Source organism: Amphiprion ocellaris, chromosome 5 (assembly GCF_022539595.1).
Source record: "Amphiprion ocellaris isolate individual 3 ecotype Okinawa chromosome 5, ASM2253959v1, whole genome shotgun sequence".
NCBI lineage: Eukaryota > Metazoa > Chordata > Actinopteri > Pomacentridae > Amphiprion > Amphiprion ocellaris.
Genome location: NC_072770.1, coordinates 38,643,605 through 38,706,104, shown reverse-complemented (window position 1 = coordinate 38,706,104; position 62,500 = coordinate 38,643,605). Strand labels below are relative to the sequence as shown.

The following is a 62,500-nucleotide window of genomic DNA, read 5'->3' as shown; positions in this document are numbered from 1 at the left end:
CCTTTCTAAAGTTTTTCTTTGCAGTGAGAGTTGCGTTTTAAACTTCAGAGTGGCAGCGTTTGTGTTTCCTGATCCGGATCCGCTAAAAGCTTCAGGTTTAAGGAGCTACAAGGTGCATTATGGGAACTGTAGCAGCACCAGTGTGTGTGTGTGTGTGTGTGTGTGTGTGTGTGTGTGTGTGTGTGTGTGTGTGTGTGTGTGTGTGTGTGTGTGTGTGTGTGTGTGTGTGTGTGTGTGAGGGCGGGCTGCTGTTGCCGTGGTAACGCGCCGAGTCTCCCGGTTTACCTCCTTGGTCATGGTGGAAAGAGTGACGAGGAGTCTGCAGCAGCTCAGCTCCATTAGCTCCTGTTAGCTGATTGAGTCACCACCTGCTCTGCTTTCCACAGTTAATGTGTGACACACTATGAAAACACACTTTCAGAACTTCCACTGTCCGACAAACATTCCTGAACCCGTCTCATAAAGACTCCTGGTCCATGATAAACCCGACGGTTCTGGGTGTTGCTCTGCTCCGTGTCCTCGTTTGTTTTGTTTTAATTCAGTTCCATCAGTCTGTTCAGCTGTTTCCTGTTTCCATCTTCCGACTCAGTTTAATCCACTGTGAGCTTGTTTTTTTACCACAATAAAAACTCTAAAATATAATAACGAAGAATAAATATCTGCATGGCACAAATAAGAAGCTGAAACCCACTGGATGAATAAAATAAATGCAGCACGGCTCAGAAACAGTTGGAGATCCATCCAGCATGGTGAAACATCTTTCTACTGATGATGAGCAGAGTAGAGAGGAAACGTCTGGAAACATGGAGATAGATAAATATCTGTAGTATGAGGAGACAAAATGACCACAAACGGACAACACTGTTACAAAAAGACACAGAATCATCAAAATGAGACACAAAACCACAAAAACGAGACACAAAATCATCAGAGCAAAACACAAAACAGATGACTAGAGAGACTGAGAGTAAAACCAAAGCTACTGGATGAATAAAATAAAGTCAGCATGGCTCAGAAACAGTGAACAGAGGAGCAGGTTGTTGGAGATACATTCAGCATGGAGAAACATCTTTCTACTGATGATGAGCAGAGACTCTAAAATGGACTAAATACTGTCCAAACTGTTCAGAATTGTCGTTTTGAAACAATTTCTGAGTCATTTTGAACAAATTTTCAGTAATTTTGGACAGTTTTCAAGTTAATTTGGACATTTTTGTGTACTTTGGACAAGTTTCAAGTTATTTTAGACAAATTTTGACTCATTTTGGACCATATTTGGTCTTTTATGATAATTTAATATTACGTTGGTATTGGAGAAAATTTAGGAAACGTCTGGAAACATGGAGATAGTTCTATTTAAAGTGATTCAAACTTTCTCTAAAACGAGTTCAACTTGTCCTCGGTCATTTAAGGAATCGTCCAAAATGATTAATTCCTACTAAAGTCCAAACAGTTGCTGAATCAGTGAACTGAAAACCAGAGAAGAGAGAATTTTAATCTGAGTAATGTTTGTTTTGACATTTAATGATACATTTATTTTATTCAGATACAGAAACTATCAGGGACCTACTACAAGAACTTAAAAGCAGTTGTTTTAAACCAAAGTCGACGTTTGACCTCGTTTTTAAAGAAAAACAGAACAAATCTTTCTTTCTTTGATTCCTTTCTGTCTTCACCTCTTTTCCAATCCATCATCTCTTTGTTTCCTCTGGAGCTGCACCTCTTTCTTCTTTTCTCTCTGTTGTTTCTGAAGTGACTCTCTGACTAATGGAGGAGGAGTTTAGCATCACTCCACCTGAACTCTGCACTGACTCACCCCAAAGTCTGGAAAACAGCGCTCTGCTGCTGCTGCTGGTCAGACGGAGAATGACCAGGAGTTTAACACAAAATCATCAGAACTAGACACAAAATCATCAAAACTAGACACAAAATCATCAAAACTAGACACAAAATCACCAAAACTACACACAAAATCACCAAAACTAGACACAAAATCACCAGAACTAGACACAAAATCATCAAAACTAGACACAAAATCATCAAAACTAGACACAAAATCATCAGAACTAGACACAAAATCATCAGAACTAGACACAAAATCATCAAAACTAGACACAAAATCATCAAAACTAGACACAAAATCATCAAAACTAGACACAAGATCAAAAAAGTGAAAATGTCCAACCTGGGTCCAGGGTGTCAATACTTTTGTATTATTTTCCAGCACTGCCTTAAAGCTACAGATATAATGATTTGCAGAAATGTGAGGATGTACTCACTTTTGTGAGATACTATGTATGTTTATTTTTCATCTGTCATTCACAGATTAATGAAGTGCAAATACAGCAATTATATTCAACATTTTAAGACTTCTGTAAACTCAAGCACTTTCAGTGTCTTCTAAAGTGGTCTATTATGGGATGGCTACACAGTTAGCCGTTAGCCGGTAGCAGGACTGCCATAGCTAATATATGGTGCATTGCCCTGGAGCTCATTTGCATAAAGTCTTTTCATTCATGCAAATGAGGCGCAGGGAACAGATGTCCGATGCATCGTGAAACGTTCGTTAAACGTCTAAACCGGCCGTTGTTGAACTAAAACCAGGACAGAGTCAGCAGCTTGTTTCTCATCTCAAATGTTTTCAGAAACAGTTTCGCTCAACTGTTTTTGTAAAAAAAGAGAAAGTTTGAGCCGCCATGTTGGTCTGATGTTTCTGCCGGACTGAAGGAATCCATCCATCCATCCATCCATCCATCCATCCATCTATCCTCCATCCATCCATCCATCCATCCATCCATCCATCAATCCATATACACTATATTGTCAAAAGTATTTGCTCGCCCATCCAAATAATCAGAATCAGGTGTTCCAATCACTTCCATGTCCACAGGTGTATAAAATCAAGCACCTAGGCTGCAGACTGCTTTTACAAACATTTGTGAATGAATGACTCGCTCTCAGGAGCTCAGTGAATTCCAGCGTGGAACTGTGATAGGATGCCACCTGTGCAACAAATCCAGTCGTGACATTTCCTGGCTCCTAAATATTCCACAGTCAACTGTCAGCTGTATTATAAGAAAGTGGAAGTGTGTAGGAACGACAGCAACTCTGCCACCAAGTGGTAGGACACGTAAACTGATGGATGCTGAGGAGCATAGTGCCAAGAGGTGGCCAACTTTCTGCAGAGTCAATCGCTACAGACCTTCAAACTTCATGTGGCCTTCAGATTAGCTCCAGAACAGTGCTTCAGCAGAGAGCTTCATGGAATGGGTTTCCATGGCCCAGCAGCTGCATCCAAGCCATACATCACCAAGTGCAATGCAAAGCGTGGGATGCAGTGGTGTAAAGCAGCCACCACTGGACTCTAGAGCAGTGGAGACACCTTCTCTGGAGTGACCAATCACGCTTCTCCATCTGGCAATCTGATGGACCAGTCTGGGTTTGGTGGTTGTCAGGAGAACCATACTTGTGGGACTGCATTGTGCCAAGTGTAAAGTTTGGTGGAGGGGGGATTATGGTGTGGGCTTGTTTTTCAGGAGCTGGGCTTGGACCCTTAGTTCCAGTGAAAGGAACTCTGAATGCTTCAGCATACCAAGACATTTTGGACAATTCCATGCTCCCAACTTTGTGGGAACAGTTTGGAGCTGGCCCCTTCCTCTTCCAACATGACTGTGCACCAGTGCACAAAGCAAGGTCCATAAAGACATGGATGACAGAGTCTGGTGTGGATGAACTTGACTGGCCTGCACAGAGTCCTGACCTCAACCCCATAGAACACCTTTGGGATGAATTAGAGCAGAGACTGAGAGCCAGACCTTCTGGTCCAACATCAGTGTGTGACCTCACAAATGTGCTTCTGGAAGAATGGTCAAAAATTCCCATAAACACACTCCTAAACCTTGTGGACAGCCTTCCCAGAAGAGTTGAAGCTGTTCTAGCTGCAAAGGGTGGACCCACGTCATATTGAACCCTATGGATTAGGAACGGGATGTCACTTATGTTCATATGCGAGTCAAGGGCAGGTGAGCAAATACTTTTGGCAATATAGTGTATCATCCATCCATCCATCCATCCATCTAAAAACCTGGCCAAAATTAGTTCAAATCATCCAAAAATGACTCAAAATTCATCCAAAATTACACAACTTAGCACACATTTTGTCCCAAAATGACTCCTACTTGTCTAAAACTATATCAGTTTTTTCCAAAATGACTCTAAATAGAAATTCTCCTCCTAGAAGAGACATTTAATTAATTAGTATTGGGAACACTGACTGCAACACTTGCAGCACTACTACTAATAAACTTTATTTTATTGCATAAAATTCTGCACAAATTGCTCAGCATGAAGGCACATTATCACTGCTTGTTTGATAAACCAAGAAAAATGTCACAAATATTTCCAAAATGGCTTAAAATGGATCCAAACTTGTGTAAAGAGGTTCAAAATTACTCAAAATATTTCAAAAATTGGCTATATATGGTCCTGAATGAGTTGAATATTGTCCAGAATTACTCAGCATTTGTCCAAAATAACAAAACACTGAGAAAACACAGAACAGAAGATAAAGCTGCCCTTTGCCACCCAACGAACGGTAATCTGCGTCAAGCCTCTTGTTGCCATGCTCCATGCTGCACCAAATATTGTACTTGATGGAGTGGTGGATGTCGTCCACGGAACAGCTCTTGATGATAAACACACTTTCCAGAGTGACAGAAACTCATCCAAAAATGACTCAAAATTGATCCAAAATGACACAAATTAGCGCAATCTTTACCTAAAAAGAACTCCTACTTGTCCAAACCGAGCTTAAAAAATTTCCAAAATGACTCTAAGTTTATTTTAGACATTTAATTAACTGTAGTTGTTGAAGTTGTCTATAAACTTCTCTGTTGATCAGCTGATCTGTTTCAAACTCGACACCAGACTTCCTCTGGTGTTGAGTGTGAAGCTGATAGGATGTTTGTGGAGATGCAAAGCGACTAAAATGACATAATTTATGTTTCTAAATGAGTGTTTTCTCTACTTTAAGTGACTGAATCAGAGAATAAATTCTGCTCTCTGAGGTTTAAATCTGAGCCTTTGGCAGCAGGATTGGATCACTTCCTGTGATTAAGTGTGTTGGGGGTCGGAGGTGAAGTGTGAGTGTTGACAGGCTGGAGGGGGAGGCGGCGATGGGAGGAATTACACCGGAATGACTGGAATTTCCTGAGTGGCAGTGATGGAGACTCACATCATATAGTCCAGACCTGATGGACAGCGTTCTCCCAGCTGGACGTTCCAAAGAGATTCTCCTGTCAGAGATGTTTGGTTTAATCAGCGAGAAACATGGAGAGACCTCTGAACCAATCACAGGAAGAAACAGGAGAGTCCAAAGAGGCACAAACCAGCAAGACAAATAAAATGATCACAAGGACAAAATGACAACAAAGACATAATACCCAAAATTACCCCCAAAAAAACAAACATGATGCAAAATGACCACAAAAAATTTGAAATGGACAAAATGTGACACGGAGCAACTATGAAAGGATGCAAAATGACTTAAATGTAATACAAAACCTCCACAGAACAATGCAAAGGATCAAAATGTGGTCAAATGTGACACAATATAACCACAAAAACAGATTAAATGACCAAAATGTGACACACGTGATGCAAAATATCCACACAAAGTTGCAAAACAACCACAAAAACCAACCAAAATGTGGTGCAAAAAAACACAAAATGGATCAAAGTGAAGACATACAGATGTAAAACAACCAGAATGTGATGGAAAACAACCCCAGACCACTGTAAACAACCAAAATATGGTCAAATGTGACACCAAATAACCACAAAAAGAGATTTAATGACCAAAATGTAACACGCGTGACACAAAATATCCACACAAAGTTGCAAAACAACCAAAATGTGAAGCAAACTAACCACAAAAACCATCCAAACCAATGAAAATGTCTTCAAATATGTGTACAATAACCAAAACACGCAAAGCCAACACAAGATGTAAAACAACCAGAATGTGACACAAAAAGTAGTAAAATGAACAAAATGTGTCACAAAATGACCACAAAAAGCTGTAAAACAACCAAAATGTGATGGAAAACAACCCCTAATAATGTAAATGACCAAAATGTGATCAAATATCACACCAAATAACCACAAAAAGAGATTTAAAGACCAAAATGTGACAGACGTGATGCAAAATATCAACAAAAAATTGCAAAACAACTACAACACCCATCCAAACCAATGAAAATGTGGTCAAATATAGTGCAAAATGATGTATGACAACCAAAATGTGGTGCAAAAGACCACAAAATGATGCAAAGCAAACACAAACAGATGTAAAACAATCAAAATGTGATTAAAAACCACAAAAAAATTACCAAAATGAGACAAAAAAGTCCATAAAAAGATGCATGTCTGATAATAGTTTCTATTGTACTGCAGTTGGCTTTAAATAAAGCTGGTGCTGAAGATAGATGAACCTGGACGACTGCTAGAAACGAGATTATCTTCAAGAAGGAAATGAATCTCAACTGTTTGTTTATTGAGGATCTGATTTAGTCGTCTAACCTTTGTATGAAGAGTAACTCGATCTCTAAACAGTTTGAGATATGAAGCAGAATCTGAGACATCTTTGTGTCAGAACAGTCCTTCTGATTAATTCCAGGTTTACAGTAAAACGTTTCTGAGCTCCTCCGATGCTGTCTGGAGGTTTTTCCCGGTAACGTTTCCTCGGAGGAACCGGATCGTGTTCTGAGGGACAATGTGGACGAGTTCCACCTCCTCATTGTTTTGCAGATCAGCCGGAGCTCTGGGAGGATCCGGTTACCGGCCGCTGTGACCCGCCAACAAAACACAATGAGCCACGCACACAGACACACAACTGCAGCTCGTTCTCATGGCAACACGTGGAACAGGAAGTTTGTCTTGTTGTGTCCTCAGTTACAGAAAAATACTGAGCAGGTGTGGAGGAGACGAGATCCTGAACATGTTTTTATTTCTTACAGATGATGCAATTTGGAGAAAACTTGGCAGCCATGTTCCAGTTACGGCTTTCTAGGTTTTATTCTGTTTAGAAATAAAGCAACTTACAAAATATGTGGCAAATGTGTTAAAAAATGACCAGAAACAGGACATAAAATGCCCACAAAGATGTGAAAAGTAACCATAATGAGACACAAAATGCCCCGATTGTAGCTTAAAAACAGCTGCCAAAAGATAAATGTGATAAAATTTATTACTAAATGACCACAAAAAGCAAAAAAAACAACCAAATGGGACAAAATGTCAACAAAATATTTCCAAAAAGTGATGTTAATGTGTGAAAACAACCTAAATGCAGTTAAATCTCTGTAAAACAAAATGTGACACAAAACACCACAAAATGTCAAAAGTGTGACGTTACAGTTAATACAAAACATGTAGAACACACTAAATGTGGCCGAACGTGAACCAAAAGAACCACAAACACATGCAGAATTACAAAAATGTGATGCAGAACGACTAAAAGCTGTAAAATTACCAAAATGTGGTCAAATATTATGCAAAATGACAACAAAAAGATATTTAATGACCAAAATGTGATGTTAACATGTCAAAACAACCAAAGTGTAGTAAAATCTGATGCAAAATGACAACAAAATTATGCAAAATGACCAAAATGTGACGCTAAGCAATTACAAAAACCTGTAAAATTATCAAAATGTGGTGCACAAAACACCTCAAAATGTCTGAAATGACAAACATGAAAAGATTCTGCTTCACTGAACCTGTGAGGAACAGTGTTAGTTAATGAAGTTTCTGCATTTTGATCCAACAATCTAAAACACTGAAGCTCGTCAGCAGATTATCAACACTCTAACTCTGAAACTGATCCTTGGCTGCTCTCTGATCATCTGAAGACGTTTGATTTTACAGAGTAAATCTGAGGAGAGGATGGGAGGCGTTTGACGGCTGCAGAGGAATCAGACGTTTGGGGGTTTTTGTTTCTAAATCAGCTCCATGTGTGTTTGGAGGTACAGTAAATCCAGGGAGGAGGGATGAATGCCGGGCCGACTGAAGGCCTCGGGGGACAGCAGCATACTTTACCTATGGAGTCAAAGTAACGTGACTCCACTTCTGTCGTTGTGGAAATGTGTGAACATGAATGGAGCCAACTGCAGAGACCTGACGGTGTTTCTGTGCAGCAGGACTTTACATTTAGAACACAGACGGGACAGAAACACGGACCACATGGCAGCTCCCCCCGAAGGAAACATGGAATATCTCAGATAAGGACGCCACTGTGTCACGCTACCAGAGTGATCGGACGGTGGAGGCGTGGCCTTACTGAGCTAACAGCTAGCAGCTAGCAGGTAGTTTTAGAACGTTATCAGTCTGAAGCTTTGTTTAGGTTCCAACCGCAAGAACCATCCCTGTAGGTCCTGTTTTAGTAGATAAAAACACCCTTTTAACAGGAAGAAACCTTGAGCAGAACCCGGCTCTTTATGTGGGGGGAGAGGGGGAGGGGTAGAAGGGTAGAGGTAGAGGGGTAGAGGTAGAGGTAGAGGGGTAGAGGTAGAGGGGTAGAGGTAGAGGGGTAGAGGTAGAGGAGTAGAGGTAGAGGTAGAGGTAGAGGAGTAGAGGTAGAGGTAGAGGAGTAGCGGTAGAGGTAGAGGTAGAGGTAGAGGTAGAGGGGTAGAGGTAGAGGTAGAGGTAGAGGGGTAGAGGTAGAGGTAGAGGGGTAGAGGTAGGGGTAGAGGTAGAGGGGTAGAGGTAGAGGGCTAGAGGTAGAGGTAGAGGGGTAGAGGGGTAGAGGTAGAGGGGTAGAGGTAGAAGGGTAGAGGGGTAGAGGGGTAGAAGGGTAGAGGTAGAGGGGTAGAGGGGTAAAGGGGTAGAGGGACAGAGGTAGAGGGGTAGAGGTAGAGGTAGAGGGGTAGAGGTAGGGGTAGAGGGGTAGAAGGGTAGAGGTAGAGGGGTAGAGGGGTAGAGGGACAGAGGTAGAGGGGTAGAGGTAGAGGTAGAGGGGTAGAGGGGTAGAGGGGTAGAAGAGTAGAGGTAGAGGGGTAGAGGGGTAGAGGTAGAGGTAGAGGGGTAGAGGGGTAGAGGTAGAGGGGTAGAGGGGTAGAGGGGTAGAAGGGTAGAGGTAGAGGTAGAGAGGTAGAGATAGAGGGGTAGAGGTAGAGGGGTAGAGGGGTAGAGGTAGAGCTAGAGGGGTAGAGGGGTAGAGGTAGAGAGGTAGAGGTAGAGGGGTAGAGGTAGAGGGGTAGAGGGGTAGAGGTAGAGCTAGAGGGGTAGAGGGGTAGAGGTAGAGAGGTAGAGGTAGAGGGGTAGAGGTAGAGGGGTAAAGGGGTAGAGGGGTAGTAGGTGGGTAGAGGGGTGGAGGTAGAGGGGTGGAGGTGGAGGTAGGTGGGGGTTTAGCTAGTAAATGGGCACCATGACAACGACTCGTGGCGATTAATGACCTCCAACTAGAGCTAATGTGTTTAAAATGAGCTGGGATTGACTAAAACAGTGTTTATATATCCAGTAAGGTCAGTATAGGTCAAATGTTCGACATATATTATCAATGAATCTATTATTGATTGATCACACTTCAGGTTATTTGAAATTTGTTGGTGTCCTGCCATAAATTGTGCTCTTAAAAGCATAATTGCACCTAAAGTAAGTCTAATTTACTGATTTAGTCGAGTTCAAACATTTTTTTGATGAGCTGTGTTGATATAATAATGTTGCCTCAAGTTAATATTTTTTGTGATTTCAGCTAAAATTTCAGACAGGTAAGACCAGTAATTAAAAATACCTTTGATTGTAGAGAAAAAGCTTAATTCCAATAACTTGGTGTAGTTTGTTGGTAGAATGTAACTCATATTTTAATTAGTTTACTGTAAATCAAACAACAAAAACATACAATTTATTGTTTCTGTTCTAGTTTTATGAAAGTGGCTGTATTGGTTTATTATTATTATTATCCCTTATTAATCCCATGAGGGGAAATTCTGATTTTCGCATCTCTCCCCAATTGGGGGAGTCAGAGCGACGGATCAGCCATAGTACAGCGCCCCCTGGAGCAGGAAGGGTTAAGGGCCTTGCCCAAGGGCCCAACAGTGGCTGCATCAGGGTTTGAACCTCTGATCTTCTGATTAGTAGTCCAAAGACTTAACCGTTGCACTACCACTGCCCTTATGTGTCGTCTTTAATTCAAGTCATTAACTGTGGTTTTAGAATGTTTATATTAGAGGTTATTAAGCACAAAGACGTTAATCCTCTCAGCTTTACTGGCATAGAAACTGCTACTTACATAAAAACACAATAAACAAAAAAATTAAAAAGCCCCTGCAAATCTGCGCGTATTTATTTGAGTTAAAGCTTCAGAGCAGCAGCGGCTGTTATATGGGGAGGATTAACCGGCGCTCCACATTCCCACAGCAAACGAATCTCATCAAAGAGGCCGTTGAAGCCTGAACAAATATCAACCAGTGCCAGGAGAAAATCTAGCCGCTCCGCCAGGATGTGGCTGCAGACTTCAGTGACGTGCTTCAGACCTTCCCCCATTTTTTCCCTTAATGCTGCAAATTCCTTCAGCTGGGTCAAGCTGCCAGGGTGCTCAGAGTGGAAGAAAACCTGATTTGATTTGATGCATTGATTGGTTTCTATAAGTGTGACACACAAATGCAGAGAGCTAACGCCGGTTTAAGGCAACAAATTATTGGACGGAGGACGGTGCTGTAGACCTCTTTCCATGTACTGATAGTTATTTCTACTATAATACCCAGAAGCAGAGAACTAATGCCATTTTATAGCATCTGAGGCAACAAATTACTGAAAGGAAATGTTGGGAAATATGCATGTTCGCTTTCTTAAGGGTTGAGTTAGCTACGTTAGCATATATGGTTTCTTTAACTCTTCTCTCAAACCGTGTTTTTTCTCTGTCCAGAATGTAGATGTTACTGTCCTTAAAATGTGTACTATCCATTTCTAAACAGGGTAGGGGTCTACGTTACCACTTATCAGGTACTTATAATGCAGGACTGAGTCCTTTTCCAGGTACTTAACACCTTGAGATGCTTGGGTCTTGAAATATCTTCATGAGTCCAGTTCACTTCAAGAACCAGCTGTAAGTGGGGTCATTGACACCACTATCAGTTAACTGAATCAATCCAGTCCAGTTTACTTCAAGAACTATCTTCAAGTACCAACCATAAGCGGGGTCAATGACACCACTTATCACGTGCTTATAATGCAGTACTAAGATCTCCGAGCAGGTACTTAACACTTTCAGACACATAAGTCTTGAAATGTCTTCATGAACCACAATGAAAAGTCCAGTTTACTTCAAGAACAATCTTCAAGTACCAACCATAGGCGGGGTCAGTGACACCACTTATCGGGTACTTATAATGCAGGTTATAAATTCCCGGCAGTCTTCATCATGATGTTTGCTTCTAATAAGGCCGAGGATTAAAGCGTTACTGTGCTCAGTTCCTCTATGAGCAGGAGAAACCCCAAACCCAGCTTATCTGGTGTACAGTAACGAGCGTTCAGCATGAAAATTAGCTCAGATGTAGCTCTGCTTAAAAAGGGAAAATGTTGTTTCAGGAAATACAGATCCAGTTTTAGACCTTTATAAAAAAAAAAACAAAAAACAGATCTACTAGATGCAATTCAGCACATGCCCTGTTGGGGCAGCAGCAGTTTTAGGTCACAACAACAACAGTGGAAATTTTGAAGTAAAATTCCTAAAACCTGTGTGGCTGAAATCTATCCTCAGACATTCACGGTGCATCTATAAATGTCACCTTTTGAACTCATGCAGCTCCATATCATCATACTTCCACCTCCGTGCTTCACTGTCAGGACTATGCATCCGCTGTGGTAGTCCTGGTCAGGGTCTCACCAAACATCTGGATCAATCCGAACCCAACTGATGTGAAAGAGCTGCCATCTGGTTTTCACAGAAAGTAGTTCACTGTCCATGGAGTCATTTTAGGAGCTCTGATTAGTGGTACTATGACTCCTTCTATGCCTGTATCCATGATTAGTGGTACTATGACTCATGATTAGTGGTACTATGACTCCTTCTATACCTGCAGCTCTGATTAGTGGTACTATGACTCCTGATTAGTGGTACTATGACTTCTTCTACACCTGTAGCCATGATTAGTGGTACTATGACTCCTGATTAGTGGTACTATGACTCCTTTTACATCTGTAGCCCCAATTAGTGGTGCTTGGATTCATTATTTTTTAAATATTTCTATTAAACATACTGCTGGCTGAATACTGATTTATGCATTGCTTCAGTGCTAATAAAAAGAGTTGTGTTGACCTGTGTAAGACGGGAGGGTTTCGAACATTATCCCACACTATGTGAACTGGGATGAACCAGAGGTGAATGGACCAGGTCAGCCTACACTCAAACACACCAACTCACTGCTGACACACATACATACATGCACATACACTGCATGTTCTCACACACTCACTCAGTACTGAAGGCCACTCCATGTCCTGAAGACGTCTTGTGAGAACAAAAGCTGCTGTGTTCAAGAACTGATTAAACACTGATGACTGGACTGGGTGCATCAACTAGAAGCTGTGATAATCTATGACTGAGGCAGAAGTCAGCAGTTAATGGAGAAGGGAACAGTACAGAAAGATATGAATCATAATGGGAGGGTTTCATTTACAGCATCTGGGATCTTCTGATTGGAGAGATCGTGTACCAAGAGGCTAAGGACATGCCTGTGCACCAACGAAGAGAGGGCTGACTTAAACACGACTTCTCTCCAACAGTTTTTGACCAATAAGTTTGTTGTACATTCCATAAATGTGCAACAATCTATGACTCTATGATTCCTTCTGTACCTCCTGATTAGTGATACTATGACTCTTGATTATTGGTACTATGACTCTTTCTGTTTCTGGATCCTTTTCATCAGATTTTTCTCTTCCTCTGTTCAGTTCTTTCCAACATGGAGCCATGATGAAGACATAGACAGTCTATAGGTCCAGAACTGAGAAAGTTCTGCTGCTCAGTTCATTTTAGAACCATGTTCATGCAGTTAGACTGATTGGAAACCACAGTTTAGTTTCACTGATCACAGCGGGATTCACTTTTGTTGCTATTTACGTCTGTTTTATACTGTAGTGAAGTGAAGTTTATACTGTTAAATTAATTGGTTTTAATTGGAAATTCTGCATTTTTAGACCTCGGAGGTGAATGCTAATCTATTTTTTTCTCTGTTAACTTTTAGAAAATGGTGCAATGTCAAGAGGTTTTATTATTATTATTATTATTATTATTATTATTATTATTATTATTATTATTATTATTATTATTAGGAAATAACAATAAATGTGTTCTTAACTGCCAGAATTTGTCATTATAATTTTATAATTTTGTTCATTGGTCATTTTTGGCCCATTTTGCTTCATTATAGATGTTTTCTTGAACTCTACAGTCTTGAATCGCTTTAATTATGATGAATTCTCAACCCTACAAACGTCATTTAGCAAAGGCCAGACTTCAGGTCGGTTTAATAAACAAACCTCGATGGCTCCATGGCACCAAACCCTTCAGGAGGGTCCAGTTTTAGAGGGAGTAGTTTCCCACAGATTTGGCTCTCACATGTAAAACCTACAGATAAACCAGCGGAAGCATGTGGAAGCGTTTAGACCCGGCAGCCCCAAATCACCTCCATCACCCTAACTCCACCCTCAGAGGCTGTGAACCGGCAGCTAGGTCAGAGGTCGGAGAGGAGGATGGAGTCCAGGCCTCCAGAAACCAACAGAACGAGATCAGGATCATTCAGATTTACATGTTGTGTGGTAAGGACATCGAAAAAGAAAGAAGAAAAGAAGAAGGAAGGAAACTGTGGTCGTTTTGAGTCTCTCTCGGTGGTCATTTTGTGTCTCTTTATGGTCATTTTGTGTCTCTTTGTGGTCGTTTTGTGTCTGTTGTTAGTTATTTTGCGTCTCTTTGTGGTTGTTGTTGTTTTATATCTTTTAGCTATTTTTTGTCTCTTTTTAGTTATATTAGAAACTTTATTTGTTTTGTCTGGAGTTATTTTCATTCTTTCGTGTCTCCTTTTTGTAATTTTAGTCACCTTTTGTGATTCTTTGTAGCAGTTTTGTGTCTCTTTGAGGTCATCTTGTGTCTCTTTTTGGTGATTTTACATTATTTTTGCAATTATGTTGGTTTAGGTTGAGTTATTTGCATCTTTTTTCAGGATTTTTTAGTCTCCTTGTCGCATTTCTGTCTCTTTACATCCCTTTCTGTGTTTGTTTTACGTCTCTTTGGAGATATTTGTCTTCATTTTCTGTCATTTTGTGTCATTTGTAGTCATTTTGTTTTTTCAAACATTGTCCCTCCGGGTTCCTGATCTTGTGTCTGGTTGTTCAGTAATTTCTCCATGTTGATGAAACATTTTGACGTCATTCAGCTTCTTAAATGTCTTCTTTGGTGTTTTTCCTCTAAAAGTTCCAGAAAGTCGTACCGGTTCTCATCTTGATTATTGTAATTTCTGGTTTCCAAAGAGCTTCAGAAATCTTTGGAAAGCACCAGAACCCAAACCAAGCTGTAGTTTTACTTGTAGTGAAGCATTTTTACTTCATCTGAAGGCTCGGAGTACTTCCCCTGTTCTCTTGATGGTAAATGAGTCCGAACACCAGCGGCAGGATGTTTCCTCAGAACTGCTGAACGTCTGACGCTCTTCTTCTTCTTCTTTGGTTTCATTTTGGTTTTCCTCCATCGGCGAGGAGTTTTATGAGCTGCAGAGACTTTAAAGAAACGCTTCAGGTTTGTTCTCTGCAGTGAGATGAGCTTCAGGCTGGATTTCCCCTCGTCGAGCTGCAGGAGAAAATCAGATGTTCAGGTTTTTACTGTCAGCAGATGCAGGAAAACACCCCGAAATGGAGGAAGAATTACTGATTCTAGTGAAATAAAATAGTTTTTAAAATAGAAATTAACAGAAATTAAAGCTCTTGTTCCAATTAGATCCATCAGATGTTTGTTGTTAGTACGCTAGTGTTAGCATTTCGCTCAAAACTGTAAAATAACAACGGAAATATTACAGATTAATCTTTTTGACTTGAGACAATTTCTACTGAAATTATGTTCAACCAACAAAATATATGAACTTTTCTTCTATATTCAAAGATATCTCTAATTACTTAGTTGTTAGTAGGATAAACACAACGATGAAGGTTAAGATAATTCATCAAAATTAAGTTGCTACAACTAGTTTTTTCAAGATTTTTTTTCAAGTTGTATGTATTTAATTAGCATAATTATAACTACAAGTTTTAAAGTTGGCAAATATTTAAAAATTAAGTATCTCCAATTAGATTTTCTTCAGTAGTTTTTGTGTTTTTGTTTATGTACACTCAAAACACAAACACCCCCCCCCCCCCCCCCCCAATCTTTGGAGTTAAAACAACCAAGACTTAGAGGAATTCTGTGTTTCTAATTAATTAAATGGTAGCAATAAGTTGATAATTTGTCAACATTAAGTTGTTCCAACTAATTTTTCTGAATTATATTGAAGATTTTTTTTCATGTTTTATGTATTTAACTACCATAGTTATAAATACAAATTATTGTTGGCAAACATTGAAAAAATAAGTAGTTTTTGTGTTTTTATTTATGTACACTCCTAAAAAATAATGGTTGACCTCCACTTTTAGTTAAAACAACCAACAAACTACACTAAGTTTAAGGAATTATGTGTTTTTAATTAATTAAATGGTAGCTTTAAGTTGATTATTTATAAAATTAAGTTCTTACAACTAATTTTTCCACACTAAATAAAATTATTTTTTCATTTCTTTCTTAACATGTTTATTTAATGACTATAATCATTAATACAAGTTTTAAAGTTGGCAAACATTTTAAAAAATTAAGCTTCTCCAACCAGATTTTCTTCAGTACTTTTTGTGTTTTTGTTCGTGTACATTCTAAAATATAATGTTTTAACTCAACAATAAATATATAATGAATCTTTTTGAGTTGAGACAACTTGTGCTGAAATTACGTTCAACCAACTAAATATATTGAGTTTAGAGGAATTAGCTTCTATAATCAAAGATATTTCTAATTCATGATTAGTAGCATAAACACAAAGTTTTAAGTTGATAATTCATCAAAATGAAGTTGTTCCAACTATTTTTTCTGCATTAAATTGATCATTTAAATTTTTGTGTGTGTATTTAGTTAGCATAATTATACATGCAAATTTTTAATTAGGCATATATTTTTTAAAAATGAAGTTTCTCCAATTACATTTTCTTCAGTGGTTTTTGTGTTTTTTTTATGTACACTCAAAACACACACAAAAAACTCTTTTTGAGTTAAAACAACCAACAAACTACATTGATATGAGGAATTATGTGTTTTTAATTAATTAAATGGTAGCATTAAGTCCATTGTTTATCAAAATTAAGTTGTTCCAACTAATTTTCACACATTAAATGAAATTATTTTTATTTATTTTTTAACATGTTGTCAAATTAATGACTATAATCATTAATACAAGGTTTTAAGTTGGCAAATTTAAAGAAATTAAGTGTGAAAGAAATTAAAATGTTTAGTAGATAGTTAAGGAATTCAAAAATGTGTCATTCAACCAGTTTTATTAACTTACCTGAACTTGAATTTAGTTTTAAATCAACTAACGCAGAAACATAAGTCTAGATGAATTTTAAGTTGATGTAGCACTAATATGTCAACAAAATGACCACAGAGACACAAAATCACTGCAGAGACACAAAATGACCACAGAGACACAAAATCACTGCAGAGACACAAAATGACCACAGAGACACAAAATCACTACAGAGACACAAAATTCCCACAAAGAGACACAAAACGACCACAAAGAGACACAAAACAACCACAAAGAGACGCAAAACAACCAACAGAGACACAAAACAACCACAAAGAGACGCAAAACGACCACAAAGAGACACAAAACGACCACAAAGAGACACAAAACGACCAACAGAGACATAAAACGACCAACAGAGACACAAAACGACCACAAAGAGACACAAAACGACCAACAGAGACACAAAACGATCACAAAGAGACACAAAACGACCAACAGAGACACAAAATGACTACAAAGAGACACAAAACAACCAACAGAGACACAAAACGACCAACAGAGACACAAAATGACCACAAAGAGACACAAAATGACGGCAAAAAGAAAACAAAGAGACACAAAATGACCTCAAAGTTTGTTCTCTACGTGCTGTTTTATCTTCATAGGCTGGTTTTTTCCATTTTTAGATATATTTTGTTTCTTCTTGTGTTGCTAAATCACCAAACATCCCTCAAAAATCAATAAATCTTTTTAATGTTCCACAACAAGAAGTGAGAGTTTCCTAAAAGACAAACCTGCCTGGAGGTGAAGTTAATCAGAGTTTCAGGAACAGAAAGCTGTTGAGGTTTTGGTCGGAACAATGAGAACAACCAGAAAACACCAACAACCACAGGAAGTAAACAGAAGCATCGACTGTTTACTTGTTCATCCTCAGATATCGACTGCAGATTAAACCCCACAGATCTATGGTTTCATGCATGTTTTCAGGACATAAAGAAAATAAATCCACATGTTTCTAATAAAGATAGTTTCTAAACAACAGAACGACTGCTTGGTTCACATCAGGACATGAAGGAAACACCAGAGTCTGGATACGGTCAGGAAAAAAACATGATGCTGGAAACAGGAATAAAAGGAACCGACCATGAAAAATAAAATATAACTCATTGATTTAGATAAAACTTCAATTTGTTGTCGTTTTTTGTCTATTTGTCGTCGTTTTTTTGTCTCTTTTAGGTTCTTTTGTGTCTCTTTGGGGTTGTTTTGTGTCTCTATCATCATTTTGTGTCTCTTTGTGGTCATTTTGTGTCTCTATACTTATTTTGTGTCTTTTTTGTCACTTTGTATGTGTTTGTAGTTATTTTGTGTCTCTTTGTGGTTGTCGTTTTATATCTTTCTAGTTTTTTTGTCTCTTTTTAGTTATTTTAGAAGCTCTATTTGTTTCGTCTGGAGTTATTTGCAACCTTTTTGTGCCTCCTTTTTGTAATTTTAGTCACCTTTTGTGAATCTTTGTAGCAGTTTTGTGTCTCTTTGTGGTCATTTTGTATTTCTTTATGGTCAGTTTGTGTCTTTTTGTGGTTATTTTGTGTTTCTTTGTGGTCATTTTGTGTCTGTAGTATTTTTTGTGTCTCTTTGTGATCATGTGTTTCTTTATGGTCAGTTTGTGTCTGATTGTAGTCTCTTTGTGTCTGATTGTCGTCAGTTTGTGTCTGATCGTGGTCAGAACATCTTTCTTTCCAAATCTCTCCATCTGACTCTGATTAACTTCACCTCCAGGCAGTTTTCATGACTTTTAGGAAACTTTCACTTCCTTTTCTGTAACTTCAGCATTAAAAAGATGAAACATTATTAATCTTTTTGGGGAAATTCATTGTTTTAGTTTCACAAGAAGACACAAAAAATACATAAAAATGCGGAAAACCAGCCTATGCAGATAAAAACTGAGTAGTAGAGAACAAACATGATATTCCACATGATAAAACCTCTCCAGCTGCGTTTGTTGGCTCAGTTTAACTGCAGACAGATTGAATCCACAGATTGAGGAATCCCAGTAAACCAACACTTCGTTTCCTTGTCTTTGTCTCCAGAACAGGTTTGATGACTTTGGTTCTTTCACTGTTTGTTGTTTGGATCTTTTTCATCCCTCTAGGAACACCGCCCAGTTCACCAGCAGCTCAGAGACAATCTGCAGAAACCAGGAGGTCCTGCTGCCCCCTGGTGGTCGATGGTCACTGCTGCAGACTGAGGAATGATTTTACTTTTTAAATCAAACTTTGGACATTAAAAACTATTTGTGACCATAGAGAGACACAAAATGACCACAAAGATATACAAAACAACCACAAAGAGACACAAAATGACAAGAAAAAGACACAAAATGACCACAAAATGTCCACAAAGCAACACAAACTGATAACAAAGAGACACAAAATGACCACAAAGAGACACGAAGTGACCACAAAGAGACACGAAATGACCACAAAGAGACAAGAAATGACCACAAACAGACACAAAATGACCACAAAGAGACACGAAATTACCACAGAGAGAAACGAAATTACCACAAAGAAACACAAAATGACCACAAAGAGACACCAGATGAAATCAATCATATTTATTTCCTGTTTCCTTGTGATTTCAGATTTATAAAGTAAATAATGTGTCTGACTAGTTTCTCCTGAATGTATCTATTTTTTTTTTTATTTTTTTTTTTTTAACATCTCTGTGTGTTTCTGTGGTGTGCGTTCTCATCTGGTTGTGATTTTCTGTGCTCGGCTTTGTTCCTCTGGACGCTGTTATGTAACACTGACGTCACTCTTTCTGCTCCGGGCCGCAGACCAGAACCGGAACCAGAATCCGGAGCTTACGTCCCGTTATTATCCCGAAGTCTGTCCGCCTTGACGGTTTTAAAAAACGTTTTTATTTCTGATCACGGGGGATAAAAACGCTTCTCGGTGACGTCAGCGGGGCTGTTTTTGGCTGCTGACGTCAGCGGGCTGCGCTATTGCAGAGTCACTGCGACGGTCGGACTGTAAACAAGCCGCGGCAGAAGCGTCCAGAACCGGGCCTTTACCGACGCCACCGCCGCTTCTGATATTCGTGAGTGATTTCGCTGAACCGAGCGTCCATGAGTAGGCTCTGTTACCGGGTGGCTCGGCTCTTGTTTTCCGCGAAGGCGGTCGCTCGGAGCTAGCCTCTCGAGCTAACCCACTAGCCTCTGGAGCTAACCCACTAGCCTGTGGAGCTAACCCGCTAACCTCCAGAGCTAGCCCACTAGCCTCTGGAGGTAACCCGCTATCATCCCGAGCTAACCCGCTGTCATCCGGAGCTACCCCACTAGCCTCTGGAGCTACCCCACTAGCCTCTGGAGCTACCCCACTAGCCTCTGGAGTTACCCCACTAGCCTCCGGAGCTAACCCCGCTAGCCTCCGGAGCTAACCCCGCTAGCCTCCGGAGCTAACCCCGCTAGCCTCCGGAGCTAACCCCGCTAGCCTCCGGAGCTAACCCCGCTAGCCTCCGGAGCTAACCCCGCTAGCCTCCGGAGCTAACCCCGCTAGCCTCCGGAGCTAACCCCGCTAGACTCCGGAGCGAACCCGCTATCATCCGGAGCTAACCCGCTATCATCCGGAGCTAACCCGCTCGCCTCTGGACCCAACCCACTAGCCTCCGGAGCGAACCCGCTAGCCTCGCTGGCTAGCCGACAGCCGAGGGCCTCGCAGCGGGGGAGCCACCCTGTCTGCCCCGGGGATCCACCTCTCTCCACAGCGGCCAGGTTCTCCTGAACCGTGAGTACGACGTTATTTAATTTTCTTCAGATTTACAATAAGTTCCAAGCCGTTCAAACTGCGCCCAGTTAGCCAGTTAGCATAGCGGCTAGTGCTAGCACCAGTTAACAGGGTGCGAGTTACGAAATCCTGTGTTTACAAGCTGAGCTGGTCTGTTTTGCTGGCGGATTAATCTGAATAAACATGAAGAGTTCATACACACTGGTACGGGCAGCTGTTTAGACGTTAAATAACTCGACTGGACGTGAAATCCAGATTTAAATCGGATCAAAACCATATTTCAGAGCCACATCTTCATTCTGCCATCTTATTTTTATTTACATTTCACGTGTTTGTCTTTTTAAATATCTACAATTCTGCTACTGTAAACATATACAGATGAAAACTATAAATACTAAACCTCATTCTGCCTCTTTGTTTGTTATTTTGTCATGAAACACTGGTTTACTGAAGAAATTGCTGCTTAATGTTGTTGCAACCTGCTAATAAACGTAAAAATGACAAAATATATGAATTAAAATAGATATTCTTTCAAACACATACTAAATATTATTATAAACCTCCTTTGTGGCGCAGCATTTAGAGGATTAACTGTGATTAAAGTATGTTTTCCGGATATAAACGTGGTGTTATTATTAGTTTATGGTCCTTGTCTTGTTTAAAATGGAAATAAATATAATTGCACTTGTGATGTTCACATTCAGGTGATCTCACACGAGATAACAAATTAAACCCAGCTAATTAACAGATAGTGGTTAATTATTACTGACATTTATGTTTTGTTGTTTATTTTTATTGTAATTAACCTTGAAACCGTCGTGTTTAAAGCAGGTTTTTAAGAAAGTAGAAGGTCTTTAAGCTCTGATTTGTCAGAATTTATTTCCTGAAATGTGAAGAAGGACTGAACTAATGATGCTAAATAAGTAAAGAAAGCGTTTCAGATTAATTTCCACACATTCAACGGCTGCATTTGTTCATTTTATGTTAATTAATTTGCGGTAGATTAATTATTTATCTATTAAATGACCTTAAATCTGTTTTTATTTCCTACACATTTCTGCACATCATGTTTTCAAATGTTCGTCTCTAAAAAACAATCTGTAAAACCCCAAAAACATTCAGTAAACAGTTGAAACCCGTCTTTAAATAACTGAATAATGTTCTGTTATTTGACTGATGGAGGTTTAATGGATCACGTGATCAGCAGATTAGCTCGTTTTAAATTAGCAGCGATGCTAATAATGATGATGACAGTTCCTGCTAATGGAAATGAGTGATCTGATGGCATTTTTAAGATCAAATAGATTTAGTTTTATTTATCCCACTGTGAGGAAATGTGCTGTGTTCCAGCAGTAATAGTCGGAAATGTAAATAGACAAGAAATACACAGAATTTCTGTTGATATTTGTATAGAAAACTGCAATATTGTATGTATTTATATGCCAAAAAACAATGATACGGGACACAGATATTCACCGACTTGGCTCATTTGCACGTGTGTATATTTAGTATGAATTCCTGTTTCCTGCGTTAGTTTTTTTATTATTCTTCTGTTAATATTTCAACTCTTTCTGCAGACCATTAAACTATTAAAAAAAAAAAAAAAGCAATCTTGACATACTGATTAATCTGCTTCACACATCCTAGGTTAATTATTAATCTACTAAATGACTGTAAATGGTGAAACATCTGTTTTTATTTCTTACAGATGTCTGCAGATTACGTTTTTAAATGTTTTGTCTCTCACAAACACTATAGAAAAACCAAAACATTCAGTTTATGGCATCATATCCTCACATCAGAGAAACTAGGACAGAAAATAGTTTAAGGCAGAGGAGTCAAACTCGTCTTAGTTCAGGTTCCACATCCAGTCCAGTTTGATCTCCAGTAAAACCACTAAAACCACAGCATAGTAACCTATAAATAACCACAACTCCTAATGGTTCCTTTGTTTTAGTGCAGAAATGTTCACATTTCAGGAATTATCTTTTTACTATGCATCATGAACAACCTGAAATTTCTGAAGAAAAATAGATAAAATTTCATCAACATTCAGCCTCAGTTTATCATTTCCACATTACAACTTCCAGATCACAGAGTGTCGACAAAGGAACACAACATTTAGTCATCTGGAACTGAACCAGAGAGGATTTACTGGAGGATCACAACCATAAAAGTCAGACAAAAACAAGACAAAATATTACAATAATGAGATACAAAACGACAAAAAATGAGACAAATGACACAAAACAAAACAAAAGAGAGACAAAAATTAGACAAAAAAAGTTACAAAAGAACCAAAAAAGTACACAAACGAGACAAAAAATGACAAAAAAGGAACAAAATGACAAGAAAATCGACAAAACACAAGGGAGACAAAAAAAATCACAAAACTATGAATAAAGCAAAACACAAAATGACAAAAATATGACAAAAAACACAAACGAGGCAAAATTTAGACACAAAAGGACAATTGAACAATCTAGTATTTTACTTTATGATCAAAACAACTTGTCATGGTCTAGAAATGATTTTAAATTTATAGTTTTACTAATTTACAATCTGCAGTTAATGTCTTCTCTGTAATTTTTACACTTTGAGGGCCGGATTGGACCCTCTGGAGGACACTTTTGGCCCACGGGCTGCATGTTGGACACCCCTGGTTTAAACTTCTTTAAATAACTGAATACAACGATAATAAAACATGTTTTGTGTTGTTTGACTGATGGAGGTTTAATAAATCAGCTGCTGTTATCATATGGCAGCTGTTTATATATAATCATTTAATTCTGAATGAATTTCTGCCTCTTTTATGTGAACATTTGTTGTTTTTTTTGCTCTCATGGGACTTTAAACTGATTAAAACTACCACTAATGATTATTTTTTTTAATATTAAATAGTCCAACCGGTATTTTCTGTTTTAGTTTTTTGCTTGTTTAGTCTAGAAGACAACAGAAACGACAGAATTTAACATTTCTTACGTTTTGTAGCTCTCTGGTTTTGCCTTGGTGTGGACGTTGTGTGAGAATCTGTTGTTTTTGATGTTTTTTCCTGCTTGTTTTGCAGCTGGGTGGCTGGTCAGAGCGTCCTCCTCCCACCATGGAGGCAGGAGGGAAGGACAGCGAGGAGGAGACGCTGCAGACGGCCTTCAAGAAGCTCAGGGTCGACGCTGAGAGGTCAGAAACACTCCACTTTCTGATGGAAAACACTAACAGGAACTAAAGAAACAGAAAAACTCAACACCAAACCATTTTATTTATTAAAACACATGAAAACCGATCTGTGTTTAGATTATTCTGAAGTGAAACAGTTAAAGAAAGATCGTTCCTGTTATAATTAAGCATCTATTTAGTGTTACTCGTGTGCATACTTGGTAGATTTTGTTGTTTACCGTCTCAAAAGATGGAGTCATTTTGGACAATTTTCAGTTCATTTTGGACACATTGAGTAATTTTGAACAATTTTTGGACAGTTTTCAAGTCATTTCAAAAAGGTTTCAAGGCATGTTGGATAGGTTTTTGACATTTTTGGTCAAATTTTCAGACATTTCAACATTTTGAAATATTTTGGAAAGGTTTTTTTGAAATTTTGAACAGATTTTGAGGAATTTTAGATTTTCAAGTAGTTTGGACTAGTTTTTTTGTCACGTTGCGAACATTTTGAGTCATTTTGGACAATCTTAATCAATCTGAACAGGTTTTGAGTTCAAAAAGTTTTCAAATCATTTTGGACAGGTTTTTGACATGTTTGGTCAAATTTTGAGACATTTTGAGTAATTTTGGACAATTTTGCTTTCATTCTTCTTCATTCCTGCTGCAGAATCTTTCATACACAAATAAGCATAAAATAAATGAATAGAACTTCTAAACAAAAACAAAAAATCACAGAAGAGACAAAATCTCAAAGAAATTTTATTGCCATTTCCACAGTTAAACTGGAAGCCTTTGTGTTGGTCTGAGAACAGAAGTTTAATGTTTTATTTTTCTGTCTTTAGTCTTCCAGGAGCAGTGAGTGGTTCAGAGGCTCCCAGAGCAGCGACACGAGTCGGACTGGAAACCAGCGGAGCGAAGCCCAAACTGGGATGTCCAAAAGACAGCTGGCACGGGTAGGTGGAGGGTTGGTTTGATGTTTTTCACACAACATCTGGATCATTCACTCTGCAGACAGTCATTTCTTTCTGCTCCATATTTCTGAATTGGGTAAAAAGGCTTTTATTTACATGAAATTTGTTGCAGAAAGACTGAAAACTAATTAATCTCAGACTGTGAATTGTTGAGGCCACAACATGCTTGTTTTTCATGATTTGCTTTTAAATTGAATCTTTTATATTAGTTCTCTTGCTGGTGCTTGCTCGGTTCTTAACCTTAGTGAGATTTCTCCTGGTTTAATAAAAGTTAACAAATAAATAATGATCATTTTACTGTTCACTCCTTAGTGAGTGAAACTTCTAAAGATTGACAAAACATTTCAAAGGCGACAACCTAAACAAGTTCTGTTCAAGGAAATATTCCTTTAATAGTATAATAACAAAATCACCAAAACGAGACAAAATCACAAAACGAGACAAAAAGTCGCAAAAAACGAGACATAATCACAATTATGAAACACAAAATCACAAAAAAGAGACAGAAAACTGCAAAAATGAGACACAGTGACGATGGATTCATTCAGCAGTGAAACATCTTCCTACTGATGGTGAACAGAGTTTGTAGAAGTTGTAAATATTTAAATATCTGTAGTCTGCAGAGCCTCATTTATTCAAGGGTTTGTTCTTCATGATGTTCTGGTTCCATAGAAGTTTAGATTAAAAATGATCCACGGTGAAGAAAAACAAACTGTTTTTCATTTAAATTAAAAATACATTTCAGTGATTTCTGTTTATTTCCTTCTGTCCACCTCCAGTTGTACGAGGAAATCCTCCAGAGGTTCGTCCAGATCTCAGCGCCGTCGGAGGTCCAAGTCTCCCATCCTCCACCCCCCAAAGTTCACCTACTGCAGCGCTGCCGCCCTGCCGCCCCCTGGTGGCTGCCTGAAGCAGCAGCGCCTGGCCGAGCCTCGTCCTGACGCCTCCGCGGCCTCCCCGGCCTCGTCTCAGGCCTCCTCAGCCCAGAAGGAGCTCCCCTCCTCGGGTTCTCCAGGCCACATCTCCCCTCTTGTTTTCGGGTCCCGCCCCACCGATGACACGCTCACCGGGGGCGTGTCCTCTGAGACCACGCCCCCCAGACAGGAAGCAGGAAGTTCGCCTGGTGAGGAGGAGAAAAGTTCCGAGTCCGGAGCGGCTCGTAGACCCGCCGAGGCCGCCGACTTCCGGGCTTTATCCGAGCTGCACGGCTGTTCCTGCTCCCCGGAGGAGGGGGCGGAGCCTCGCTGTCGCTGCCAAGCCAATCAGAGGAGCTGGAACGGTGTGGAGGTGTACTCCTTCACAGGGCTCCGAGATGTCATCTCCGAGTGCGAGAGGAGTCTGCCGAGCCACGAGGACAGAACTCTGAGCGGAAACGTTGCCTCGCCGTCCTCCGGTTCTCCTCGGTCATGCTCGGAGCAGGCCAGGGCGTACGTGGACGACATCACGATAGAAGACCTGTCCGGATATATGGAGTTCTACCTCTACATCCCCAAGAAGATGTCCCACATGGCAGAGATGATGTACACCTAGAGATGATTATTATTCTATCAGAGGGAGAAGAAAGAATTCCATATGAGCTGATTTAATCACCGTTAGTCGGACTACCACTCCTCCCCGTTTGTGCTCTGTGGGTCCGTTTGTTTGTTTTTCTTCATTTTCAGTTTACAAACGAAGTTGCCAAAGCTCTGGGTGCCGGAGGAGGAACTAGTGCTTCTGTTTGTGGCATCGTCACCGTCTGGAGTTCATTCAATAAAGAATAAAGAAGTTTCTGTTGGAAAAGTTTAACGTCTTCTGTTCTGTCAGCGAAGACACAAAATTACAAAAATGAGACACAAAATCAAAACGAGACACAAAATCACAAAAATGAGATGCGAAATCGCTAAAACAAGACACAAAATCGTCAAAACGAAACAAAATCATCAAAACGAAACACAAAAAATCACAAAAATTGAATAGTTTTAATATTTAGGTGAGAAAATGTCAATTTATCTGACTAATAACAGAACGTCAAGACCTATAATATTAATGATACAAATGTGCTCGGAATAATTAAAAATGTTAGGTTAAAACCCATTAGTACAACTGAAAATATTAAAATAGATAAAGTCAAGAATCTACACTATTAATTTTGCAAACATGTCTGACAAATATAAATATTTAGGTTGAAACCCATCAATACAACAAAAAATACTAAATTACCTGACTAAAATGCATCTACAAACCTTAAATATTACTGGTTATTCTAATTTACCTGAGTAGCTTTAATATATATATGAAAAAATGTCAATAATAAATATAATGTCAAGACCAAATAATATTATTAATTATACTAATCTACCAGAGTAATAAAAAATTTAGGTTAAAACCCATTAATACAACTGAAAATATAAAATATCTGACTAAAATAGATAAAGTCAAGACCCTATAATATTATTAATTATGCAAACGCACCTAAAATATAAAAAAATATAAATATTTAGGTTAAAACCCCAGAAAACGACAAAATGAAATAAATACAATTTAATTAAATAATGCTAAATACTTTAAACGTACCTGACAAATAGAAATATTTAGATTAAAACCCATTAATACTACAGAAAATTTTAAATTACTTGACTAAAATAGATAAAGTCAAAACCCTACAGTATTACTAATTATGCCAATCTATTTGAGTAATAAAAAAAAATAGGTTTAAACCCATTAATACAACTGAAAAAATAAAAGAATAAAAGTATTTTAAAAAATACATGTGGAAATTCATAAATAATTAAATTTAAAAAATCTTTAAAAATGGAATAAAAAAATCAATAAATACAGAAGTAACTAAAGAAACAAACATAAATTATAACTAATATATGTGGTTTAAAAAAAGGATGCAGAAATCAAGAAATGATGAAATGATTAATTAAAATAAATGTGCAATTAACTAAGTAAATAATAAATTATTTAATTAACAAAAGAATAAAGATGTTAAAAAAATACATGTAGAAATTCAGAAATCATTTTTCAAAAATATAAACAAATATTGAAATAAAAAAAGACAATAAATATTTAAAATAAACATGTAGAAATTTAGAGATAATTAAATTTTTTAAAAAATGTAAAGAAAATGTATTGGAATAAAAAAATAAATAGAGAAATAACTACAGAAACACAAAACTAAATTACGTGCACCCAGCTAAGTAAATAACAATAAATTAATGAATTAATAAAGGAATAAAAAATATTTAAAAAATATATGTAGAAATTCAGAAATAATTTAATAAAAAGCAATGAAAAAATATTGAAATGAAAAGGAATTTTATATCAATAAATTCAAGATGTTTATTAAATTTTGTTAAATTTAAGAAACATCTTGAATTTATTTATATAAACTATTATTTTATCCTTGTCTGTGTTTATTCATTTTTTATCTTTATTTTTATTTTTTCATCGTTTTTTTTAGTATTTCAGAATTTCTACATGTATTTATTTTTTTTGCTCCTTTCACACCGTGTATACTTTGCCTGCCACTAAAACACATAATTAGCCCACGGTGATGCTGTGGACCAATCAGACGGCGCCAACTGGACGTTGTCCCCGGAACGCTTCCTCTCCGTCCAATCAGAGGCCAATGCGTGGAGGGCTACGGAAGGAATGGGGCTCGTTGGCCAATCGGGCGGCGGCGCGGCGTGACGTGACACCGGGAAACCCGTACGCTCGCGCTCAGTTTACCGGCGTTTGACCCACGAGCGCTCCGAGTCCGGCGTTTTTTAACGGTTTAACGGACGGAACAGCGACTGTACCCCCAGCAGAGATGTGGTGTCTGAGCGGGCTGTCGGTGGCCCTCGCCCTCGCTCTCGCTCTGGTGCCCGGACCCGCCGGAGCCCTGAAGGGGGGAGAGTGTGAAGGTAGGTCCCGCTGCTAGCTCCGGTTAGCTCCGGCGGCTAGCTCCGGCAACTTTTAACGCCAGAAAGGGACCGAATTACCGGTTTAACGGGGAGCCTGGCCGGACGGTTCGTTACGGTAGTGTGGTGTTTGTGCCGTGTTTGTGGGTCGGACCGGTGGAGCTACGGTACCGGGGTTCGGTTGTAACGACCGGCAGCTGCGAGTCGGAGCCGTTAAACAAACCAGCAGACAGCAGGTTTACCGTAGAAACACACCTGGAGAGGCTCCGGACAGGTAAAATAACGGAATAAAAGTTTATAAATCCACCTGGAAAGAGCCCAGCAATCAGGTTTAACCAATGAATACAAACCGGCAGCAGTTTATCGGTTATTTATAAAATAAAACTTATTAATTTACAATAAAATCATCAGTGTTATCCTGAAGTCAACTTAAAATAAATTTATTTAAAATGCAGTGAGATAAATTAACCTTTAGTTGGACATAGTAGGTGTTTTATGTATTTAATTTGTATTTTCCTTAGTTTTGTAGGATTTTAACCTAAATATTTAAATTTTTCAGGTACGTTTGCATAGCTAAAAATATTATAGGGACTTGACTTTATCTATTTTAGTCACATAATGTAGTATTTTTTGTTGTATTTATTGGTTTTAACCTAAATTTTTTTTATTACTCTGATTGATTAGTATCCTTAATTATATTATAGGTCTTGACGTTATTTGTTAGTCTGATAAATTGACATTTTCTCATATAAATATTAAAACTACGCAGGTAAATTAGAATAATCAGTAATATTTAAGGTTGTTAGATGCATATTCATCAGGTAATTTAGTATTTTTATTGTATTAATGAGTTTTAACTTAAATATATTTTTCAGCTACTTTTGCATAATTAATAATATTGTAGGGTCTTGACTTTATCTAGTTTAGTCACATAATTTAGTATTTTTTGTTGTAATAATGGGGTTTAATGTAAAATTTTAAAATTATTTGGGTAGATTGGCATAAATAATAATATTATAGGGTCTTGACTTTATTTTAGTCAGGTGCTTTTGTATTTTCGGTTCTAATAAACAGAGTTTTTATTGGACAAACTTATCATTTTAATACACATTCAGGGTTTTTCTGGGTTCAAAATTGACCCTTAGTAAACATTAATGAGTCTGAGCTGTTTTATTACACAGAAATCTCTACATTTTCCTCATTTTCTGACCATTTCATTAACAACAATACTTATTATGCCCAATTAGATTAAACCCCAGTCCAGAAATTTCTCTGAAGAATTGATTTTTGCTGTTTAAATTCTCAATTTTTAACGTTTCACCTTGAAAACTCCCCATCATTCTGTCTGTTTTTATTATTTGCTGACATTTTGCAGCCAGAACAACTGAGTTAATCAAGAAAATAATCATTATTATTTGCATCACAGGTGTCCAGTTAAACTTTGCAGTAAGCTAAAATTAGCACGCAACTCATCAGAATCCAGAATTTCACATCTGCTGCAGTTAATATATAATATTTTTTGATTCCAGCTTCACCATATAATTATTATAAACCAGGAAACAACACATTCTGCGTAAAACGACAATATTTTAGCCTCATTATTTAGTGTCACCCATAAATACAGTAAATATGTCCGTAGTGCTGTTCAGATTTGGGACACGGTTTGGTTAAAATCTTCTTTATTGTGCAGAAGAGAGATATTTCTGCTTCCAGATGTTTAGAAGAGTCTTTGTGGGTTCGTTCACACTCATTAGACACACAAAAGGACGACAAGACACGCAAATACAAGAAAAACAGAGACCAAGTGACCACAAACGCATGCAAAATAGCAACAGATGCACAACAAGTTGACATTTTGATGCAAATAGATGCAAAATAATGACAAAGATGCACAAAACACTAAAAACAGGTGCAAAATGACCACAAAGAGATGCAAAAGGAAACAAAATGATCAAAAATATTTATAAAATGACTGCAAAGAAACTCAAAATGACTGTAAAGAAACATAAAACCACTGAAAACAGGCACAAAATGACCATAACAATTAAATAAAAAACACTCACAGCTGCTCGGTGTCGTTATATGAAATAAAACATCTCAGGGTGTTAATTTACACAGAAACGTGAAATATTAAACACCTGGACAGTGACAACAACAACATGTTGCTGTGTTTGTTGCTTTTCAGAGTTTAGTGCTCCAACGTATTTAAAGATAATTTCAAGTTATCTAGAAAAAGTAAGACTCACTTCTGGAAACAACCAAATGATTTCAAATGTTCATGATCAGGTCAGACAGCGAGAATCTCTAATAAAGTTTGTTAAATATCAGTTCCTGGTGGCTGATTTCTGCAAAAACAACAAATTAATTTATGTTAAAAAACAAGATTTTATTGTGAAAAGCTGCACTTTTTGTGCCGACATTCATCATTTTGTCCTCCTTTCCCAGAATCTCTGCAAAGAATGTTAGCAGAGTGAAAAATCGATCAAAAATACACAATAATTCTCCTTAAAGTACAAATATTAGAGTTGGATAAGTTCAGAGTGGAGAGAAAAGTTTGTTCATTCGTAAATGCTTTTAAAATATAAGAAAAATCAAAAACACAAGGGAAAACAACTTCAACTTGTAAAAATTTCGAACAAAACGTGAATTTTCAGTCTGACAGGGCATCATTATTGTGAAATTTTGGGATTTACTGATATTTTCGAGCCTTTATTGGCCAATATAATGATAATGATGCTGATTTTGTTGCTAATTTTCTTTAAGTAGATCTATAAATTCATATATAACCTAAAATATCAGCTGTAGAAAGCAGTCAAACCACCAAAGAAGCATTTCTGTTGCTTTCTGGCCTCGTTAAGCTGCTTTTAAAGGTCGTTTGATAAATGTTTTTGTGTTTTTGTGTGTTTTTTCTTCCAGTTTGCGTGACCTTCCTGGGGAAGTTCTATCAGCAGCTGCAGGACGACAATGTGAAGTTCACCAGCGGCGACATTGAGAAGGCCATCATCAGGAGCTGCAGAGACGCCAAAGGCAAAGAAAACCGCTTTGTGAGTGAAACCGTGGAGGAGGAGGAGGATTTCTGAGTTCTGATTTAATGACAATGAGCCAAACTCAGTTCTAACTGAGAGATTACTCAGGGGAAGGAAAATGTTTAAAAACAGCACATTTTCTTCATTTAAATCTCATTTTTAAGCGTTTTTGTGTTTATTAGATGGAACAAAAGGGGAATAATTCTGTAGTTGAGTGAATAAAAGAGCCTGAAGTCCCTCCACACATCTGGACAAACAGTCTGAACGTCGGTTTCTAGATGATTAACGACACAAACCGTCGCTTCCTGACTATTTAACCCTCGTGTCGTCCTGTGAGTCAAACTGACCCCTTTTAAAGTTTGAAAATGTGTAGGAAAAAATATATTTTCACAGTGAAACTTCTGATGTCCACATTTTCAACATTTTTGGAAAATTTTTCAACATTTTTTGGTGGAAAAAAAATGTTTAAAAATGTTTCTTTATGACCATAGATATTTTTAGGATTTTTTTGGAAGATTTTTACTTTTTTAAAAAAATGATATTTACAAGAATTTTCTTGCCAAATTTGGGGGATTTTTAAAAAATAAAACTATTAAGGAATTATTGGAATTTCGTTCCTGAAGGTTTTGCAAATTTTCAGAAATGTGGGGAATTTTTTGCAGAATTTTTGGATTTTTTTTAAACAAGGAAACAATATTTTTTGGTGCCTGTAAATGAAGACAACAGGAGGGTTAAAGGTGTTTAGATGTTTGTAATGTGTTGTTTTTCTTCCAGTGCTACTACATCGGAGCAACCAGCGACGCTGCCACCAAGATCATCAACGAGGTCTCCAAGCCACTCAGCTTTCATGTCCCTGTGGAGAAGATCTGTGAGAAGCTGAAAAAGAAGGACAGTCAGATCTGTGAGCTCAAATACGGTGAGAAGGAGAATTATTATTATTATTATTATTATTGTGAACTACGGAGAGATTAACGAGTTAAAGTGGTAAAGAAGTCAGGGTCACCAAAGTGGTTCTCTGTTAGCCTGCTAGATCTCCACGGTAACTGATGTTTTAGGAGTTAGATCTCCATGGTAACTGATGCTTTAGAAGGTAGCTCTCCATGGTAACTGATGTTTTGGAGCTAGATCTCCATGGTAACTGATGCTGAGGAGCTAGATCTCCATGGTAACTGATGCTGAGGAGCTAGATCTCCATGGTAACTGATGCTGAGGAGCTAGATCTCCATGGTAACTGATGCTGAGGAGCTAGATCTCCATGGTAACTGACGCTGAAGAGCATTTGGTTTGACTTCAGTGTTACTTTTGAACACCTAAACTCTCATTTCAAATTTTTTTTGCTTCATTTTCTGATCCATCATGACACATTTTAATTTTCTTCGTTTTTTTTTATTTTTACAGCTTCATTTGGTTTGTACAAAGTTAAACAAGTTCATTAAGAATACGGTTTATTAAGTGTTGACAACATTTACATGAATTTATTTAATCAGAAAGTAGTTTAAAATAAAATTACAGATGATTCCAGATCCATTAGGACTGAACTTTTTCTGCTAATCAGCCTGCACCTTACCTTTCGTTGCACTTGTTGCAATGACAATAAAGTGAATCTGAATCTAAACCTGAGCAGTTTTTGATTTTTAGTTTTGTCGTGACTCCTTGTTTCCATTTTTCCAGACAAACAGCTGGATCTGACCACGGTGGACCTGAAGAAGCTGAAGGTGAAGGACCTGAAGAAGATCCTGGAGGAGTGGGGCGAGTCCTGCAAAGGCTGCGCCGAGAAGTCCGACTTCATCCGCAAAATCACCGAGCTGATGCCCAAGTACGCGCCGGCGGCCGCCAGAGCACGGACAGATCTGTAAACAAACAAACAGACAATCACAACAACAACAACCTGGGACCTGATCTGGATCCAGGAGGAGCTTCTGTTCCACGAGGATCCTGCACAGATTCAGAGCTTTAGATGTTTAAAACCGAGGAGTCGAAACATTTCTTTAGATTCTTATTAAACTCGATTCTAATTCTGGAGGAGCTGGAGAGGATTTAGCTTGTTTAGACGACAAGGAACGAGATGGAAACATCCAGAAATCAAACCAGAGCTGCTCACGGATGATTCGACTTCTTTAAATCCGACTAAACGTACAGATTTGTTCCTTTATGAGACGTTTTCCACTGCAGGAACTTCTCTTATCACCTGTAGATTTTTTTTTTTTAAAGTGTCAAATTCACCACTTATGCTACAAAACAAACTTCAGCTGTTCTGTTTTCTACCCAGAACTGGAGCTCCATCTGATTTCTGCCGTTTTCTCTGAGTTCCTGCAGCGGAAAACCATCAGATCGATTAAAAACAATCATACACAGCTGAATTTGTCACTGATTTCTGCTGAGAAAATGGAGAAAAACTGGATTAATATGAGTTTAAATGAAAGAAGGAGCCGCTGGTTTGGAGGTTTAGTCGTCTTCTGGGGGATTCAGGAGTTTAAATCATGTTTAGTGAAGTTTTTCTGCCACTTCTGGTGTCGGAGGATCAACGTGGATGTTCTGAATTAGTTTTTGGGAGTTCGACGACAACCTGTAGAGTCAGAAAATGGGAAAACGGCACCTGAATCCACCTTTCAGCGCCTCAGATTTAACATATAAGCCCTCGTTTGTTTAATCTGAACCAAAATTTGTCCAAAATACGAGTTTAAATGATCTGTAGGAGCCGCTAGTTTGGAGGTTTAGTCGTCTTCTGGGGGATTCTGGAGTTTAAATCATGTTTACTGATGTTTTTTTTTTTTTTGCCACTTCTGGTGTCATTGGATCAATGTGTGGAGGCAGAAACTGTGAAAACCAGTGACTGAATCCACCTTTCAGCTCCTCAGATTCAACATATTAGCTCTCGTTTCTTTAATTTGCACCAAAATTTGTACAAAAAAAGTAAAAACGCCAGAAAACGTCGACCTTGAGGCGTCCCACGTATCATTTTGCACAAAAATCCAACAGACATGGAGGAGTTTTCTTCATCTGTCAGCAGAGTTAGAGGATATTTATTCAGGTTTTCTTTTTTTAAGAGACTTCTTGTTTTGTTTCTGATCTCTGATTGTTGTTTGTTCTGAATCCTCCTCCATCCTTGCTGAGTTCAGGCTACAGATGAGGAAAAACTGGTCAGGGTTTCAGCTGAACGTCGGGAATCGAGCTGCAGACTCTGAAGGGAAACAGACGGTTTGTTCGTCTCACTCTGACTTTTCATGTTGTTACCGCTGTACTATTCTACTTTTTCATTAAATTATGAAAAACTCGCTCTGACTTTGACTTTATTTACATGTTTTAGTGAATATTTAAACACTTGAACTTTCATTTAAAATCCAGATAATCACAAAACTCAAACAGTTACACATTATTAAGTTTTACTTCATTTTTCCAGGCTCTGAGCTTCACTGTTCATTTATAAATAAAATATGGTGCTGGATGAAGCTCTTAATGTATTTTCAGCTGAACAGAGTTAATTGAAATCTGGTTAAAACAGGATTTAATGTCAATTTGAGCAGTAAAAAGCATTTTGTCTTTGTTTTCCACTAAATATTACATCAAATCGACCACTTTTTAACTCCCAAACTCTTATTTTTTTCTAATTATTTGCCATTTTGCTTTAATTTGGAAGAAAAAAACATCTATTGTGAAATATTTTTATTTTGAGTTAATTTAGTGCCAAGTTTGTTTAGGTTTGTACACTTTATAAACTCGAGTTGTGTGTTTTTCTCAAAATAGATGTTTTTGGTGTCATTTTGGGAGCTACTTTACTGTATTTGTGCAAATAAAGGAGGTCGAGACGATGATTCTTAAGAAACGACCGGAAAGAGGGGAAAAAATGACACAAAATGATTGGTTTTCATGTGTTTTGTCTGGAAAGTCTCCATGATATCTGCTGCAGAAAAACAAATGACACCAAGTCATTTCACCAAAAGACAACAAAATGAAGCAACGTGACTGCAAAGACACACAAATGACAACAAAAAGACACAAAACGAGGACAAGGAGACACAAAAACACCAGATATGAAACCAAAGGGACAAAAAAAAACGCAAAGTTACAAAAAATTGTAAGAAAGAAACACGACAAAAAAAAACTACAGAACATGACACCATAGACACACAAATAAGACAAAAAATTACAACAAAGATACAAACAACAAAAACAAAATATGAAACCAATGACACAAAAAAACTGCAAAATGAAGCAAAAGAAACAACAAAAAATGCAAAATGACACTGAAGAAATTCAAAACAGCCAACAAGAAGACACAACATGACACTCAAGGGACACAAACAACAACAAAACAACATGACAATGACAATCAAAAATATAAAGACAACAAAGAGACACAACAAAAAAACAAATCATGAAACCAGAGACAACAAAAACAGCAAAGCAACAAGTTACATGAAAGAAACACAATAACAAAAAAACCCATGAAATAACACTGGAGACACAAAACTACACACAAAAGGACCACAAAGAGAGGGAAAAAAACACACAAGTGATCAATGAGACAAAAACAATCACATGACGCAAAATGATGCCAAAACACAACAAAAACAACACAAACAACAGCAAAGTGACAGAAAATGATACAAAAGACATACAGATGACAAATAATATCTAAAATGACACGAAAGAGACACACAAACAACAAAGTGATAGAAAATCACCCCAAAGACACACAACAACAAAAAGACACAAAACCACGACAAAGACACAGAAAACAAACACAAGAACACAAGATATGAAACCAAAGACACAAAATAACTCAGCAAAGTTACAGGAAATGACACAAAAGAAACACAAACAACAACAAAAAGACACAAAATGACCACAAAGAAACACAAAAACACATGAAATGACCCCCCAAATAACACAAACAAAAACAACAGTAAAGAGGCACAAACAACAAAATGACACAAAATATGAAACCAAAGAGGCAAAAAACCCAGCAAAGTTACAGAAAATGACACAAAAGACACACAGATGACAAATACTATATGAAACGGCACCAAAGAGACACAAACAACAACTAAATGACACTAAAGAGACACAAACAAGAACAAAAACACACATAAGAGACACATAAACAACAACAAAGTGACACAAATCACAAATATATAAAAGGGCACTAAAGAGACACACAAACAACAACAAAAACACAAAACAACCACAAACACAAAACAAAACACAAAATATGAAACAAGAGACAAAAAAGTTACAGAAAATGACACAAGACACAAGCAACAACAACAAAATACACAAAATGACACTAAAGAGATGCAAAGCAACCAACAAAAAGACACAACATGTAACACCAAAGAGACACAAAACACAACAAAAACAGCAAACAGAAAATTACCCCAAAGACACACAAACTACAACAAAAACATTGAAAACAACATCAAAAAGACACAAACAACAGCAAAAACACACACAAGGACCAAAAAGAGAGGGAAAAACACATAAGTCACCAATGAGACAAAAACAAACACAAAACACGTAAAATGACGCCAGAAACTCGCATGTTTTTATGTATTCTGTCTGGAAAAAGCTCCAGACCTCAGAAAACTACATTTACGCCAAACCCTCTGCGTTTACGTCATGACGTCCATCGCGGTGCGTCATCACGTCTCCTCCCTCCTCTGGGAAAGCGCACATTCCTATTGTCCAAGATGGCGGCATCAGTGCAGCTCCTTGGATGTTTTTAAACCAGTTTCTGCTTTTATTCCTTTAATCTGGTTTATGAGCGAACATCCAGCCTCCGGACGGGTCGCCGCTCTTCCCCGCAGCTCCAGCCTGCCGCCGTATTTCCGCTAACGCTCCTGGAAGCCGCTCCCGGGCCGGATTCCCGTCGCAGGCACCGAAAAGTTTGAGCTCCATCACCGTGTGAGGATGAAGAGGCAGGCCGGGAGGGAGAGCAGTCCATCCAGGGCCGGCGCCAAGCGGCTCCGGGAGCGGGACCGGGAGAGTGCGCGGAGAGAGGAGCTGCCGCCGCCGCCGCTGGCTCTGCTGCTGGCGGAGAGCCGCGGATATCACCGCCGGAGCCGCAGCCGGGAGCGAGAGAAGCCGCGGCTGAGGGAGGAGCGGGCGGCCGCCTTAGAGCTCCACCACCGGCATGAGCTCAGCCTCCTCGGCCGCCCGCCGCTCCGGACCACCGCGGCCGAGCTCCCCGCCGCCAGGCCGGGCACGCTGGAGTACAAGACCCTGCTGATCAGCAACCTGGGCTCGCAGGTGTCGGACGAGGACGTGGAGGACGCGCTGTTCCACGAGTTCAAGAAGTTCGGGGACGTCAGTGTGAAGCTGTCCCACACCCCGGAGCTCGGCCGGATCGCCTACGTCAATTTCCGGCACCCGGAGGACGCCAAGGAGGCCCGGCACGCCAAGTCCTCCAGGTTAGTGCTCGGTGACCGGCAGCTCAAAATAGAACCGATGTACGTGAGGAGGCGAAGCGTGACCCCGCCGGACGTCGGTTATCTGCCCGTGCACGCCCCCTACCCCTACCGGCAGCGCTCCCTGTCCCCGCCCGGCCCGGGGGTCAGCAACATCCGGGACCTGCGGGCCCGGCACTATGCCCTGGAGACCCTGGGACTGAGCCGGGAGCGGGAGCGGCTGCTGGACTACTACGGCATGCTGGACGAGAGGGGGCGGCCCTACGGCTTCCCCCCCATGCCGGTGGTGGAGGATCTGAAGCCGGAGGACGACCAGAGGGCGACCAGCAACCTGTTCATCGGAAACCTGGACGGGAACGTGACGGAGGCCGAGCTGAGGAGGGGGTTCGACAAGTACGGCATCATAGAGGACGTGGTGATCAAGAGGCCGGCCCGGGGCCAGGGGGGCGCCTACGCTTTTGTGAAGTTTCAGAACCTGGACATGGCCCACCGGGCCAAGGTGGCCATGCAGGGGCGTCTGATCGGGGGGAACCCCATAAAGATCGGCTATGGGAAGGCCAACCCCACCACCCGGCTCTGGGTGGGGGGGCTCGGACCCGGGAACTCTCTGGCTGCTCTGGCCCGAGAGTTCGACCGGTTCGGGAGCATCAGGAACATAGACTACGTGAAGGGGGACAGCTTCGCCTACATCCAGTATGAGAGTCTGGACGCCGCTCAGGCCGCCTGCACCCAGATGAGGGGCTTCCCTCTGGGGGGTCCGGAGCGCCGGCTCAGGGTCGACTTCGCCAAGGTGGAGGAGAGCCCCTCCCGTCCCTTCCCCCCCGGGTACCAGCCTCCCGTGGCCCTCCCCTCCCACTACGACCTCCTGGGGGAGGCCTTCAGCCGCCACCGCAGCCTGGAGAGGGAGCTGAGGGCCCGGGACCGCTCCTCACCCCCCTCCCACAGCCTCCTCACCCAGAGAGAGAGGGAGAGGGCTCTGCTGGACAGAGACTACCCCAGCAGCCCCACCCGCAGCCTGGAGAGGAGGGCCGGGGTGGAGGCGTTCGGGAGGAGCAGCCGGACGGTGAGGAGCCGCAGCCGGAGCAGGGAGAGGTGGCTGAAGGAGCGGGAGGAGAGGAGGAGCCGGAGGAGGAGCCGCAGCCGGAGTCTGTCCCCTGACAGACCCATGGATGACCGGGAGAAGGAGAGGGGGAGGTCGAGGCTCCGAGGTCCAGGAGGGGCCGTTTCTCCGGACGCCAGCCCAGACCGAGCTCGTGTTCGGGCCCCAGACTCCACCACGGAGCCCCGGGACCACTCCCCCGACAGCGGCGGGGGGCGACACCCCGCCGCCAATGAAGACGACGCTCCGCCCGGCCGCCACCACAGCAAGAGGTCCGGCGACCACCTAAACAACCACCACCACCGGGGTAGCGAGGTGGTCCCTGCTGGTTCCCCCCCCGTCCACACCGACTCCCACACCTCCTCCTCCCCCGGCTCGCTGTCCGAGTTCGCCCAGACGTCGCTGCCCAAGACGTGGCACGGCTTCTTCGCCCTGAAGAACAGCAGCTTCCCCACAGACCTGTACCTGCTGGAGGGGGGGGCGTCCTTCTTCAGTGCCGTGATGAAGGAGAGCCTCCGCCTGCAGAACCAGAACCAGCTGAAGATCGCCCAGCGGCTCCGAATGGACCAGACCCGGCTGGACGAGGTGTCCCGCCGCATCAAGCTGGGTCGCCCCGACGGCTTCGCCATCATGCTGGCGCTGCAGGGGCCCGTCGACCGGCAGGCCCCGGCCCCCGAGCCGGGCCTGCAGGTCCGCCTGCTGCGCCACCTGGTGACGTATCTGCGGAACAAAGAGGCGGCCGGCGTGGTGAGCCTCCCCGCCGCCAAGGAGGGCGGTCCGGGGGCGATGCTGTACGCCTTCCCGCCCGGGGAGTTCTCCCAGCAGTACCTGCAGAACGCCAAGAGGACGGTGGGGAACCTGGAGGAGGAGCACATGGTGGTCGTCATCGTCGGCGACACTAACTGACCCAAATACTCGAATACTTCTAGGGCTGCGACTCGCGATGAAGTGTCCAAGCGCGATGCGTCATCAAAGGCGTAAGTGAGCTCCGAACATGGACGGACATCCGCACTGTATGTAAATTATTATTAATTAACCGTTGATCACATCTGAGTCACTGACATCTCGTAATTTGAACCGAGGAATGCATAAATTTTAGTTTTTTACAGAGTCCAGTTAGAAAATATGGTTTATTTTTGGCAGATTTTTAAATGAGACACGTGGAGAAAATTACCAGAGCTATACGTCACATTTAGACCAACTTACAGCTGAAAATCTGCTGTTAAATTGGCATCATTTTGGGTTATTTTTTATCTAAACTGTCTGTTTTGGATTCAGACGGTTAATTATCTCCAGGAACATGTTAAATTTAATTAAATTCACTTTAATGTGTTTGTGAGATCAAAACTGGAGCTAGTTTTTCCCAGCAGACGATGCAAACAAAAAATAAACACCAGGGAGTTAAAAAGAGCTGCGAACAATTATTATTTTCATTCTCCATAAACCTGATTATCTCTCTTATTAATAATTTAAAACATAAATCTGTCTATTCCTTTATTCTGGAGCCCAAAGTGATGCTTTAATTGTTTTTTTTTGTCTGACAAACACTGAAAAACCTCCAAAATGTTTACTTTACTGCAACAATAATCAGATTTTTATCTGTTTTGATATTTGATTGGTTGAAAAAAGCCTCTAAAGTTTCTGATTTTAGCTTTTAAAAGTTAGATGTTCCCAATTTTGTTCCTCTACTGTGACAGTGAACTGATTTTCTTTGCGTTTAAAGGCGTCATGTTGGGATTTGAGAAACACTAATTGATATTTTTCAGCATTTTCTCACATTTTATTGAGCAAGAAACTATTAACCCTCCTGTTGTACTCATTTACAGGCACCAAATAACATTGTTTCCTTGTCTGAACAAAATCAAAAAATTCAGCAAAAATTCCCCAAATTTCTGAAAATTTGCAAAACCTTCAGGAACAAAATTCCAATAATTCCTTAAAAGTTTTGCTTAAAAGTTTATTATAAAAAATCTCCCTAATTTGGCAAGAAATTCTTGTAAATATTTCAAGAAATGAGTAAAAATCTTCCAAAAAATGAGTAAAAATATCTAAAGTGATTCCATATATATCAGTAAAACTTCTGATATTTTCTTTAAGAACATTCACATAAAAATCAACCAAAATCCAGCGAATTTCGCTGGATTTTGGTTGATTTTTATGTGAATGTTCTTAAAGAAACATTTTTTCCCCAGCAAAAAAATGTTCCAAGATTTCTCAAAAATGTTGAAAATGTGGACATCAGAAGTTTCACTGTGAAAATATTCCCCCCCCCACGTTTTCAAACTTTGCAATGGGTTGATCTTGACCCGCAGGACGACACGAGGGTTAAGAACAGTGAAAATAATGTTTTTTTTTGCAGTTCTGCTGCGATGTATCAACTGGTATCATCTAAAGTTTGAGGATGTTCGGCGCTTTCGATGACGCATCACACTCGGATGATTCGCCGTTAACCGCAGCCTTAAATACTTCCATGTTGTTGTTCTGTGGAAACACTACGACGTTTTTAAGGAACGAACACTAAACGGTGAGACAAACGAGCTGCTTTTCTACTCAAACACTACGTCTGACGGATCGTTTCTACGTTGACTTTATCTCCCCGTTCTTATCGGAGGCTGATTGTACTGTAAAGGACTGATTCTGAGCCGTCCTGCCGCCTAGTTTTAGTGTTTTTATCGACCCGAGCATTCCAGTCTGTTCTGAGAGGTAGGTGAGTGTCTGTTCTGGTGTTGCATGCTGGAAAAGAAGAAGAAAAAAGTTCTATTTTGTCCTTTTAAAAAAGACGTTTGATCGTTTCACCGGTTGGGATTTTCTATTGTGAACATTTTTACCTTTTATTCCATTTTAATCCATCCGTCTTCCTCTCTTCTGGTTCAGCTTGTCCATTAAACAATGTTTTTACTTGTTTTGAAGGAATTAAAAATGATTTCTGGAGCAGCTGTGAGAGGATTTAAAGGAGCGATGAGCTAAAAAGAGTTTAAAAAAATATTAAAAATGTTGAACAGTAGCAGAAAAACAAAAGAGCTACAATTAAAATATGAATTTGTCAAGAAAATAAAAGTTTAAGTTTGCATTTTATGAAAAAAGAAAAATTACAATTTAAAACATGAAAATAATTATATTTAAAAAATACAATTACAGCCAATAATGATTTTTTTTAAATGAAGAAAAATCACAAAATTTAAAGCATGTAAAAAAACAAACAAAACTCTGAACCCAAACAGTTTCTGGATGTTTTTTTTTTTAATCATTTCTGTTGCATTTTTCTTCACTTTCTTTTTAAAACTCCAATATTTAATCTTAATCACCAGAACTGTACGTCATATTTAGACCAACTTAAAGCTGAAAATCTGCTGCTAAGTTTGCATAATTTTTGCAGTTTTCTATCTAAACAGTCTGTTTTGGGTTCAGATGGTTAATTTTCTCCAGGAAAAAGTTAAGTTTAATTAAATTCACTTTAATGTGTTTTTTCCTCCTTCCAGGATCGATCTCTGGAGATTTTGTGCCAAAAAAAAAAACAACCCATCAGAGATAAAAACTGGAGCTAATTTTTCCCAGCAGATGATCAAAACAGAAAAAATTAACACCAGAGAGTTAAGATATTTGATTTTTTAAAACATAAATGTGTCTGTTCCTTTATTCTGGAGCCCAACATGATTCTTTGTCGTTTTTTTGTCTGGCAAACACTGAAATTCCTCCAAAATGTATTTTTTTTAATGAAAAAATGGTCTAAAATCTCTGATTTTAGCTTTTAAAAGTTGAATATTCTTTAATCTTCTTTATGCCACTTAACTGATTTTCTTTGCGTTGTGAACAAAACCAGACGTTTAAAGGCGTCATGTTGGGATTTTAGAATCACTAATTGACATTTTTCAGCATTTTCTGACATTTTAAAGAGCAAAAACTTGAACCTATAAAAGGATAGAAAAGATGCAAATAGTCAAATCTGAGAAAAGTATCAAAAGTTTTAATTTTTCACACATTAAAGTGTAAAAAAAATGTGTCTACTGGTGAGAAAAAGCAGGAAAATGTCAAACTTTAGCTTTTTTTTCTTGATAAATGACAAAATATTCGGAGATTTATTCAGTTTTGCTGCCATTTGCACCAAACAGATGAGAGTTTGTGTTCTTGTTTTAATACCTCATGATGCTTCCAGCAGCCTGTATTGTTCTCCAGAAAAGCAGGTTTAGTTTCAATTTCTTCACTCCGAGGATAAATATTAAAGATTATTTTGCAGAATGAGACACGGAACGGCAATAAAAGTGCAGATTTGAGTCTCGCATCTGAAAAAATAACGAGTCTGAGTGAAAATCTGCAGCGAGAAACGAGGAATGATTGTGTTTATGATCGATTAGTCTGAATGATTAATGGGTTTACCAGAAAAAAAAGAGGAATTATTCTGCAGCCAACACTCCAAAACTTCAAACTATTCACTTTTCTCATAATAATTACTTCAATTATCTCTTTGTTTTTCTGCCAATTGATTGATTAAATGATCATTTAAGCTAAAAGAGACAATTTCTTCCTGTTTCTGAGTCCAAACGTACAAAAAATAGAGAAAAAAAACGAAAAACGGTTAAAAAAATGTGTATTTTCATTCGTTCTTTTGTTTTAACTTCAACAGTAATAAAACCTTTTTTATTTCCACTCCACTACATTAATTTTTTTTTTACTGCACTACATCGCGTAAAGTTTCTACTTTCCAGGTACTTTTCATAAAAGTCACAAAACCAGTAAAAAAAAAAAAAAAAATCACATTCTGTCATTTTTCTGACGCTGAAAAGTGAACTAAAGTGACACAAGAGTGTATATGAAGTCAAAAATCTGAGTTTTCAGATGGAAAAAAGTCCCGTCGGCCGACTTTTACCTCATAATTTAAACCTTTTATCGAGAATATTAAATTTAAAAAGTAGATTTATTGACCTTCACGCCATTTAAACACTCAGAATTTTGCCTTTTTAGCCTCATTTTGCTCTAAAAAGTGAAACATTTCAACCTGTTTACATGTAAATGAGACGCTTTTCTGATATTAAACTTGTTCTGAGATAAAAACCGCATGTCTGAATGTTCTTCACACATTCAACACCACAGCTTTTTGTACGATAATCTGTTAAAGAAGTAAAAAATACACAAATAAACGGTTGTTTTTGTGAATAAACTTTCCACAAAGACAATCACTTTCCTTCCTCTGGTTTCTGTGTCGACAGTAAAACATGTATTCTGTATTGGAAGAAGTTTAATAAACATTTTATGCTCTTTGTAAGTCGTGTTTCGTGTTTAATTTACTCATTTAATGCCTTTTCCTTTATGTTTTTTGCACTGGTTGATAAATTCTTCCATAATTTCAACTTCTACAAAGTTAGAAATGTAATATTTGTGGTTATAAATGCAGATTTTTTTCTGTGTTAAATGTGGATAAATATCTTAACTTTATATTGATAGAACTCAAATCTCTTATTTATACATTTATTTATGTAAAAACTCAAGTACAATTAAAAAAATACATGCACATGTTGTAAACAAACAATTAAAAAGGCTAAAAAAAAAAAAAAAAAAGATATACAGTGGGTTGCAAAAGTATTCACACCCATGACCAAAACTCAATTTCTCAGAACAGAACAAAGCAAAAGTGAGTTTCACCTGTTTATATGAAAGGAAACAGCACAGACACAACAATCCATCACTGTTTTTGTTCGTAAGCACTCTTTACTATGAATAGATTGCAAAAGTCTGTATTTCATTGTTGCAAAAGTATTCACACTAAGTCATTAAGTCACAGTCAGTACTTGGTTGCAGCTCCTTTAGCAGCAATAACAGCTTCCAATCACTTTGGATAGCCAGCAACGAGTTTTGCGCACTCCTCTTTGCAATACTGCTCCAGCTGAGTCAGGTTACTTGGTGACCTTCGGTGGACGGCAATCTTCAGATCCCTCCACAGGTTTTCTATCGGGTTGAGATCTGGGCTTTGACTGGGCCAGTCTAGAACCTTCACTTTCTTCTTCCTGAGCCATTCTTGTGTCACTCTAGTTGTATGTTTTGGATCATTATCCTGCTGAAAGGTGAACTTCCTCCCAAGGTTCAGGCTTTTTGCAGACTTGAAGAGGTTTTTCTCCAGGATGTCAATATATTTCGCACTATTCATAATCCCTTGCACACGGACAAGCTCACCAGGACCGGAGGAAGAGAAACAGCCCCAGAGCATTATGCTCCCACCTCCATGTTTCACGGTAGGGATGGTATGAGCCGGATCATTAGCTGTGTTGGCTTTGCGCCAAACGTACTTCTTGGTGTTCAGGCCAAAAAGTTCTATTTTCGTTTCATCTGACCAGATCACACTTTCCCACATCGCAGGAGTGTCTTTCAGATGTGTGGTAGCACACTGCAAACGAGCCTTGAGATGTTGTTTCTTCAGATATGGCTTCTTCTTTGCGACACGCCCATAGAGACCTTCCTTGTGTAAAGTGCGGGATACTGTGGACTTGTGTACGTTAGTCCCAGCACCCTGGAGAGACTTCTTCAGGTCTTCAAGAGTGACGGAGGGGTTTGCTCTGGCTTCCCTGAGCGGTTTCATCTTGCCTTTTGCCGTGATCTTGGAGGGACGCCCTGTTCTCCGGAGGTTCATAGTGGTACCATGGCGCTTCCACTTCTGGACCAGTGATGCAACAGTACTTTTTGGCACATTGAGTGAACTTGCGATGGCTACATAGCTTTGCCCATCTCTATGCTTCTCTACAACTTTCTTTCTCAGGTCTTCTGACAGCTCCTTGGACTTCATGACTGTTGTCTGCTGACAACCATGGGATGACTGTGGACAGGTGAATATTGGGCACTATTTATAGGGAGGAATCAAGCCTATACAAGTCACAAGTGACTGAATACAGTCCTGTGACACTGTGATGCAATAGTTTATAGTGTGCAATCATTTTCGACTCAAAATAACATCTTCGGTGCAAAGGTGTGAATACTTTTGCAACAATGAAATACAGACTTTTGCAATCTATTCATAGTAAAGAGTGCTTACGAACAAAAACAGTGATGGATTGTTGTGTCTGTGCTGTTTCCTTTCATATAAACAGGTGAAACTCACTTTTGCTTTGTTCTATTCTGAGAAACTGAGTTTTGGTCATGGGTGTGAATACTTTTGCAACCCACTGTACAGATTATTAAATGCGCTTTTTGAGGCCACACTACTACTATTAATGCTACTATCCATCCATCCATCATCTATACACCGCTTAATCCTCACTAGGGTCATGGGGGGGGCTGGAGTCTATCCCAGCTGACTCAGGCGAAGGCAGGGGACACCCTAGACAGGTCACCAGTCTGTCACAGGGCTACATACAGAGACAAACAATCACTCTCACATTCACACCTACGGGCAATTTAGAATGATCAATTAACCTCAGCATATTTTTGGACTGTGGGAGGAAGCCGGAGTACCCGGAGAAAACCCACGCATGCACAGGGAGAACATGCAAACTCCATGCAGAAAGATCCCGGGAAAGCCGGGACGCGAACCAGGGATCTTCTAGCTGCAAGGTGAAAGTGCTAACCACTACACCACTGTGCAGCCCCTTAATGCTACTAATTATAATAAATACTGTAAAAGCTAATAAAAATATAAAAAATAAGAAAAAAAATTCTTAGAATACACAGATTTAAAAATTCACTTTTTGAGGTTATAATAATACTAGTATTACTAATAATATTTATACAGCACTTCACAAATTTCTAAGAAATAAAGAATAAAATAGAGTGAAAACAGTTAAAAGAAATGTGCATGTAGATGTATAAAAACAATGAAAAAATAACAAAAACCTAAAAATATATGATGATAGATTTTAAAAATTACGAGTACAATTTTATATTAATAAATACAAAATATATGTATATCTTCATTATAATATGTACTGTTTTAAGTTTACATTCAGTATCAAAGTTATTTAATAATACTTATCGGTAAATACGATGACAAATATCAAACAAGAACTACTAATAGTGAATTCGGCTTACTGTATTTCCCAAAATGTCTACAAAAATATATAAAAAAAATATCAACAAAGATGTCCAGCAGCAAATATAGTTCCGGTCCGGAACTTGCTTGAAAAACGTACTTTTTAAAGATTACATTCAGCATCAAAGAAATTTGGTGATAGGTACTGGTACTTATAATAACAAATACCAAACAAGAATGACTAATAGTCAATTCGGCTTAGTTTATTTTCCAAAATGTAGACAAAAATAAAAGAAAACTAAACAAGAGGTCCCGATCAAATAAACATCTGGTCGAGACAACGGCGTCCGGAACTTGCTTGAAAAACGTACTTTTTAAAGATTACATTCAGCATCAAAGAAATTTGGTGATAGGTACTGGTACTTATAATAACAAATACCAAACAAGAATGACTAATAGTCAATTCGGCTTAGTTTATTTTCCAAAATGTAGACAAAAATAAAAGAAAACTAAACAAGAGGTCCCGATCAAATAAACATCTGGTCGAGACAACGGCGTCCGGAACTTGCTTGAAAAACATGGACGTGTTTCCTGAACGATCACCAGGTGTTAAACACCTGACAGAATGACAGTGATCTATATGGATGAAGCAGAGTGCTTGTCGAGCTGATCGGTAGCACAATGAGTAAAACGGTGGTCTCGTAATTTTATCGCTGGATTACGTGGTTTCGAATCCTCTCACCGTACTTGAAAAATACGTGTTTTTTATTTCGGCCCGCACGTTTCTTTTTACTGTCTGTAGATGATATTTACATGGATATAGACTTTATTAAGTAGTGATGCCGACGTTTTTCGGCGAGGTCTTCTTTATCTGGTATCTTTATTTCACGTAAATCCAGGTGTGATCGTGACGAATCTGCAGACGAAACATCTGGAGACGGAAACTATCACCAGTTAACCTGATCACCAGTTAAACTGGAACAATGGCAGGTAAAATTCAGCGTCCAGTGATCATAAAACAGTTAAAAATCAAACCTTCAAAAGTTTACGGTCATGTAAAGTCACTGTCAAATCAGCCACTGCGGTATTTTTGTGAATATAAAAAATAAAAGCGATATTTAGGTGAAATAACCGCACCGTTAGCTTGTTTGTTCTGTTAGCACATTAGCTAAAGAGCTAATTAGCATGAGGTGCAGCAGCAGAGGAGATGAAACTCTGATTTTTGTTCTACTTTAACGAAAATCAAAGAGAAGATGGACTCTACAGGTGAGTTAAACACACCCGAGCTGTGTGTGTCCGTCTGTACGCTGCTGTGTGGCTGGTTTTGTGTATTTGTGTAGAAACTGTACAGCTGTTTGTGTAGCATTGAGTGTTTTAGCTGCTGTTAAACTAGTAAACATTCAGGATGTTTTAGTTCTGTGTCTCTCTGTAAATGGTTTGAGGTCATTTTATGTGTTTTTGGTTGTTAAATGCCTATTTGTGGTCATTTTAAGCCACTTTCTTTCTATTTATGGTTATTTTGTGTCTGTGGTTATTTTTTGTCACTTTCTTTATATTTGTGGTTGTTTTATGTCTATTTATGGTTATTTTGTGGCACTTTGTGGTTATTTTATGCCACTTTATGTCTATTTGTGGTTGTTTTCTGTCACATTTTGTCTATTTCTGGTTGTTTTTTGTCACTTTGTCTATTTGTGGTTATTTTATGCCACTTTATATCTATTTGTGGTTGTTTTCTGTCACATTTTGTCTATTTGTGGTTGTTTTTTCTCACTTTGTCTATTTATGGTTATTTTATGTCACTTTCTGTCCATTTGTGGGGTTTTTTGTCACCTTTTGTCTATTTGTGGTTGTTTCATGTACTTTGCTGTCTATTTGTGGTTATTTTATGTCACTTTATTTCATGTTGTGGTTATTTAATGCCACTTTATGTCTTATTTTTGATTTAGTGTCACTTTAAGACTGTTTGTAATTATTTAATGCCACTTTCTGTTCTTTTGTGGCTGTTTTGTGTAATTTTTTGTGTATTTGTGGTTATTTTCTGTCACTTTTGTCTATTTGTCATATTGATGAAACTTAATGTGGATCTGTAATTTGAACTTTAACACTCTTCTAACCTAATCTACCCCTGGAAATGCGATTTATTTACAGCAATAATAATAATAATAATAATAATAATAATAATAATAATAATAATAATAATAATAATAATAATCCTACAGATACCACCTAGTGTTTGGACCTACTTGTAGAAAAACCCTGAATAAAGCCAAGCAGGAATCTGTATTTTTCATGTTGGAGGACAGAACTTTTCACTCCTCTAATCCCAGTTGGTTCATTTCTGCTCTAAAAGGTCCCAGAATTCTGCCTCATAAATCATCTCAGCATAATTCCAGTAAATTTACAGTAAAACAAAAAAAGAAACAAGGCTGACTGTTGTCTTAGCAGCTGATGAGGAGAGCTGGAAGAACCACTGGCTTTAAATCAGGACTCATTACACGAGACGTAATAAATGTTTGAACCTGTTTTCCTCATGAACACAGTTTACTGCAGCTTTCAGATCTTCAGCCTCCTGTTTGGTTCTTTCAATGATGTTCTTCATCTGAGGGTTTAAATTCTCCAGCAGGTCGGTTTATTTCGGTCCTCAGTGTTGTCTTTAAATACTTTATATAGATTTTTGTTTTTTTTCCAGCTTCAGGCTCGTTGTTGTTCAGCTTTAACTCCACCAGAGGGCAGGAGTCTCCAACAGGAAGTCCTGAGCAGTAAAGAGCTTTTTATTTAACTTGCTGTGATTGATTGTGTTAACACCGCAGAACAACTGAAGGCTTTGGAAACAATGGTCTGACACACTTTCTGTAGTTTTTTGGGGGAAATGTGTTTAATTTTGGAGTCATTTTGGGAAGATTTTTGTCATTTCTGACAACTTTTGTGCAATTCTGGACAAATTATCTGCAATTTTGGATCATTTTCAAGTTATTTTAGACACATTTGGCGTCATTTTTAGATGATTTTTAAAGCATCCTGGACAAATTTAGTATCATTCTGCAAACTTTCAGTCATACTGGATCATTTTTAATCATTTGAGACAAATTCTGACTGATTTTGGATAATGTTCCAGTCATTTTAGACTGTTTCCTTGTCATTTTCAACAAATTTTTTGCATTTTAGATAATGTCTCGAAATATTTCTGTAATTCTGGACCATTTTCCAGTAATTTTGGACACATTTTGGATCATTTTTGAAACATCTTGGACAATAAGAAGGGTTTGGAAGCAGAATGGTCTGACCCACTTTCTTAGTTTTGGAGAAAAATAGATTCAAAATTTTGTCATTTTGTACAGTTGGAAATTATTTTGACCAATTTTTCAGTAATTTTGAGAAGATTTATGTTCTTTCTGACAACTTTTGTGCAATTCTGGACAAATTATCTGCAATTTTGGATCATTTTCAAGTTATTTTAGACACATTTGGCGTCATTTTTAGATGATTTTTAAAGCATCCTGGACAAATTTAGTATCATTCTGCAAACTTTCAGTCATACTGGATCATTTTTAATCATTTGAGACAAATTCTGACTGATTTTGGATAATGTTCCAGTCATTTTAGACTGTTTCCTTGTCATTTTCAACAAATTTTTTGCATTTTAGATAATGTCTCGAAATATTTCTGTAATTCTGGACCATTTTCCAGTAATTTTGGACACATTTTGGATCATTTTTGAAACATCTTGGACAATAAGAAGGGTTTGGAAGCAGAATGGTCTGACCCACTTTCTTAGTTTTGGAGAAAAATAGATTCAAAATTTTGTCATTTTGTACAGTTGGAAATTATTTTGACCAATTTTTCAGTAATTTTGAGAAGATTTATGTTCTTTCTGACAGCTTTTATGTAATTCCGGACAAATTTTCTGCAATATTGGACCATTTTCAAGCCATTTTAGACAAATTTCGAGTCATTTAGGCTGATTTTTAAAGCATCCTGGACAAATTTAGTGTCTTTCTGCAAATTTGCTTTTCATCGAACGCCATTCTAATTCGTCCGGTACTTAAATTTATGACTTCAGATACCAACAGAACTAACAGGATTCCCCTCAACTCTGGGTGTTTTTTTTTGTTGTTGTTGCTAATTAGCTGCCTTACTTAGCCGACATGGTTTCCACTTTAAACCAGGAGGTCTTATCGAGATGAGGGAAGGTGTTCCTGAGTCTTTTCTGTGCAGCGATGAGTTCAAACCGCTGCCATCAGGTCAGGCCGAAGAGTCCGGGGGGAACGACAAGGACGCCGGGATAATGGGATTTCAGAAAGGGCAAATATAGACAGAAGGGAGGATGATGGATAGATGGTTCGACGGATAGATGGTGTACATGAATAGATAGTTAGATCATTAATTCAGGGGATGGAAGTTAGTCTAGTCATTAGTGGGAGAGTGAAATGGCTTTGTGGAGAAAGGAAAGTTTTAATGAAAAAGGCCCAGGAAATGGGACTCACACTACATTTATTCCCGGGGGGACTGAGGAGGAAACGGAGATAACATGATTTGATACAGAGCAAAGAAAAAAAATGTAATAAAAAAATCTCAGCAGGATGAGGGGAGGTGAGGCAGGTTGGATTACTGAGGTTAGATAGTTGGCTTCTCAAAGCAGCAGGTCTTCCTCAGGCGAAGGTATTAGTTACCTCACGATGAAGCCTCCGCTGACCCCCCACCGGTGTTCTAACCAAACCTCAGCCTGAAACAAAAGCTCTGAGAAACGCTGCAAAGTCCCTGAAAGCTCCTGTAATGCAGACAGCAGCCTTTAAACCCAACGACTACATCCGGCAACCTGCAGGGATCTGAAGCAGCATGTCCTGGTGTTAAGATGCATAAAAGATAATTGTGGTGTTCATGGTTTGATTCCAACCGAAGACATTTGATGAACATCACCCCGTCCTTCCTCAGGAACTTCTTTATTACGGCAGAATCTATATTTGATCACTTTTTGAAGCACAGTGAGCAAAATAGAGTGAGATTGGACGTTACATTTGTCCCTGGAATATAAGACTGCTGTCCTAATTAATCCGGTCTTGATTTAACTTTTGTGTGCTGGTCAGAGGTCATTAAGCATCAAAGAAATCTTTGTCATGTTGCCCATTGCTAGCTAAACTCTCATGTGGTCTGAGTGATGACAGTACATGGTCTCTGCAGTATTAAACATTAAGAGGCTCCACCTGGTGGCACAACCAGGCACTACATCTAACCTATAATACTCTGCCGTTAGTAAATCTTGAATGGGCAAAAAAAACTTGACCTGCTAAAAAGTGCAGCTTTTACTGATAGTTCCCCTTTTTTGTGTCTTCTTCACCCTTCAGGATGTGACTGATGATCCTCGTCTTCACATGATATTTAGAAGAGTTTGTGTCCATCCGTCTCTCTCTCTTCACCTCTATGAAACCGTCCGTCTTTCTCCTTATAACGTATCATTTGTGTACCAGAGCAAATGTCACCGTATAAATTATCTGCAGCTGCAGCTGCCACGACCTTGTTGTCGCTACCGAACAGAACACTTGAGAGAAGTACTTTTTTTATGCCCCAAGTTCCAGTTGAGGCTGCTGCAGCCATCCTCCCCCTACTGGCTTTACCCCATCACCCCTCTACTGTCTTTACCACATCACCCCTCTACTGTCTTTACCCCATCACCCCTCTTCTGTCTTTACCCCATCACCCCTCTACTGTCTTTACCCCATCACCCCTCTACTGTCTTTACCCCATCACCCCTCTTCTGTCTTTACCCCATCACCCCTCTACCGTCTTTACCCCATCACCCCTCTACCGTCTTTACCCCATCACCCCTCTACCGTCTTTACCACATCACCCCTCTACCGTCTTTACCCCATCACCCCTCTACCGTCTTTACCCCATCACCCCTCTACCGTCTTTACCCCATCACCCCTCTACCGTCTTTACCCCATCACCCCTCTACCGTCTTATAATAAATAAAATAAAAAACTATATTGTTCAGTTCCAGATAGCTGTGACTAAATGTTTTGTGCCTTTATAAACTGTGATCTCTAAATTGTAATATCTCTATCTATCTATCTATCTATCTATCTATCTATCTATCTATCTATCTATCTATCTATCTATCTATCTATCTATCTATCTATCTATCTATCTATCTATCTATCTATCTATATATATATATATATATATATATATAGATAGTCTGGTTGGATTTTTTTTCACAAGTTGAGAGATTTAGGAGGTATTTCAGTCATCATTCTCGTCTGTTAGAAACTGTTAGAAACAAATGAATAAAATGGACAATGCTTACAAACTGTCATAGTGTAGTTTGTCAAATAAATGTCACATTATAGCAGAGGTTAAAATCATAAAATCAGTATATAGTGTGTAAAAATAGCATAACATTGTATGTTATAAAAAGCGCTAATAGTAAAATATATGATAAAAAACTACCATAATATAGTATGTTAAAAAATACCAGGGTATAGTATGTAAAAAAAAACCTCAAAGCATAGTATGTTATAAAAATGTTACAGTATAGTTTGTTTATAAAAATACCAATAGACAGAATCAAATAAAATCAACTTTATTTATACATTTCACATGTGCATTACACATTTGAAAGCAAACTTTATATATTATCACAAAGACAACATAGAAAGCAACAAACCAAGACAGGATTATAATTGGTAGAATAAAAATTAGACAAAATTTTGAAAAACAAGACAAGCATTACATCTTGTGAGAGTTTTTTTAAAAAATGCCATAGTATGTAAAAAAAACAACAACTGTTGTATTACAGTTTGTAAAAAAATGTCATAGTATAGAAAGTAAAAAGTTAATGGTACAGTTTGTAAAAAAATTCGTCATGATTTTCGCCATTTTTCACCACTTACTAAACGATGACGTTTTTTCACCATTGTTGAATGTCATAGTTTAAGTATGTGGCCAAAAATGTTACTAAAATGTTATAATTTACTATGTATTAAACTATGACATTTTTTCACCATTTTTGACCACATACTAAACTGACGTTTTTTTGTAATTTTTTACCACATACTAAACTATGACTTTTTAGTGACATTTTTGACCACATACTGAACTATGACGTTTTCGTGACATTTTTGACCACAACCTAAACTGTTTTTGTGACATTTTTGACCATAAACTAAACTATGACGATTTTGTGACATTTTTGACCACATACTGAACTATGATGTTTTTGTTGGAAAAGAAATCATCATGAATTTTGGCCATAGTATACTATGTCGATAAAAAAATGCGATTTTTCAAATGTTGTAAAAACGTGCCATATGATGAAATAATGTAAAGGAGGCCGTGAAAAACACTCCAGAAAGGTTTTCTTTGAAAAAAAAAAACATCATGAATTTTGGCGCAAAAAAACACCATAGTATCCATACTAAACTGTGACATTTTTCTCACATTTTGGATGACATACTAAACTATGACGTTTTATGGACGACATGCTAAACTCTACAACCTTTTAGGTAAACATTCAAAGATTTAAGGTGGAATATTCCTTTAAAACAACCTAAACTTCATGTTTTCATCATTATCAAGTGAGAAACCTCAATCCAGAATCCTCATAATGACGTTTGAGATTAATGCGGCTGTTATTTGTTTAGTCCAGACTAAATGACAGAAATCCACAACTATAATTTTATTTCAGGACTCGGTTATTAAATGTCAAAACAATCCATGTGACTCTGAAAACTCAACAGCTTTACAAACTCTAAGATTAAACTCTCCACAAGGATCCAAAATAAGTTGGACTTCTACATGAGAGCTTTAATTATTCTTCATCTACTTCCTGAAAAGCTTGGTCAATAAAAAAGAGAAAAACTAATATTTTCAGCTGAACTAAAGACAGACTTTGTGATTTTTCTGCTCACGTGTTGTTGTAAACTTACTCTTTCAAATAAATATCCTCCTAACCCCCTGGAAACCAGCGTTTGTCTTGTTTTTGTGTTGCTCCTCAGTGACCCAAGACAGCCGGGTCCTAATGTTTTTGGAGCAACACACCATACTATGATGTTTTTACAATGAGGGTTCTACTATGGAACCAGTTTGACATGTTCAGGTGTTCTTTGTGTGAAAACTCAGAGATTTCAGGTATCAGAAGGTGGTTTTCAACTTTCTTTGTTAACTTTCTGCCTCAACTTTAAACTAAATTTCCTTGACTAAGCCAGCCCTCTGGACTTCCAGGAAGCTGTGTTCCTATTGGCTGTCCAGGTGGCTGCTTGGTTTTATCAGGAACACCTGAGCAGCTCAGTGTCTTCCTGCTTTATTTAGCTGCAGACAAACATTTCCTCTGATTCTCTTCACCAGTCAACTGGGTTTGGCTCTGTTGCTTTAGTTTGTTCTTTAGGCGTTGGCTTGCAGCTTCCAGGAGTAAAATCATCTTTAATGTGTTTCTTGGTGTGTTTTAGGGCTTTGTACTGGATAGTTGTCTTGGTAAATGTGGTTCTTTAGCCACAGTTAGCACATGGTGCTAATGTGTGCAGTGATTAGTGGATTTGTTGCAGCTGAGTTGTGTCTTTATCTTGGCTGTAGTGAGTCTTTTGAGGTTTTTGCTCAGACACATTCTGTATTCTTGTTTGAGAACCAACGTTGGTTGTCCAAAAGGTAAGAGTTCCTGTCCTGATTCTCTGTTCTCAGAGGTTCTCTGGTAGGCTGCAGGAGACTTTAGCGTTTGGGTTGTGCTAGTTTGGTTTTTGTATGGTTTCATTTGGACGACTATCTTGAGGCCCCTCCATGTGGTTTAGTGAGGTTTTCTGGAACAGTTCTACAAGCAACCTGCAGCAGAAGAGACTTTGAGAGTTTTTAGGAAGTTCTGGAGACCAGACTTTAGAGCAGCAGAAACATTTGTCAGCAGTTTGAGCAGGAGAAGGTGAGCTTCAGAGTAGAAATGAGACGGAAACCTTCTTGACCCATGTGGTGAGGTCCTGTACCAAGAGTTTGAGCAGGTTGTGAAGAGTCTGTAGTTCTTTGGTCTGAAAGCACAAGAAGAGTCGACTCATTAAAGGAGAAAACAGGAGATATTGTTGGTTCTTCTGTCGCTCTGCAGTTTCCAGTTTCCTTATACTGAATATCAAGTTTATATTTTAAATGATTTCCCATGTGAGCCCAAGAAGACTTCAATAAACTCCCTCCATCCCCTGGACACAACACATTCTACTACCATGTTAAATCTTTTTCAAAAATATGTTTTTGAGTTTTAATCATAGTTTTAATCAACGTTTTAGCAGTTTTTTCTCTTTGCTTGTTTAGTTTTGTCATCTGTGTGAAAGGTGCTAAACAAATAAAGTTGAATTGATAAACTGAATAACTGACTAACTCATGATTGTGACAACAGAAGTATTTTCATTGTGATTTAAGGGTTTGTTTCATTTTGAAGGTTGGGGTTAAAATCTTGACAGAAAAAAAAAGATTAAAGAAATAAACTACATTAAAAAAGCAATTAAATCAAAGGGAAAAAGCATTTAATACAATAAAACTTTTATAAAGAAAATTAAACATTAAAAATGATTAAATTATATTAAACAGACAAAATATTTAATTAGATAATTAAAGAGGATATACAAAACATGTAATTCTGAAAATAAAATTTTTCAAACACAAATATTAAACATTAAAGATGAAATATTTTAGAAAATTAAACATTTAACAATTACAATTAAACAAGAAGATTACACATTTAAAAAAAATACGAAACATTTAATTAGATTATTAAACCTTTAAAAAGACAAAACATTTAATTAAAAAATTAAATGTTTAATTAGCAAATTAAATCTTAAAGACAATAAAACTTTAAATAGGAATTAAACAGAAAATAAAATGAAGCGTTTAAAAAGAAAATTAAACATTAAAAGTTGGTAAAACGTTTAAAAAGAAAAACCTTAAAGATTTAATCGAAAAATTAAACATTGGGAAAGAAAAGGAAATTTTTCAAACAAGCCGATAAAACATTTGAAAAAACAACAATTAAACATTAAAAAGACAAAACATTTCGAAATCAAATCAGACATTAGAAAAGAATAAAAGGTGAGAAAAGAGCAAAACTAAACATTTAAGAAGAATCAAACTAAAGACAAAACATTTGAAAAGACACCAGTTAGACTTTAGAAGATCAAATTAAACAGAAGAGACAATAAAAGGATCAAAAAGAGCAAAAACAGATAAAGGTCGTAAAGCGTTTTCTAGTCTGAAATGACAACATCAAGTTGTTTCTTCAAACATTTCCTCTTTCTATGTTCTTGGTTTGATTGTGGACAGATTTACTAAGAACTCATTTCAGAAAACTACTTTCCGGATAAAGTCTACTAGTAGTTGAAGGCATTGATCAAACTAATGTTACCTTCTGATCTCCACAAACTTTACTGTTCAGTGAAGAGAATCAAAGTTTGTTGAGGATTTCTAAAAAACCCACAGGTGAAGGTCTGAGAAGAACTCAGATGGATGATCTAAATGTGAAATCAAGACTCATGGTCACAAGTTTTAAGGCTTCTGTTAACCAGAAAGTTCAAACTAACAGAGAAGTACTGAGAAACTTTTAAAACTCCAGTCCTCAGACTGTCTGAAGGTTCAAACTAACATAGAACTACTCAGGAACTTCGAAGATATCAGTCCTTGGACTGTGTGAAAGTAAAATCTACCAGAGATCTACTGTGGGACTTAGAAAATGTCAGCCCTCAGACTGTCTGAAAGCTCAGGTCCTGAGGACTCGGGAGGTGTGGAGGCTTTGGAAAGTCTTGGAAGTGAGGGTTCCACCCTCCAGCACAAAGGCTGAAGCCCAACCTCCTGACAAAAACGGTCGAGTCGAGACTGGAGAAAAAAAAAACCTCAAAAATGACAAAAAATAGATGACAAATGCGCAAAAAAAAAGAAGATTTAGTATCTGAGCGAGTAGCTCAGGGGGTTAAGAAGACAGACTACCAACTGGAAGGTCGCAGGTTCAAGACCCGCCACGGGCCTTTTTCTTTGTTCGTCTTTGTCAGCATTTTCATAAAAGTTTAAGAAGGGTCTGGTCTTGAACCAGCGACCTGCAGCTCCACAGGCAAATCCTTAACTCACTGAGCTACAGATCAGATAAAAAAACATAATTTCGTCGTCCCTTTGTCATCGTAGTGTCTGAAGTCACCACATGGGCAGGGCCAAGGCGGAGTCTGGGTGGAGCCAGGGCGGAGAGTAGGAGGGGAGGTGGGTGGCGGCCTCCCCCCTCTACTCCCCCGCCTTCCTCCACCACCCACCACACCTTCCCCCGCCCCACGAGTTTTTCGAGTCTCCACGAGTTCTTCCAGACTCCACATGTTTTCCCCACTTTCTGGAGTTTCCACCGAGGTCAGAGGCAGAACAAGTTGTCATGAAGAGGTGTTGAAGTCAGGCCAGGATGGACTGACTTTTTACAGCGACTAGAAGGAAGACCACTAGAAGAGCAGGTCTTTAACCACCATCCAGAAAATCCATGGAGTCGCTCCACAGAAATGAAGGGACGTCAACTTTTATCAACCTCCATCCACATGTTCAACTTCATATCTTTACTTGGAGATTTTTAGCACCACAAACCTTTAGTATCACACTTTATTATCATTTATTAGGACTTTAATGGAATCCACCAGCAGATTTAGTTTTTGTTGAGACACTGCAGTATTTAAAACTCTTCCTTCTATTTGACCTCATGTTTATTAGTTTTAGTGAAGAAACTTATTTTAATTGTCCATTAGTCCCTCAAAAAACAAATAATAAATTGGATTAGTCAAGAGCTTTAAATTTTTTACTTTGTCATATTTTTAAAAAATACAAAAAATATAAAAATAAAGCATCTTGAGACAATTTGACCTGTAACTGGTGTTATATAAATTAAATTGAATCAAAACTGTATGTATCTTGTAATGCTGGAGTAATTCAGCCATATATGTTGGAAAACACATTTTCTTTTTCTTTGTCCATTAATCTGTTGATTGTTTTCTCCACTAATTCATTTCTTGTTTTGGTTTATAAAATGTCAAACCCAAATATATTCACTTTACTGTCATAAAAACCAAAGAGATTTACATTCATGATGCAGGAATCAGGAAGTTTTTCACTTTTTATCTTAGTTTAGTCAGAAAGATAGTTGATAATGTGTGAATTGTTGCAGCTTGTGAGCCGTAAAAGGTTTTAATCTTTGGGGCCGAGTGTCAGAAAACATTTAGAAACCAATATCAACAAAACACTCAACAAAGATTTGAACATCATTAAAGGGAAATCCAACTTTTGCATGACAATGTCTAATGAAAAGACATTTATTTCCAACGTAAATGTGTGATATTCATCATCTGGAGCTTTCTCTTCACATCGTCTTCCACCTGGACTGGTTTGGTCGGGAGCATGTGCAACAAACATTTGAAAAACTGCACTTTATCATCAATGAATGACACTGAAGTTTAATCTCTACATAAATGAGACTGAGTCTGGATGTGCTGCTCTGTCATTACATCCTAAGTTTAGGGAAAGTTCAAACAAAAGAGGACAGTTCAGATCAGACTTTAGAATGAGCTGATTTTGAACAAACATCTCAGACTTTCTGAGCTTCAGCACCTCTAGGAAGATATTTTAACAACAAGCAACTCGAGATCCAGAAATTGGAGAGAGTTAGCATTAGCTGAGCCAAAGAACATGTGGGACGCTAACCTAGCAAACATTTCAGACTTTTCTCTGTGAATTCTGAGAAATAATTTCCTATTTAATGACAGAGCTACACATCTGAACTCAGTCTCATTAAAACAGACTCTAATTCAGTGTCATCCATCCATATTAAAGTGCACTTACCCAAAATGTTTGTTGCATGAGCTCCAACAAAACCTGTCCAGGTAGAAGGCCACTTTGACAAACAGGAAGTGGAAGATTCCAAGCAGATTTATAGAAGGGGGAACCGGATTGTACTAAGTGTGGTCCAGTATAGAGGGGTGTTTTGTGGGTTTTTAAGGCTGATAATCATTATTAGTGAGACATTTGGAGTAGATATTCATTTGCAGTAAATGAAAGTATTTACAGTTTTTCTCAATTGGTTCTCAATTCTCAACACTATGTCGAAAAAAAATGCGATTTTTCAAACATGTTGTAAAAACGTGCCATATGATGAAATAATGTAAAGGAGGCCGTGAAAAACACTCCAGAAAGGTTTTCTTTGAAAAAAAATCATCATGAATTTTGGTGCAAAAAAAACACCTTACTATACTATGTCGAAAAAAAATGTGATTTTTCAAACATGTTGTAAAAATGTGCCATATGATGAAATAATGTAAAGGAGGCCGTGAAAAGACTCCAGAAAGGTTTTGTTTGAAAAAAAAAATCATCATGAATTTTGGCGCAAAAAAACACCATAGTATCCATACTAAACTGTGACATTTTTCTCACATTTTGGACGACATACTAAACTCTGACGTTTTATGGACGACATACTAAAGTCTACAACCTTTTAGGTCAACATTCAAAGATTTAAGGTGGAATATTCCTTTAAAACAACCTAAATTTCATGTTTTCATCATTATCAAGTGAGAAACCTCAATCCAGAATCCTCATAATGACATTTGAGATTTATGCTGCTGTTATTTGTTTAGTCCAGACGAAATGACAGAAATCCACAGCTGTAATTTTATTTCAAGACTCGGTTATTAAATGTCAAAACAATCCATGTGACTCTAAAAACTCAACAGCTTTCCAAACTCTAAGATTAAACTCTCCACAAGAATCCAAAATAAGTTGGACTTCTACATGAGAGCTTTAATTATTCTTCATCTACTTCCTGAAAAGTTTGGTCAATAAAAAAGACAAAAAAAATATATTTTCAGCTGAACTAAAGACAGACTTTGTGATTTTTCTGCTCACATGTGTTGTTGTAAACTTACCCTTTCAAATAAATATCCTCCTAACCCCCTGGAAACCAGCGTTTGTCTTGTTTTTGTGTTGCTCCTCAGTGACCCTAGACAGCCAGGTTGTAATGTTTTTTGAGCAACACACCATACTATGACGTTTTTACAATGAGGGTTCTACTATGGAACCAGTTTGACATGTTCAGGTGCTCTTTGTGTGAAAACTCAGAGATTTCAGGTATCAGAAGGTGGTTTTCAACTTTCTTTGTTAACTTTCTGCTTCAACTTTAAACTAAATTTCCTTGACTAAGCCAGCCCTCTGGACTTCCAGGAAGCTGTGTTCCTATTGGCTGTCCAGGTGGCTGCTTGGTGTTATCAGGAACACCTGAGCAGCTCAGTGTCTTCCTGCTTTATTTAGCTGCAGAAAAACATTTCCTCTGCTTCTCTTCACCACTGAAGTGGGTTTGGCTCTGTTGCTTGAGTTTGTTCTTTAGGCGTTTGCTTGCAGCTTCCAGCAGTAAAATCGTCTTTAATGTGTTTCTTGGTGTGTTTTAGGGCTTTGTACTGGATAGTTGTCTTGGTAAATGTGGTTCTTTAGCCACAGTTAGCACATGATGCAAATGTGTGCATTGATTAGTGGATTTGCAGCAGCTGAGTTGTGTCTTTATCTTGGCTGTAGTGAGTCTTTAGAGGTTTTTGGTCAGACACATTCTGTATTCTTGTTTGAGAACCAACGTTGGTTGTCCAGAAGGTAAGAGTTCCTGTCCTGATTCTCTGTTCCCAGAGGTTCTCTGGTAGGCTGCAGGAGACTTTAGCGTTTGGGTTGTACTAGTTTGGTTTTTGTATGGTTTCATTTAGACGACTATCTTGAGGCCCCTCCATGTGGTTTAGTGAGGTTTTCTGGAACAGTTCTACAAAGCAACCTGCAGCAGAAGAGACTTTGAGAGTTTTTAGGAAGTTCTGGAGACCAGACTTTAGAGCAGCAGAAACATTTGTCAGCAGTTTGAGCAGGAGAAGGTGAGCTTCAGAGTAGAAATGGGATGGAAACCTTCTTGACCCGTGTGGTGAGGTCCTGTACCAAGAGTTTGAGCAGGTTGTGAAGAGTCTGTAGTTCTTTGGTCTGAAAGCACAAGACAAATCGACTCATTAAAGGAGAAAACAGGAGATATTGTTGGTTCTTCTGTCGCTCTGCAGTTTCCAGTTTCCTTATACTGAATATCAAGTTTATATTTTAAATGATTTCCCATGTGAGCCCAAGAAGACTTCAATAAACTCCCTCCATCCCCTGGACACAACAGATTTTATTACCATGTTAAATCTTTTTTTAAAACATGTTTTTGAGTTTTAATCATAGTTTTAATCATTGTTTTAGCAGTTTTTTCTCTTTGCTTGTTTAGTTTTGTCATCTGTGTGAAAGGTGCTAAAGAAATAAAGTTGAATTGATAAACTGAATATTTGACTAACTCATGATTGTGACAACAGAAGTATTTTCATTGTGATTTAAGGGTTTGTTTCATTTTTAAGGTTGGGGTTAAGATCTTGACAGAAAAAAAAATATTAAAGAAATAAACTACATTAAAAAAGCAATTAAATCAAAGGGAAAAAGCATTTAATACAATAAAACTTTTATAAAGTAAATTAAACATTAAAAATGATTAAATTATATTAAACAGACAAAATATTTAATTAGATAATTAAAGAGGATATACAAAACATGTAATTCTGAAAATAAAATTTTTCAAACAAAAATATTAAACA

The 62,500-nt window shown here is 38.4% G+C and overlaps 3 protein-coding genes across 3 annotated transcripts; all 3 read left to right on the top strand.

Moving 5' to 3' along the window:
- The first annotated feature begins 19,423 nt into the window (after window positions 1-19,423).
- oser1 (oxidative stress responsive serine-rich 1) lies at window positions 19,424-26,289 on the top strand. The gene is made up of 4 exons (XM_023290298.3): window positions 19,424-20,380; window positions 23,448-23,557; window positions 24,376-24,486; window positions 25,284-26,289. Exons 2-4 carry the CDS (start codon window positions 23,481-23,483, stop codon window positions 26,032-26,034), a joined length of 939 nt encoding a protein of 312 aa, XP_023146066.1. The 5' UTR covers window positions 19,424-20,380; window positions 23,448-23,480; the 3' UTR covers window positions 26,035-26,289.
- A 1,892-nt stretch (window positions 26,290-28,181) lies between these two features.
- On the top strand, window positions 28,182-34,692 carry manf (mesencephalic astrocyte-derived neurotrophic factor). Its single transcript, XM_023290297.3, has 4 exons — window positions 28,182-28,394; window positions 31,308-31,435; window positions 32,192-32,333; window positions 33,089-34,692. The coding sequence occupies exons 1-4, from the start codon at window positions 28,301-28,303 to the stop codon at window positions 33,271-33,273; spliced, it is 549 nt and encodes a 182-aa protein (XP_023146065.1). The 5' UTR covers window positions 28,182-28,300; the 3' UTR covers window positions 33,274-34,692.
- Window positions 34,693-37,083: 2,391 nt separating this feature from the next.
- Window positions 37,084-41,049, top strand: rbm15b (RNA binding motif protein 15B). Its single transcript, XM_023290301.3, has one exon. The coding sequence runs from the start codon at window positions 37,328-37,330 to the stop codon at window positions 39,827-39,829; it is 2,502 nt and encodes an 833-aa protein (XP_023146069.1). The 5' UTR covers window positions 37,084-37,327; the 3' UTR covers window positions 39,830-41,049.
- The last annotated feature ends 21,451 nt before the right edge of the window (window positions 41,050-62,500 follow it).

What these genes read in the sequence shown, in the direction of transcription:
- oser1 (XM_023290298.3), top strand. Translation starts at nt 23,481, where the DNA reads ATGGAGGCAGGAGGGAAGGACAGCGAGGAGGAGACGCTGCAGACGGCC. An exon ending in CTCAGGGTCGACGCTGAGAG is followed by an intron (nt 23,558 to 24,375) that starts GTCAGAAACACT and finishes TTCTGTCTTTAG; the next exon opens with TCTTCCAGGAGCAGTGAGTG. An exon ending in CCAAAAGACAGCTGGCACGG is followed by an intron (nt 24,487 to 25,283) that starts GTAGGTGGAGGG and finishes GTCCACCTCCAG; the next exon opens with TTGTACGAGGAAATCCTCCA.
- manf (XM_023290297.3), top strand. Translation starts at nt 28,301, where the DNA reads ATGTGGTGTCTGAGCGGGCTGTCGGTGGCCCTCGCCCTCGCTCTCGCT. An exon ending in GAAGGGGGGAGAGTGTGAAG is followed by an intron (nt 28,395 to 31,307) that starts GTAGGTCCCGCT and finishes TTTTTCTTCCAG; the next exon opens with TTTGCGTGACCTTCCTGGGG. An exon ending in GATCTGTGAGCTCAAATACG is followed by an intron (nt 32,334 to 33,088) that starts GTGAGAAGGAGA and finishes CCATTTTTCCAG; the next exon opens with ACAAACAGCTGGATCTGACC.
- rbm15b (XM_023290301.3), top strand. Translation starts at nt 37,328, where the DNA reads ATGAAGAGGCAGGCCGGGAGGGAGAGCAGTCCATCCAGGGCCGGCGCC.